Source organism: Pimephales promelas, chromosome 3 (assembly GCF_988280905.1).
Source record: "Pimephales promelas chromosome 3, fPimPro1.hap1.1, whole genome shotgun sequence".
Classification (NCBI taxonomy): domain Eukaryota; kingdom Metazoa; phylum Chordata; class Actinopteri; order Cypriniformes; family Leuciscidae; genus Pimephales; species Pimephales promelas.
In genome coordinates, this window is record NC_142771.1 from 26221459 (window position 1) to 26293547 (window position 72089).

At 39.6% G+C, this 72089-nt stretch overlaps 1 protein-coding gene across 6 annotated transcripts; it reads right to left on the reverse strand.

Moving 5' to 3' along the window:
- Positions 1 to 3073: 3073 nt before the first annotated feature.
- Positions 3074 to 59508, reverse strand: tnrc6c1 (trinucleotide repeat containing adaptor 6C1). 6 transcript variants are annotated; one of them, XM_089128616.1, is made up of 22 exons: positions 58895 to 59508; positions 50043 to 50145; positions 49500 to 49521; positions 30318 to 30626; positions 19403 to 21793; positions 18473 to 18658; positions 18016 to 18179; positions 17856 to 17933; positions 17588 to 17645; positions 17363 to 17511; positions 17127 to 17258; positions 16318 to 16461; positions 15633 to 15752; positions 15429 to 15512; positions 15056 to 15302; positions 14432 to 14596; positions 14145 to 14330; positions 13416 to 13565; positions 12316 to 12531; positions 10140 to 10210; positions 9903 to 10042; positions 3074 to 9795 (listed from the first exon to the last, which is right to left on the reverse strand). In XM_089128616.1, exons 2-22 carry the CDS (start codon positions 50103 to 50105, stop codon positions 9420 to 9422), a joined length of 5451 nt encoding a protein of 1816 aa, XP_088984742.1. In that variant the 5' UTR covers positions 50106 to 50145; positions 58895 to 59508; the 3' UTR covers positions 3074 to 9419. The 6 variants fall into 6 exon arrangements, with proteins under 6 accessions (XP_088984742.1, XP_088984741.1, XP_088984743.1 ...); XM_089128615.1 differs by having other exon boundaries at positions 10140 to 10213; XM_089128617.1 differs by lacking the exon at positions 30318 to 30626 and having other exon boundaries at positions 10140 to 10213.
- Positions 59509 to 72089: the final 12581 nt, after the last annotated feature.

Below are 72089 nucleotides of genomic sequence, written 5' to 3' on the forward strand. Positions count from 1 at the left end.
AAATGGATGCTCTGATAGCTACAGTATGACCATAACCATATGCAAAAGTTTAGGAGAAATAGAATTAATAACCCCGTTATAAACGGCAGGTGAGGGATTCACTCCAAAAAGATTGATAAATTCATTGTAGGAATAAAAGCTGTCATCCTTCTTAAACAAATCCAAAACAAAAATAACACCTTTGTCAACCCAATCCTTTATAAAGATAGATTTTTTTCCCACGCAGCACATACTGATTATTCAATACTCCTATGAGGGGAAAAATTGTGGCAAAAGGCAAGCTTACAGGCCTCCAAGGCTACCATCCGGGGATATGACACACACTCCTTCCCCAGCATGGCGGCTGCAGGTGAGGATTTTTTAGACTTGCCTGGGCCGGTTGGAAATTTTTGGGTGCGACGTGTCATTTGTGTCGGGGAGATTTCCTTGAGTGTCAGATAAAGTGTGTCCGAGATGGTCGCAACCGTAGCGGCGAGAGCTGATTGCAGAAGCTTGCTCTTGAGTTATGAAGGGACGCTGCGTCGAAACTGCACCAACAGCTGTACGTGCAAATGCGAAAACATATTGATCAGCTTATTTACTTTCTGTTCAGACAACACACGAGCGCTGTTTCAACGCACACATGAACTCAGACAGAAAATGAAGGACATGCAGCCAAGCCCGTGTCTGCTTTGTGTTGTTTTTGTTGCATTGCAACTATTTTGTTTTTCCTTGTGTGAATGCAATATATATTTGGAACAGAGTAAAATGTGTCCATAGAGTGGGAGCAAAACTGAAGAGTAACTGTGACTCCATTTTTACACAAGTAAAAATGTATATATTTCACTGTCCTGTGATATGACAAATAAATAAAAAAATTAAAAAAAAAATAAAATAAAAATTACACATATTCTGTCATCTCAATTAACGTAATGCATTATTAACTGGCATAGCACATAATTGCAAATGACAATATACAGACAAAAAAATATTCAATTACAATTATTAAAATAATGTTATATAGTAATAATAATATAACTAATTTACTGTGGTAAAATGATCATATTGGGTTAAAAATGCTCCAATAAAATGAGGTGCCGTCTAGGGCTTAAAGTCCCCTTGAACTGGAAGTTGTAAAACGAATTCTCCAGTGTTGTGACGTATTTCCGATCTGTTTGGGTATTTATGCAAATTAACACATAAGTAATTAGATTATGCACTTTTTGTTTGTCTTGATGTAAGTAATCAACTGAGTGATTTTCATGATATTATCAAAAGGTTAAATTTTTTACCCTTTTCATGTGAGAAAAAGAATGAATATGCGTATTAATGGAATATATTTAGGTCTTTTTTCTAAAACTTTCCCCTAATGGGATTCTTTAGGGCTTTTTTTTCCTTAGGACATATTGAGGATACAAAATCAGTTCAGTTTGCTTCTGTTGCAATTTGTTCAAGGTTGACCCCCATTTTGGCTTAAAATGACTGGACTAATTAGAGGCATCCTGTCTACTCTACTGTCAGTTATAGGGGCGTGGTTCCGGGTGTTAAGCAGACACCCAAACCGTCAAACCTACGTCAGGGAAGGTCCTCCAATGCAGAGGGGAGGGGGATTTTCAGAATTTGATTAAAGATTACGAAGCCAACATTTTTTTGTGTGTGTGGATTGACTTGCATGGATGAATTGTTCACCACAAAGCGATCAATTTTGGCAAACAAAATAAGTAATCAAGGTATGGTCAAATTTTGAATTCATGGGGACTTTAAAGGGTAATGAAACCCCCATCTTTCCGCTCAAGTCTAGCAATCTTTTTGAAAAATGCAACTTAAATGGGCGTGGATGGCTGTGAGTAGAAGGGAGGAGAGTGGTGTGGCACGGCAGGGAAAGGGGGAGGGCGGGATAACTGTCATTGGCCAGTGACTAAAAATCAGTGGTAAAACGCGAGGAAATGCAAGAATGCAAGCTTTTTATAGCTGGCAAAGTTGAAGTCTAATGAAATACACTGACATCTTATTTTTGTCCTTTCTGATTTACTATCTGAATGTCTCAACAGAAATCAAGACTCTTCAGACCAGGCAACATTTTTACAGTCTTCAACTGTCCAATTTTGGTGAGCTCTTGCAAATTGTCGCCTCTTTTTCCTATTTGTAGTGGTGATGAGTGTTACCCGGTGGGTTTTTTTGCTGTTGTAGCCCATCTGCCTCAAGATTATGCGTGTTGTGGCTTCACAAATCCTTTGCTGCATACCTCGGCTGTAACGAGTGTTTATATCCGTCAAAGTTGCTCTTCTATCAGCCTGAATCAGTTGGCCAATTCTCCTCTGACCTCTAGCATCAACAATGCCGCATACTGGAAGTTTTTCCCTTTTCATACCGTTCTTTGTAAACCCTTGGTTGTGCATGAAAATCCCAGTAACTGAGCAGATTGTGAAATACTAAGACCGGCACGTCTGGCACCAACAACCATGCCATGCTCAAAATTGCTTAAATCACCTTTCTTTCCCATTCTGACATTCAGTTTGGAGTTTATTTAGGGGTGTGGACCAGGACCACACCCCTAAATGCATAGAAGCAACTGCCATGTGATTGGTTGAATAGATAATTGCCTTAATGAGAAATTGAACAGGTGTTCATAATCCTTTAGGCGAGTGTATATCGTACATACATTTTCAATGGAGGAACAGAAAACTCTATGACTAAATCTAAAATTTCTTAAACAGTGTTCCGAGGATGAACAGAGGTCTTAGGGGCTTGGAACAACATGAAGGTGAGTCATTAATGACAATTTTCATTTTTGGGTGAATTAACCCTTTAAGCCCTAGACAGTGCCTCATACATTACACTGGTTGTTTTAAATGACTAAATTAGAAATATTAAAAATTCTGATTTTAAGGGTGAATGCAGGTTGGATACTTTCTGATAACTTGTCATGGGTATCTTTATTTTTATTCAATCCAAATTACCAAATAAATGTCAATCCACACTACTTAAGCATTTTTCAACCTATTGTTTTCAAGCTTAAGCATCCCACTTTACCTCCTCACAACACTGCAGGACACGCGATGTCCACTAATACGCAATGACAAAACCAAATTCATTACAGCCAAGAACAAAAATGCAATTTATTAATTGTTTGAAAGAAGCTCCATAGTTGAAAACATTTTTTTTTCGGTGCATGTCAACAATCACATTCTATGAGGAGAGAGAAAAAGAGGAAAAGAGAGGGGAAAAAACCCATCAAAAGCCATTGACTTAGTTTAAAATCTCAGTACAGACATATTCCTTAACGAAAGGCTAAAGCAACCCAGTATCTCCACCTACACTCATCCCAGTAACACACTCACTCGCTCAGTCACACAAAGAACACAGACAACCTTGAAAGTCATGGGCTACAAAAAAACCCCACAGTGCTTCAGAATGAGACGTTCATTGGTTTAGAAATACACAGCATGGCGATGTACTGCATGTAAGAAACATAAAAAATGGGAAGTAAGATGGGGTTGGTGGGGGAGGGAGACAAATGAGCACAAAAAGGACACAAAAACAGATTCCCTCTAATCCCAGTGAGAGATGGGTCACAGAGGCTTTAAGAACCCCACCCCCCTTGTGCATAGATCATGATCCGTATAAACCAGCTTTTTTTCCTCTTTAAATTGATCAATAGATACAGAAACCCCCAACCCCTCGTTTTTAGTTCTCATCATGTAATACCCGCCACAGGAGACAGTATGACAAAGAGGAAAGAAATAGTAATGCACAATGGTCCTGATTTCAACAGGAAGGGACCTCATGTTAAGAAAATACAATAAAGAATCACACATACAGCATTTGTATGTTCTTTCACCGTCTTTTGAACAATCAAAATCATTGATCATTTTGTTTAAAATGTAAAGCAATTTCAATATAGAGATTTATATATAAAGCACTCCATTTTTTAAAGTTCATTAAGAGTTCATTATTTGGTAAATATGTAACTGCTACGGATTTAGAAACAAAGGTATTTTCTTCTTCTGAAATCCATAACCTTCAGTGCTTATGTTTTTTTTTTTTTTTTCCGTTATCCTCTTTCTCTAAAAACAAACATTAAATGGCGTGGAGTTGTTACTCTGGAACCCTTGCCTTCCTGAGACATGATCCACTTTTTTTGTGTGTGCAAGATAGTGAACAACTATGTCTTCTTTTCTCTTAAAAAAAAATGATTTTTTTTTTTTTTGCTTTCCAAAAAAAAAAAAAAAAAAAAATACAGGCTTTGATAATCTATGAAAGTTACATTGACAACATAAATAAAAACAAAAACATGACAACACTGATCAATCCCAGAGTTCTGCAAGTAGCACAATAATCTTCATTCTGTAAAGTGTTTTTTGTTATTCATTTGATGGAAGTATATATCCTTTAGGATTTTCTTTCTTTTCTCTTCTCATGACAATCCCATTTTAACATTCCTTTTCCTTGAACTTCAGAAAAACATGAAATGCTTGTAAACTGTTGGTGGCCTTGCACAAAGAAAACTAGAACAGAAATGAACATTGACAATAAAAAAAGCAAACCAGAAAGGTAGGCACCTCTGAAATGAGTCTTGTAAGAAACTCTTCTCCAGATGTCTATCCAGCTCATCATGGTGTAACATGGGGAGTTACAAGTCCCTCTACATCGATCTATGGCCACAGTTCTTCAAAAAATCCCCCCCCCCACCCCCACATTTCATTTTCATATAATTTTTTTTTTTTGTATTTTGCATTTTTTTTTTCTGTTTATAATCTGAAAACAAAAATGGTGCAATACTCAAAATAATCCATTTCTGTATCATGGATTATTCCACAATAAAAGCCACTATAAGGTAGATAATCGTATTACAGATAAAAAACACACTTGTTATTTTTCTCAATAAGTCCTTGAGTAAACATTAACACATGAATTGTCACCTTGTCCCCTTAGTACTTTAATATCATGTTGTACGATTAGCTGAATGAGGGGAAGCGGACACTCAGTGCAACTCTAATAACAAAGCTAATAACAAATACAATAACAATACACATCCGAATATATTTTTGACTAGCCAACAAAATAAAGACAAAACAAAAAAAACCTCTAAGATGAAACAAAGGCGCAAACAAATCCACTGTAATCGCTAGCATCCATCGGTTTGAACTCACTCACACAGGCAAACGAACGCATTCATCCGTCATACAGTACACGCAATCTTGTGCAAACACTCACATACAAACGATGTCATTTTGCATTTTTTTTCTTTCTTTTTTTCTTTTTTTTTAACTACATTTTTTTTTCGTTCAGTTTGAACTGATGTTATCAAAAAGCTTGGAAGTGTATGAATGACAAAATTATTACAAAAAATTTCACATTACATTATTGGCGCTTCTTTTGATTCAAGTATTTGTGTTTTTGTCATTTGTATAATTTTGATATGTTTATGCCTTTATCATCTAGTTAAATTCATGGAGAGAAGGAAACAGGCGGTTACTGAGGTCTGAGGACAAAAAAAAAGTAAAAGTAAATGAAAAAAAAAATATATATATATATAGAACCAGTTCTATACATATCACAGGATTTCAGATGTACATGTATATCAACCAGCATGTGCATATTCTAGCCAAAGGATTTGATTTTCTTAGAGGTCATCTCCACCCAGGCGATGCCCGTTATTTTGTACGATCGAAGCGGACTTCTTACCTACACAAAGTTGCATCTGAGCATTCTCGTGGAGCTGGGGTAGATCAGTCCTATAGATAAGACCCAGTATGCCCAATTTTTAGCTAGCTAGTCTGCCAGGCAATCCTCTTGATTTTAAGTTTTGGATTTTTTTTTTTTTTCAATCTGTGGTCTCGAGTACAGCTTAGAGAAAGGCAGTTAAAAATATATATACATATATCTTCAAAAACAGGCAATAGTGATTGTTGCTAGTGTCACTCGAGTGTGAAGTAAAAAAAAAAAAGAAGAAGAAATAAAGAATTCTTCCAGAAAGGGATTTCCCCCTTTTAAGACTTGGTATTAACTGGCATGTGCCCCAGGCCTCCTGATACAATAGGTCCATGTGGACCTGGACCTGTTTAAAAACAAATTTAAAAACAAATTAGAAAATAATCTGTACCGTTCCCCTAGTATTGGGTCGGGACAGAGTATAATACCATCAATACAGCAAACCCCAGAGTCATCTGTCCGCCACATCAGGGCGTCAAAGGCTTGCAGAGAGAAGCACTTCAGTCAAAGAGAGTACTACAGATTTAAAGTTTCCTTTTTCAACAGTAACATTAATAATAATAATAATGAGACAAAAACCTTTTTTTGGTTTAAAAATAAAGATGTACCCAAATGTGAACCATCTACAGTGCACCTAAACATTCTGGATTCCCTGTTTAATTATTCTCAGCAGTCCTCCCAGGCGTAATTTGATACCCGGGACAAGGTGCTACCCGTCTGTCTTGGTGCCAACCTGCATTCTACCTCTCCACCTCCGTGTGCTCTTTACAAAACCAAACATCAAAACACATTTCAAGAAGTATCGAGTCCCACTCTGATAGATTCATGTCTAGGTTAAATCTACGATCGCGAATAGGTACATTAGGATCTAAAATTCAGAGGAACTTTCAGCATCTTTAAAGCCACATCGGATAATGCAAGAACGCACGACGACTGCACCCCCCTCGGAACGATAAAACAGTTTGGGGTTCTCTGAGGTTGCCCTGAGACTGCATGTACATAGTGTAAGAGATCATTCAGAGAGTAAACAGTGAGGGCCTGGACATTAATTCAAATGAAGCGGGCCGCTTTCTTTCTTTAGGCTACACCATAAGGAAGCTGCCTTCTCACAATGAACTGGTAAGCTGAAGAGTGGGCTTGGAGAGAACTACAGATTGAAGCTGAAGGCCGTGAACTGCACCTCACGGCCGGTCTTTGCATAGAAGTGGAGAGCCGAGTCTCCGTTATCATTTGCTTTTATTACTGTGAGATGAGGCGACCAGGTAAAGTAGCGTACTCTGTCTGCCCTTTGTCGTAAGCACCAGTGTGTGGCCTGGCAGGGCTCTGACGCCGAAGCGGAGGAAAGTGCAGAGGAGAGGCAGAAGACAAACTGAGCACCATCAACCTACACTTCGTTACGCCGACTACGTGCGCGACTCAATCCATATTCCGCATTTCAAAAGCCATGGCGACGTTAGCGGCCGCCGTTTACGCTGAGGTGTGCCTCTTAATCAGAGTGTTTTTCTGCATATGCGCAGCAAGAGGGGCTGGTGAGAGCAGCTACCATAGAGACCACTGCATTGACACACACATACACACACACACACACAGAGAGAGAGAGAGACCAAAAAACAAAAAAGCGCAAAATAGCGATATAACATCAACAACAGCAATGACGATAACAACAGCAATGTTGACAAAAAAAAAACAACACTGGCAATTCCAGAAGGGAAATACCCAATTGATCATAAAAAGTACATGAAACGAACCTGTCCACTTCCAGCTAAAGTGATCTTTGCATGAGAGGGAGAAAGAGAGTCTACGAGAGTGAAGTTGAGACGAGGTCGAGTGCTGGCGCAGTAGTAGTACGTACTGATTGGCCAGGTCTGAAGGAGCCACTGCTCCGGCCCAGGCAGGTCTGTTCTGGCATCTGGTGCGGGGCGAAAGTCAGAGCGTGGGCACCTGAGGCGCCACAGCAGATAGGCACTCAACGGCCACACTTATCATACAGGTAGGCAGGGCCACCAGGCCAGGGGGCCCCACAGAATCCATTAGAAACATTACAACACGTCTAGCATCTCCAGACAAAAAGGCTAATGATTTTGGAGTACTTTAACAGTGATATTTACTTTGATATATATCATCTGAAAAAACAAAACAAAACAACACGAGAACACTTCAGTCTTGTTGTGGTGTTTTTCCCCCTCATCGGACATCCCTTCGTTTTGCTACCATTTTCGAAATGTCTGATTTCAAAGTCGAAAGGCTGTGGAAAGACGAAGACGAAGAAGAAATGAAACGGCAAAATCCGTTCAGAGTTCAAAAAGGAGCATGGAGGAGAAGTTCGTAGATTGCTTTTCATCGTTGCTTTTTGTCAGTTTCACACGTACACGTGTAATTTGTTGGCATTAAAGTCGGAGCTTGATGCTCTTGCTAAGTGCTATGAAGAAACCACGCCGCCTTTGTTCCATACTTCTGTACCAAATACAACAACAATGAAAAAAAAAAATGCACTTTGTCTACTGGGTTACAAGAAACACCTCTTATTTGGTTTGAAGCCCCTGTTGCCCCTGTAGTCACACTTGTCCTTGAGTGTGTAGAGGAAGTGCTAGTGAATGTTTCATCACCATGGGCTTACACACCGACAGAGTCCTCTTCTGTCCAGTCCCATGCTTGGTGGTGGAGCTGGAGACGAGTCTTTGATCCCTCCCGTCTCCAGATGAGCTCCGACCGTTTCACGGCAAAAAAGCACTGCGTAAAGGACGGAAGAGTCTGTGGCATATATTGCACGTCAGGCGAACGACAATGAGGACTAGTGTTTTTCGAGAGGCCGAGGTCATTTAGGAAAATTAAAGACGAAAAAAAAGCAAGTAGTCCATCTGAAAAAGTGTTTCCTGTACAGTTTTTTTTTTTTTTTTTTTGTAGATAAGTGGTTAATATATTCCTCAGCTGTCCACATGTCCTCTCAGTTTAAGAATAAATGCCTCAAATGTGCAGAGGGGTCATATACATGTCCGTCCTTTTGAGAGTAATGAGGACTGGATGGCAACCGAGGGAAACGAGGAGGACGAATGCGCGTATGCTGCGGCTGACATACAACCCATGACAGTCCTGGCTCAGAAATGAGAAAATGTGCAATTCTCAAGATGTTTCTTCAGAGTACAAGTGGAGTGGGACTGATCAGCAGTTAAGGCTAAAGTTTAGTGCTGTTAATTAATCCGAACAATCCAAAAGGACAACTGAAAAAAACAAACACACACACACACACACACACACACACACACAAAAAAGCCAGTCCAAAACACAGGGATTGGGGAGAGTGGGATTGGAATGATGCATATTTCTTCGGGGAGGGCAATATGCTGTGTTTGAGCTGACAGGATGTGCTCGAGCCAGAGGAATTTTAAACAATCGGCAGCTTGTCTCATCGGTTTGTAGTAAAATACACTTTCACACTGGTATCAGTTAATAGAGAAACGTTTCTGTGAAGGTTCGCTTCTCTTTTAGTCACGGTTCTTCGTAAGAAGTCTATAGAATACTGTAACCCAAGCCTAATGATCAAAATAACACAGGTGAAAAGACGCAAACCAAACCAAAAAAGTAGATGAAGGGTCAGCAGCCTCTATGCAAGTGTGGCCTCAGCCTCCTGTCTCTTGGTTTTTCACAGTTCCACTGACGCTGATTATCGCCAAATAATTTGCTTGGTTTTTGCTCTTGAAGTTTCATATTTCGAGCGCTTGGCGCTCTCACATGGACTCTCCGCTCAGCAGGTCTCCAGGAAGCAGCGTATTGATTGGGGTGGGGCTCCCTACCACTCGACCGTCCTCGCCGCTGGGCGGCCCCCACAGGCTGGAGTACTGCGGTACACCCCCCCACAGCAGCTCGTTGCTTGCCTTACCGCCGGACCCTGTCCCGCCTGCTCCTCCTCCCAGACTGCTGCTGTTCCAGTGGCCGATGGGGTGTGTGGCCGCCGTCCCTCCGCCTCCCAGCCGAGTTTGATTGGTGCCGGGGTTGGCCTGCCAGCTGGTGGTGTGCGTGAGGGACTGACCCTGTGCAAAGAAGCGGTTCACCTCCTCTTCTCCGGCAAACTCTGCCAGTATAGTGGTGTTTCCCAGAACACACCTGAAACGCAAAGTATTTAGAGAAAGAGAACAGATGAACGTGATCATTTAGTTGAGGTTGATTTCTCAAAAAAAAAAAAGAGAAAGAAAGGTGAAAGATTTATGTACATGTGTAGGGACTTCTGGGCCTTGGCAGCCTCCTCTTTAGAACTGTAGCGCACCACGGCATTGCCCTGCGTCAGGTTGAGATGGAATGTGATAAGCGGGCCGTGCTGCATGCACAGTGTCCGCAGTGTTGAGCCATCAATCTACATATCACATAACAGAAAGAGCAGATTTATAACACTGCGGAAAATTCAGCAGGAAATTATAAGTCAATGAACATAACAGTAGCCACAAGAATACCTGTGGTGTGAGGTTTCTCAAAACCAACCAGCTAGTGCTCCTGCTGGAGCTGTCTGTACTCCATGTGGTACCTACTAAGAGAGAAATGAATACCTTCAATCCTGAATATTTAACAATAGTCCATTAATATAACCATTGCAACATATTCTAAGAATTAAAGTAACAATTTAAAGTTTGGGGCAAGCAAGATAAAAAAAAAAGAAAGAAACAAATATTTAGCAAGGATGCATTAAATTGATGAAAAAGTGACAGTAAAGCCATTTATAATGCTACAAAATATTTCTTTCAAATAAATCCATTTAAACTTTATACTTTTTAAATAAAATGGTCACCTCAGTAAATATTTGCATTTATTCAAAATTTATTCTGATCAAATATTATTTAAAAATTATTAAAGCGGTTGGTTCCAATCCTTGATTTTGATTGGTCAATAGCTGCGCTTTATTCATGATAAAACAGCTATGACCGATTCACCCAACGGTTCTATTTATCACTGCGCAACACCCTTAGCAACCACACGTATCTAAGGAAACACTGCTGAGCTCCAACTAAAGTCAAGCGGAACGAGTGCCAGCACAGTGGAGCCGACTGAAATGAGACTATATTTAATGCATGCACAATAAACGGAGATGTTCCAATAAATTTAAATAAACAACAATGAAAAAAAATCTCTTGGTAGACAGCATTCTAGCAACTAAATTAATAACATTAATAAAATAGATCAAATAGGCTACCTATCAAAATATGTGCCCTTGTGTTTTTATTTATGTAAATTAAATGCAGAAAATGCAGAATAAACTAAAAATGAACGTTAATTGTCTCATGCTGAGAGATCAGCTATATTTGTGTGAGGAAAAAAAAAGAAAAAGTTTGAAAACAGTTCCTATATTGTTTTTATTTGAGCTTTTATGCTTATTACACATTGGAACGATGTTGTTGCTGTTCACGGTCAGGGACTAATTTTTTTCTAGTGGAAGGAAGGCTTTTAGTGATTTTACTTCATGAAAGTTGCTCTAATACATTTTTTTTTGCCTTTAATATTTTATTGTGTGGTAAACGTTTTAAAAGCAATAAGGTACTCGAGGCAAGTGCTGTATGTGTCGTGCCTAACAAAGCCCTTCAGCCATGACGATACCTCTTTTTTTCTTTCTTTCTTTCGAACATGTATAGGAATTTTTTTTTTTTAACTTAATGACAAACAAAAACCTAATAACAACAAATACTCATCAATACAGAAAGCAAAAAACAATGTTAAATAGGAAATCAATAAGAGAAAACAAAACAATAAAAACAATATTTACTTATAATATTAACTTGGCCGATCACCTCCATATACACCGAGAACACATAACTTCTCGAACCTTATTGCTTAAATATAATAGACATATTATTTCTATTTTATTAATCAATTTTATTGTCATCATCTATTGTACACTAATTTTTAATAACATTGTTAGATGTAATCCTAAGCAAATCTCAAAATTAATATACATTGTTAATGTAGTATATTAATGTAATGCCTTAATCCACTTATAAAATTTAAACTGGTTTTATGGTTTTAAGACAAAAAATAGTATTGAGTTTATCATTGGCCATAACCTGAAAACAATGTTTATCGGTATTAACCAAAACATTAATATCAGTTCATCCGTATGTCATGAAGCACAACCCCTGGTCAACCCTTAACTTTCATTGTATGAAAAGAGAGTGTGAACATTATGCTGAACATCATAATATGAAAGCCATATGGTTTTAGAATGACATGAGAATGAGTAATTGATAAATATTTTATTATATTGCCCCTTTTTAATGCTTCGACATCACATTTTTCTACAGCATAAAACGTATTGTAAACAACTGCTTCAGTTATAAGTCAAGGAAGTGTGATCAAGCAACAGCGTGTGAATGTTGACTAACACACAACATATGCGAGACCACAAAAAAAAAAAGTTTGCTCTGCTCACCAGAGCCTGTGCTTGCAAACGCTCCAACCGTTCCAAACCTCATCTCATTCAACCCTCAATGTTTTGACTAGCGTTCACAACCACATAAAACAGTTTACTGACAAAATTCAACTGCTGTTTCAATATGCCCACACCTACGCCTACGAATAGCTGTGCAAACACATATCTGCCTGGGATTAAACTGCACCTTTTACACACACACACACACACACCTGAGGAGTAGGAGCCGCTCCAGCCAGCCACGAGGCCCAGGGTGTTTCCGCCCCACATGGACGAGGACTTGGCGTTGGTCAGACCCGGAGGTGGCCGTGTGGGAGCCGTTGTGTTCCGGGGTCCTTGTGGGACTTTCCAAAGCTCATGAGAAAGAGAAGGCTGGGTGTGTGAGATGGGCCCTGGGGACCAAGTGGACTTCATGTCAGACAGCTTGCCTGTAGATCAGAGTTGTGAATGTGTGAAAAGGTCAGAAGAAATAGAGACAGAAACAGAGAGTATGTTGACAGATATCTTTTTTACTGTTTCTAATTCTGTGCACCCCTGAAGTAGACGCACTGTGGTGAAATGTGTTCTCACAACAGTCATAGTTATTGAGGCACCGCCGCAAACAGGAAAGAGAGGGTCCACGCCCATATGTGACATCATAAGTGTAGATGCCTTACTCAAAAAAAAAAAAAAGGAAAAAAAAAAAGTGCCCTCTCACCACTTCCACCTCACAAAAATCACAGACAGCAAGTGACCATGCTGCACAAAGACTAACACCACTGAGGGGATATACGGATGAATGTAGGTGGGACAGAGCTCTCTAAGGGGTAAAGGGCCCTTTTTGAGTCGGATGCACTAGATACAGGAATGCGGCCACTGTTTTGAGGCCCCATGCTAGGTTGAAAGGTAAGAAAAGACTGTGATGGGGAGTATTGAGGGCAGGAAGGGGATTCTGGGAGTTGTACCTGTGCTGTCTGCCTCGGGGGAGGACAAACTGAAAGAGCTAGTGACTGGCCAATCGCTGGAGGGAGGCAGAGCCTCACCCTGTGAGGAAGTTGGGGTGGAACCTACAATGTGTCCCGAACAAAGCAGGCAAGAATTCAAAGTGGAAATCAGAAAAAAAAACTGAGTGGTTGCTTTATGTGAATAAAGTAATTTGAAACAAACCAATACTGAAACACACTATACCTTTTATTCAATATATAAATTTGATTTTTTACTAGAAATGGTAAGATAATGGGATTTGTTCAGGCTTTGTAGCTCCAGTGTCATCTGAAAGTAAGTTCACTGAAAGATCATTTCTTTGAAGAGAAAAGGTGATTGGTCCTCTTACCTCCACTCCTGTCTCTCAGCAGGTAGCGGTTAACATCCTGAATGTTGGTGTTGATGGTGGGTCCACTGGGAACACTCCCTGGGGTCATATTGGGGTCATTCTCAGGGTCAATATTCTGCAGTCCTTTCCAGGGCACTCCTGGACAAAACTCTGAGGGAATTCATACAAATCAGATCATGACAGATATGACACATTGTCTGATACATATCGTATTTGAAAACACTTAAAAATGTGGGATTATCTTTGCATTATATAAGCTCATCAGCTGAATCAACCTTTATGATTTAATCAATTTTTAGCTCAATATTAACTCACAAACCCCTTACAGTTCCCTCACAAACCCCCGGGGTTTTCAAATCAATAGCATTTATTAAAATAAATATAGCACAAACACAAAAACAAAGTAAAGTTTGTTCATCTTTAAATGATAAAATAATAGATATTAATAGATGTATTGTCAAACGTTAGTGGATTATGTTAATGTGTTGGACACCCAGGCAAAAGTCAGTTGAAAAAATGGCTAATTATTCATGTATTTATTTCATTTCGCAGATGCTACATGATTTGAAATTTGATATTAAGGTTTGATATTTTTTCATCCAGTGTAATGACATTCAGTTATTTTAAGTGTGACCTAAATGTCCAAAAGCATTCAAATATTTTTGAGTCCTTTCAGTGCTTTCATAATACTACATCTAGTCCCAAAGAGATTTTAGAGATGCCAGTCACCTGGAGGCCAGTTGATATTGGTCCCATTGGAGATCTTGTCATTGGTGTTTTTTCCCTGGCCCCAGCTATCATGAGGTGCCAGAGGGCTGGCAGGAGACTCGGAGCTAGGAATCAGATTGTAGGGGCTGTAGGAGTCATCCAGCTGGGGCTTACTAGGGTGACCCAGACTGGGTCCAGCAGAGTGCCCTGCATAAAATAAGTGGTACGGAATATCATCAGTATCATGCCTGAAATTAACCACCATGCCACATATTTACAATATTGATAACTGTAACAGAAATGCATACCATGCTTGCTGTAGTTGGGCTCCATTGGAGAGGAGTTCCCAGATAGGTTCTCCATGGAGTTAGGGTGTGTCCACTGTGACAGGCGTGACTGAGGCTGAGGAGAGTCCTTAATGGACAGGCCACCCACCTCCATGCAGTTTACATTCATGTTGGGATTTAATCCAGCTATAGAGAAGCATATATGCAAGGATCAGAGGGGGTGAATTTAAAGAGAAAATAAGTTCCCAAAAATTCCTACGATTTTTTTTATATAATTTCCAGTAATTTGTAAATCATTGTGATTTGGACCTATTCAGGTCAATCATTGTGAACCGGTGTGACTGACTCATTGAAAAGAATGGATAATAAAAAAAGATGATTTGCTCACAGGTTGAACATCAATATGGCTTGCAAACAAATTGATCTGTACGAAATAGCACTATCTAGCTAATGAACCCTTTTAAAGCAGAGAAAAACTTGAAATATATATTCTCTACAGAAATTCCCATGACGTTTCCAGGACTTTAAAAATCCCATGGCAAATCCAGGTTTTCTAAGACTTTGGGAACCTTGTATAGAAGAACATTTGGATCTCTACTTGCCTAAACACAAAGAATACAATAGCAAACAGTGTTGGCAACTCACAAATAGGGTAGGGTGAGAAGGAATTTGGAGAAGACTGCGGCTCTTTGGTCTGAAGGTCGGAAACAGAGAGGCTGGAGATCTGGGGATGGGATGGAAATGTGTCCAGAGCTGATTTGCCTGCGCTGGGATGCAGTCCAGGGTGTGAGGGGGGTGGCTGCTGCTGCTGTTGTTTCATCAGCAGAGCCTGAGCCAGCTGCCGCTGGTGCTGCTGGATCTGTTGCTGCATGTTATTGATTGTACGTGCAACCTGAAAGACGACATTGTGAACACAGAACAGGCTGAACTTTAAAGGCGGCTGAGATTTAAAACAGAAACAAACAAACAAATCATTATTGAGAATCATGATGGCACTAGTTGGAAGAGAACTGCTCACTTGCTGCTCTTGCTGTCGGATGGGGCCAGAAACACTGCGCTGTGCCTGCAACATCTGCTGCTGAATTTGTAAACGCTGGTACGCCTGCAAAAGACATTAGAGTGAAATTTAAGATTATATGCTGACAAATAAAAATACATTCTTTAAATTAGATGAAAGTATCAACAAGATATAGGTAGGAAAAAAAATAAAAATGTCACTTACCAGTTGCAGCTGATAAAGTTGGTTCAACAGGGTCATATGCTGAGGGTTTATTGGTGAGGTTAAAAGTGCAGGGTTGAGACCAATGTTTTTTGCTGCAAACTGTAAAAGCTGTGCTTGAACCTTTCAGAGAAATAACAATCAGAGTTCAGCATGATTTCATCACTCCGAGTCCTACACAATACTCAAGCGGTGAAAAACTGTGTGTCACCAAATTAAGTCAGTGTAAAGTGCTAAATAGGTGTGGGACAACATATTGATAAGATTGTTGTCCTTCTCAATGTGACACGAGAACCAATACACTGGCACCAAATATTTATATTTTAATTAATAAAATAAGGTGCTCTAAATAGATTTCCCTGCTCCCAGCGTCGCTACTTCATGACTCCTCAAGGTGGCGCTCAACACATGAATGAAGAAAACGTGATGATAGGTGTCCATGAGCAAGACACTGCTCCCGACGAGCTGGATGGCGCCTTGTGTATTAATGAATGTATGAATGGGTGAATGTGAGCCAAAATGTAAAGCGCTTTGGTGGCCATTGGGTCTGTGAAAGCGCTACATAAATACAGTCCATTTACCACTTACCATATCGGTATAGTGAGCCATGTATTGTGTATCGTATCGCGAGGTACCCTTTGATTCCCACCCCTAGTGTGAAACCAATTGTGTCCATGTCTGTGCACACCTGAGGGCTGAGAAACTGAGGCACTTGAGCGCGAAGACTAGGCTGGGACGAGTTGAGAGGTGGCACTGACGGCTGGGGAGGAGGCTGCTGCTGCAGGGCCCGGGCTTGTGCTGCTCCGCTACTACCAAACACTCCACTCTGCATCTACAAAAACGCGCACAAAACTACTCATTCAGAATCTGACTTCATGAGGATATGCTCATAGCTGTTACGCTGCAGGTTTAATGTGGGCATTATACCAATATCTACACAGAAATGTGGACGATGACTAATGCCCTGTTTACACGAAGGGAAGGCGCAGATATTTCCCTCCGGCTTGGCCTCTCAACTACACAAAAACCCTGTTTTAGCACAGAAAACGATTATTTCTAAGAAATTTCTGATAACGCCGGTTATGTCAACTGCGAGGTTTTTAAAACGTCACATTATGTGCCAGAAAATGCTTAATGTCATGTGAGCGCCCGGGTTTGGCATAGTTTTGATGACGCTCAAAGGTGTATTTATGCAAGTCGATGTTGTGTGCACGATGTTATTATTGAAAACAGAGGGGGTTACACATACCCACATTTACACAAACCCGGCTATGTGTAAATGTGGCCTAATATAATGCTGAAAAACAGTGACCCCAAAATGTACTTAAGCCACACTTACGAAATTAATATTTGTTTGTAAGAATGTCACTGTAATATACAAAACTAATCCAGACATAAAACATAAGACAGACAGACTTAGTCTAAAGTAAGTTAAATAGATATAGAAAAACTATAGATATGGTTCAATATCAAAGACAGATATACATATAGACCCACCTGTCTGTTGTTCAAGTTTTGCATTGCAACTCCAAGGCTCTGGCCAGGGAGTGAAGCACTACCCAATGGGAGCTTCAGGCTCGGAGAAGGCATAAACGGTGAGGTTTGGGCATCATCTGCTAGCCCAGCATCCTAAGGAAGAAAAAAACAGAAGTCAAACAATATCCACAACAATGTAAAGTCTTCTAGATGGAATAACCAGAATGTGCTGGTTTTGAATAGTGAGAAGCACAAACCTTGTCCAAGAAGGGGGGACGATCTGAAGAGGATTCTTTGGAGATGACTGAAGGCCTGCAGCCCATTGGTTTATTGACTAGGCCGTTGTTATAGTCAGAGATTGCGATCCCCCGTTTATCTAGTTCAGTCTTCTTCTCCAAAAGGGCGCCTACAACACAACTAATATTTAAATACAATATTCTAGCAAAGAAACTCAGAAGGAACTATATAGGTATAACACCTACTCATGGCCTGATCCAAGTTCATGTTGTTGCTCTTGAGAGCCTCTTCTGCAGGGTCTCTCTGCAAAGGCAAATACAGTAAAAACCCATGTATTATCCATTTGCATTAATAAATATTCATTATTAAAAGGCAATACGATTGTAACTAGACATTTATCATAGCAATATGTAAGGGATAACGTTCAACTAGCCAAGTCAGTATCACAAAATAAACCCCAGGCACAACAGTCAAATATACAGAGGGATATTTACAGAGATAAGCAGCACTTACAGGGAAGCCCATGTCAGTCAGCTGCTTAATGAGACGACTCATTATCCAGGTATCATCCTGTTTGTTTGGGACTTTTCCCTTTAAACAAAACCAGAGATCAATGAGCTCAATCTGCAGCATGTAATGTGACTAATACTTTTTTCATTTATTTTTGTTTTACCTTTGGTAGACTCTTTTTGGGTGGGTTGCCCCAGGAGTTGCAGGAGGAGTTGCTCTCCTGAGATGCAGTGCTGTTCCACATGTCACCTTCATCCTGTTCCCATTGCCCTGCAGACATGCCCATGTCCTCACCACCTCCCCAGCCATCTTGCATAGATTTGGAGGCTGGAGGATGAAAAGACAGACTTTTGGGAGTGTCCATAGTACAGATCAACATTTGCAAATGGTTATGTTTACAATTAAAAGAAACAAACAAATTTGTCCTTGCTGAAATAGCAAAACAATTACAATCCTGCAATGCATTATTTACACCAAAAGGGGGCCCCATTGTTGCACATTTCAAAGCTCTGATAACTAGCATCTGAACAACATCGATTTCCAACACTGTTAATTTGCAACTGGATAACAGCATTTGATATATATATATATTGAAATAAATGTAAATGAATAAAACTAACCAGGTTTGCAGGGGGCAGATCCAGGGGGTCCGTTGCCTCGACCATAGACCTCAGGGCCATTATCACCCCACCCACCTTGGGGTTTGCCCCATGCAGAAGTGCCATTGTCCACACTTGCTGCAGGGGCGGCTGGCTCGCCCCATGAGGGCTCAGGTTTTGAATGGACATTTGACATCTCACCCCATCCTGCAGAGAAATATTGTAAACTTCAGAACAAGTGCACCCTAAGTTAAGTTTTCACTGCATATTAAGTAATGTACTAAATGTACTTTAAAGGTTGGTACCATGTAGTACATACAGTGGGGTCCAAAAGATAAATATCTTCTATTTTGCCTTTTTTTCCCTCTAAAAATGATATTACCAGCATAACAATTATATTTAGCATTTTCCCCCTCTACAAAATACATTACCAGCATAACAGGGAGTGCGAAGTTGAATTTAAAAAAAAAATAACACATACATTTAAGAATTTAAAACATATACTGTAATTAAAGCTTTGCTTTATTTAAAAACAAATGGAACTTTGTTAGCTCCACTGTCTTAAAATTGAATAATAAGGTACAATATTAAATGTCTGTTTAGTTCTTGGCACATGAGAGAACTGAGGCTGCCATGTTAAATACAACTTTGGCACAGGGAGTGTAAATCTACACACAAACAGCAGAGGGCGTCGGGTCTGTTCCAAGTATCCTGCTGAGGAATAATGATACTCCCCACAGATGGAGACTCCAACTCTAATTACACACTTCCTCCTGGCTCAAACAATATATTGAACTGCACTCATAGACTGAATGTAAACACTATTCTGTTAACATGAACTTTTTTGTTTCTTGATTTGTATGGCATTATATTCAAAAGTATAGTGATACATTTTAACTAAATTAAAGGTCATTGACAATAAAGGCCAAAGTAAAGAGTCTTGTTTCTTACCTGGATTCATGTGGGTTGTTCTGCTGTGAGGCGGTCCAGTTTGATGTGGGCCAGCATTATCAGGGGAAATGTTATTATTGTTTGAGTTTGGCCCTCCATGGCTGTGAGCCTGCATGGGAGGTTGGTTATGGTGGGGATGATGATGATTATGATGGTTGTTGGGTACATTGTTGGCATTGCCAGGTCCTGGTTTGCCTTGGATACCAGGATTATTCCTGTCCCAAAGATTGACTGTCTTGTTGTAAGTGCTTGGGTCCCCCCAAGCTGAGGTACCGTCATCGATCTCCATCTTACGGCGAATGGAGGGTGGAGAGGGCTCTTCCCATCCAGTGGGGTCTCCAGTATGGTCAGGTTTAGAACCTCCACCATTTCCTCCACTCCATCCAGAGCCGCTCTGCTTTACAGAGCTAGGACCTCCCCAAGAACCCATGCTTCCACTGCCACTATTGCCATTGGTGCCCTCTTGAGGCTTGTTATTCCATCCTTGTGGTGGCACACTGGAGCGTTGTGCATCTCCCCAGTTTCCCCCTACTCCAGGGGCAGGCTTTCCCCATCCTCTGGAGCTCTCGTTCCAGCTGGTAGCCTCTCCCTCCCAGGTAGAGCTGGAGGGACCATTTTTCTTTCCATCTCCAGGTTCACCCCATTCTCCTCCAGACCCACTTTCTCCACCAGGTCCATTGCCCCATCCGTGAGATTGTTTGTGCCCCTCAGCCCAGCCCTGTGGTTTGGCTTTAGAGTGACTGTCTTCCCAGGTAGGAGACTTATCCCCTGAACCCCAAGTCTGACCACTTTTTTGCAGGTTGCCACCTGGGCCTCCGGCTGGGTTACTGCTCCAACTTCCAGGAGCACTGGAAGGTTTCTTGTTGCTGGTTGGATCAGCCCAACCAGAGCTAGCCTGGGGGGATGGCATGGCTGTGGCCCATCCAGATGCAGCTCCAGTACTAGGACAGAGGCCCTCATTCTTGCCTCCAGAGTCAGGTCTGGATGTAGTGCCAGAGTTTGGATTGGCACTGCCAGAAATTGGTGTTGGTCCTCCTTTGACTGCATTTGATGATGAGCACCAGGCTTCAGTCCCAATGTCATTCTTGCGGTTGGAGCGTGCAGCTTCTTCAATCTCCCAAGCTGTGTGCTGTCGCACGGGTGTTTGTCCCCAGCCTGTGTTACACAGAACCCGAGGGTCCATATCTTGGGCTGGCAGAATAGGGGGAGCCTCATCTCTTGATGAGTGGTCCCTCATGCGAGGATGACATTCCATGCTGTCACTGCTTCCTTCACTAGCTGTAGCATTGGCCCCACGGACCCAAGAATTGAGCTGCTGCTCTTGGGTGGGAGAGCATGAAGAATCCCATCCTTTGGCCTCACTGTTGGAATGCTTACCCCAGTCCCCAGTTGAGGGAGCTTGTCCCCAGCCAGAAGTGCCTGAGACCCCTCCTTGTCCCCAGCTGCTCCCTGAGTCCCAACCAGAGTCTTTTGAGCCACCACCAGATTTGGCATCTCCATTACCCCAAACAGATTCTCCGTCTCCATTGACTTGCGAGGCACCTCCTGGAGTTTGAATAAACGAGCCCATGCCTGCAGGGCCAACGCCCCAGTTAGACAGGCTGTGGCCTGGGCTTCTGGGCTCCTGCTTAGTGTGATTTGGTCCATCAGTGTTAAGGTTCTGAGGTTCAGAGATGAAAGACACATTCGTGGATGGGGTGGAGTGTGGCTCTGAGGAGTCACTGGGCACAATGCTACCCCATGTGGTGCTGCCATTGCCACTGCCACCATTACCTGCAGAATTTCCATTGGCACCACCCATACTGCCACTGCTGCTAGAGCCCTGACTGGGCAAAGTGCCCGGCGGGCTACAGAGATTAGGAGGAGGAGGGTTGCTTCCTCCTGAGCTGCCGCCACCCATGCCGGTCCCTTCATGTCCCAGAACTGGCCAGGCAGAGGGGTTGGCGTTGGGGTTTAAGTTCAAGTTAAAGTTGGAGGAGCCCCAACCCCTGGCTCCTACTGATGTGCTGGAAACTTCATTCTTCCCTTCTCCTCCACTGGCAGGAGAAGGGCCAGAGCCCCAGCCTCTGCTGGCCCCACCCTGACTAGAGAGTAGACCTCCTGAGTGGCTGGCATTGGCTTTGCTGGGGTGATTGGTGGAGAAATGGCCTTGTTGGCCAGCTCCTGTGGCCATGCTCATGCTGCTAATGTCACTGATACTTTCAGTATCCAAGGGGCATCCTGCAGGTGCGTGGCTTTCTTTGCATGAAATGGAAGGCCACGCCTCCGTATCGCGCTCGTCAATAATCAGTGGATCCCAGCCGCTGCAGCTGTTGGTAGAGGCTGTAGTGGCACTGCGACTGAGGGATATATTCTCATACTGGGCTGCCAGGCCACTCTGTGGGGGCAGCTCTACAAAAAGAATTGGAGAGAAAGAAACAAACTATTAAGATACTGTGACTGTAATATATATTCATTTAATTAATTCATGACATTATCACAACAAGGCATTATTTTCTTTATAGACTACATGTTATTACAAAATACATTATATATCTAAAAGTAGTTATCAATACTGCAATTAGATTTTGGGAAAAAAAAAAATATATATATATATATATATATATATATATATATACATATATTTCAAAAAATATATGAAAACACCTTTTCTAGACAAATACAAAGTTCTCATATGATGCATTTTTAAAGTATTTGCATAACAAAAAAAAAAATCAAAATTACCATTTACCGCGAGATCTGCTTAGACTGATCAAGACATTTTTTTTCTTCCTTTAAGACAAATTGGGTTTTACTTTTATATCAGCATGGTAGCCTTGGTCATAACCTATTAAAAAATATAACAAAAATGCACCTTCAAAAATGCAGGTTCACATGTATGTGCTAGCCTGAAGTCATTATGTGTCACCAAAAAACCTACCAACCACAACCATCTCCCTCTGCTGGACTGACAGGTTACAACCAAAGACTATGGTTTCAAAGATATTCATTCTAAATCTGATCTGACACATTGAGCTCAACATTGAAACCGTGCAAATGCCCACATATGGATAATAAGATCCGGTTCTATTCATTTGTTGGCAAATTCTGCCCAGCCTCCTGGCACTCACTCAACTTTGTTGTTGTTTTTGTGTGGCTTTGCATGAGCAGACAGCTCAGTCTGTGTCAGATCTGAGTGAAGCAGCAGCAGCGTTCGTGCACACAAAGCTTTGTGACGCCAATCACGCAAAAAACCCTTTCAACTAAAGATAAAGAAGAGGGAGTGTATAAAAGAGAGGATAGTGCATTTCCAACACAAACGCTGTCCTTCTAAAGAGTCACTGCGTAGTAAAGGACGCCATTTTATCAAATCTGAACTGAAGCCAAAAAAGCTTAGAGCTGCCGTCAACGTCTCGCTACAGAAAGCTTATCAGATGAGCACAGCAAACCTCTGCCCTGCATTAATCTCTAACAAGCAATGCAATAGCTTTAAGGATTTGTGTTTTATTTGCAGTTATTTGAATGATACGCTTCCAAATCAAACAGCAGCAGTACAGCAGCGAGCAAAGGAAATGCCTCTTATCAGCGCGTGGAGGATCGTACTATGAGGTTTGGAGGGGGTGGGGTCAAGAGAAGTGGAAAAGTACCTGAAGAGAGATGTCGCCCAACCATCCTGAGAGAAGCGCTAGGCTGCGTGCAGAGCACTGGCCATCCCTGTTACAATATGTCTGCTGCTCGAGAGGCTTCCGAGGCTCATATTTGAAATGCTGCCAAGGAGCTGCAGCTCAGTACACGAGCGACCGCCCCGTTCGTCCCTCACAGCTTCGGCAGGATCCGATCTCTGTTCCCTCACCCAGGCTTTATTTATAACTACCTCTAGTCCTGATTCGGAGAGGAGACTCTCTCGTGAGGGAGGGGAAAGGGGCTGCATGGGAGTTGAAGGTTAAAGCCAAAAGCATTCCGTTGTGCCATTAGGAGGGCGAAAAAAAAAGAGAGATTCCTTTTCTTGTGCAACTTTCTCTTCTTTCATGCTTTCAAAGTGTCACAAAACATTTAGCCGAGGCCATTCAGACAGCAATTAGCACCGCTGCTCACAATAGAGCGAGCTGAATAGATGCACAAATGCAAGCCAGCCTCAGAGCATAGGCTGCACTGCAAAAACTGCAAACACACACTGCTCCCTGTCATAATGGCTAATTTTTAGTATAATATTAAATCATCTTGTAATATTAAAAGTACAGTGGGTGTGCGAAGTTGTAGCTCTGCATACTAGAGGTGCAGTCCAAAGTTTAGAGGAAAACAACACTTCAGTGACTGAATGGGAAACAGGATAAACACACCAAATGAGGCTCACATGTAGGTGGGCAGGTGGCCAAGGGCTAAATGTCTGTGCAGAGTGTGCCCGTGCTTTAATGATGCAAAGGAGATAAAAAGACATCCGGAAAGCATGCTTGCTGGAAGAAAAGAAGGGATGGCTCCAGTACAGGAGAGATAGAAACACAGAAAATGAGACGAACACTTACAAAAGCACACTAGCTCTTGGCATCAAGGAGGGCATTGTTTACAAATGATCCCAGCGCCTCCTATACACAAAACACCAAAGTCTGAAGAGAACAGACTCGTATTATACTCCAACTCAGAGCCAGCTTTTTCTAGCCAAATATGCAATGATGTAATCAAAGCCTCATTATTGATTATTCCCTTTTCTCCAAATGACCCTTTTATGAAAACCCTCCAACAAGTAGATCTAAATGCTAGATTTGATTTAGGTTTTACTACCTAAATAGTTATTGGTTGGTTTTGTTTGTCTTTCTGTAGTAACTAATACACTAAGTACTATCCAGGCAGCACGATGCAGCCGAGGAAGGGGAAAGGAGCGAGTTTACCATCCTCTGTTAGAGACAAACTAATCCACTCAAACACTAGACAAACAGCGGCACATGTGCACACTTTCTGAACTCTAAATTTTAGGATGTAATTTGTTACAATTAGAGGTCAGCCATTGTTGTTTTTACATTTTGTGAATAATATACAACAAAGAAAAGTCTAACCTTTGCCATTTTTTTTCAAAATTGGAAGGAAGATTCAAGTGTATTAGCAATGTTAATTTTAAATTAAAGGGTTAGTTCACCCAAAAATGAAAATTAAGTCATTAATTACTCACCCCCATGCTGTTCCAACCCCGTAAGACCTTCGTTCATCTTCGGAACACAAATGAAGATATTTTTGATTGAATCTGAGAGCTAGATCAGTCCTACATAGGATGCCTAAGGGACTGGCTCTTGACGGCCCATAAAGTCATTAAAGAAAAGGTTTAAATATTCCATGTGCCTACAGCGGCTCAATTATAAGTTTATCAAGCGACGAGACTACTTTTTGTGCGAAAAAAACATAAATAACGACTTTATTCCACTATTCCATTACTTCCTTATGGGTGCATGCGCGAGAACTGAGACGAGGACGTTCTCATTCGTCTACTTCTTGTTACGGGCTGCTCACCGCTTAGGAGTTTTACCGCCCCCTACCGTATAAGATGATGTGCTGATATAGCTGGAAGCGCAAAACTTTCTGTTTACAAGCAGAGGAAGATGCACGCGGTACATACGCTTTTCAATTAGCGTATTTTCCGTACTATAAGGTGCACTTAAAAGCCTTTAATCTTCTCAAAAAACGACAGTGTTCCTTATAATCCGGAGCGCCTTATATATGGATCATCATTTTATACGGTACGTGGCGGTAAAACTCCTAAGCGGTGAGCAGCCGGTAACAAGAAGTAGACGAATGAGAACGTCCTCGTCTCAGTTCTCGCGCATGCGCCCATAAGGAAGTAATAGAATAGTGGAATAAAGTCGTTATTTATGTTTTTTTCGCACAAAAAGTAGTCTCGTCGCTTGATAAACTTATAATTGAGCCGCTGTAGGCACATGGAATATTTAAACCTTTTCTTTAATGACTTTATGGGCCGTCAAGAGCCAGTCCCTCTAGGACTGATCCAGCTCTCAGATTCAATCAAAAATATCTTTATTTGTGTTCCGAAGATGAACGAAGGTCTTACGGGGTTGGAACAGCATGGGGGTGAGTAATTAATGACTTAATTTTCATTTTTGGGTGAACTAACCCTTTAAACTGAACGCATCAGGAATGTAAATGTGTAATTTACCTAAATATAAATTACCCATTACTATATTCATACCATACTAAAAATGGCATCTTGACTAAAATTAAATGGTCTAGCCATTTTCATTTACTTTTTAAAATATTTCTAAATGGTTTACATTTTTTATTTTAGTTTTAGTTAAGAATTAATACATCAACTTATTTCAGCAAGTTGCCAAAGCATCAATTCTAATTAGTTTTTTGTTTTTCAATTTATTTGTTTGTTAGTTACAATAAATGCTCTGGTTTGTAATAACTACACACGTTGAAACACATCTCTCTAGTCTTGAGACCTCTGCATTCGATTCCTTTCCAATGCAATCCATCTCGTTGTTTTAACTAAAAGCAGAACAGCACCAAATGCATCCTTAACATTTTTTGCCCTGTGTTTATATATGCATTCATGTACAAATCAATAGTAGCGGTATATGGGACGAAGAACACAGGGCTTTATTGATATTGCCATTGTCAGCTGTTGCAAAGATGCATAGTGGGAGAGAGAAGGGCAGGGCCAGCAATGCATATGCAACAACCATTCGTCTAGTTCTACTATACCACACTCCCGCTCATCCACAGCAGGATGTGACATCAGTAATAGGCAGAGACTAGGCGACCACCACCATTGGGCAGCAGGGGGCGACTAAAACAGATGTTAGCAGAATAACACAGGCATGACAATAACAACTCAACCAACTAATCAAGACCAGGCAATAAAATAGTACAGAGCCGAGTGTTGGTATAGATTGCTGACAAATCATTTTTTCTGGATCTCAATGTCTGTGTATGTGCATGTGTTCTCTGTAAACCAAAGAAATGGAAAGCTAGCTGTACTTGCTTGAAGCAAACTACTCAACCAGAATATTACTTTTGGGAAGAAGAGAGGCTTCACTCCATTTTACATGGGGAAGCTCTATTTATCATTTCCTAAGCTGGGCCTTCTCATCCCGGTCAACTTCCAGGTCACAACAGTGTTAGTAGGATGCATGCAAGTTGTATGGGTGTGACAGGAAAAAAAGAGAAAGAGAGAAAGTTTGTATGGCCGGGAGCAGTGCCAGTGCTCAGGTCTGTTTGGTGGTTGGGGGAAGACAACACAGGACTCACTGAGGCAAAAAGGCCCATAATGAGGCTGATAATTCCTCTGCAACAGCAGGCCTGTAAGTTGTAATTCACTCCACAGTGCAGCCGGCCACACTGTGCAACATAAACCTCAAATCTACATCCAGAAACAAATACACTAGGCCTTAAAGGTGAAGAGTGTAATTTATGTTCCTCTAACAACAACAAACCCTACTGCTAAATAATGACCCTTGACCCTGGGATCCGGTTTCATTCACACCATTACAAGCTGTATACCGAATCACACTATTACATGCGTGATTGTGTAAATACTCACAGACACATGAAAATGTGCATGAGGACCCACAAAAGTAAAAATGCAGCGACTTGTACAATTTCTGAGGATAGAAGGCAAAGCATTTCTGACCCTTGGGCTGTTTTACATTAGATATCCATGTGACGACTGTAGGAAAGCAAAAGAGACAAGCTAAATGAATACAGCCTCTGTGCTGCTGCTGCTTCTGGCTTAAAGCAGAGCTGTGGGCCATTCGGCTGCATTCCAGCGGCTTCCTGTAAAAACACACACACAGAGAGAAAGCTGGGAGCTCTTATTACTTGCTAGGCTCCCAATGACCGTTAAGTAACATTCAGCGGAACCACAGCTCAGTGCACGTGTCGACTCAAAACATACCCAAAAGCAAACTCAACAAATAGAGACAGAAGAAAGCAAGGCAAGGAAAGAAATGCAAAATGTAGGTAGGTTTTTAAAAACCATCACAATGCATTCTGGGACTGCCATCCAGGCAATGCACATGATCTCTTGAACACAATGGCCAATCAGAGTTGTTTAATTTAGTCCGAATCCACATAAATGCCAGAGCTCTGCATGCTTACGAATTAATTATGCAGTGTAGATATCTATTGATTTTAATGGAACTTTGTAACATCGCCAACAGAGATGAATGACAGCTTTTTAGTGGTTGTAAATGGAGTGGTCTTTATGTGCTTTCGAGGCTATATATAATTAATTGAATAAAAAGTTTTGTTTTTCATGCTGCTAAGAGGACTGATGGCTAAGTACATGCTGCTAAATCTCAGATGTGACATCTATATACAAATGCGGGATTCACTCTCGAAAATGCAATTGACATTGATAACTAGCACAGGAATAAAAAAACATACCATGTCAAAATAGATAAATGCAGGCTAATAGAAAATTATTCATATCAATATATTTTTAATATTCCATTTCAATTAGTTGTGAAAAAAAATAATGAATAATGTAAATAATCTTGAACGTCTCACTGCACATTGTTGTTCTTGTATGGTGGAGCCGTTGCTTACAAATTACATCTGCACTTTACTGGAGAACCCTTACTAATTTCAGATGCATAGTGATTTGAATCTTAATTGTCCATCACACAGCATAATTACAATTTGAAGTTTTAGTGAACTTGAATCGTTTAATTGTCCATTGGACTAGTAAGATTAAAATGCTCTGCAAATCCATTAAAATAATTTACAATAATTGTGACCAAATAATGCTTTTTTTTAATTGCAACATGTACAGGTATGCTTGTTATGATGCAAAAATCTCAATTTGAACATAAAAAGTGATAAGACAAAGATGCATGTGCAACAACAATAACACACACAGTTTTAATCTACTGTCTTAGCATAATACAACTTGTATATCAGAATATGGTTGGTCTATTAATATCGAAGTCTAAATGCTATATATGTAGGCCTAACTCTGTTTGACATTTTGTATCAGAGTCCCTGCTCCATATCTCTAACTATCGCCAAAGGGGTCCATGCCCTGAAAAGCATTGACGACCCCTGCTTCAGAGCAGAGCCAATCAATACTCTGGCATGAGACATGTATTGGTCGGCACATGGACAGTTCTTCTCTCCTCCCAATCAGAGGAGACTCCCTTAAAATCACGCACATTTACTGTAAGCTGTGAATCACCCCTGCCCACAGAGCTGATCGTCTGCCATTTCTCCTTTCTCCTCTCAAACTCATTCTTTCACTCCGCCACAGCAATCGAGAAGCCACAGAAACAGCTGAAGACTGCCAAGTCCACGTACAAACTACAACACTCTTGGCACACCCACACGCCTCCAAACACAGGAAGTAGCAAAGAACAGCTCAGCATGACTGTTTCTCTCCACCTAACTTTCTTTGCCTGCAAAACAGAGATGGCGAAAAAAACAGCATCCACTACTGCCTACTGCACATGCACACATGAATGAGTTCAAACAACACTATAACAAAAAGACCATGATTAAATGTCAACAGGAGATTTTAACAAGACCCTGTCTGTGTGATGAATAAATTAGTCCATTTTATTGCCCATTGAACCACATCTTTTGTGCCTCATTAGGGGCTGCTCACACATAATGTACTTTTTCATTGCACAGTGCTACTTTAACATTGTTTGTTTACGTAAACATGCGCTACCAAAGCATTTCTGACAGTCATGCTCCACATCTCGCTTCTCTTGCAGTGTCTTGCACAACACGCCATTGTAAAAATGCTGCACTCAAAATAAGTTACACTTAAAAAAAACTAATCTCTTTTCTACTGCACGTGCCTTACATTCATTATGAATGTGAATGGCACCTTAGATTAAAAAATAGCTTGACACAACACGGTGGAATGGAAAAAGAGGCATTTTTTTTTTTATTATTAAAATCTAATATTATGCCTGAATATAGTTTCAGATTTCCCAATTTGTCTCAGTTCAAAATCACAATTTCAATTCAATTCCCATTTAATTCTTGGGTATATTGTTGGGTCCATTCATCAATCAATCATTAAAGAAGTAGTTCACTTTTAAAAAAAACTTTTGCTGATAATTTACTCACCCCATGTCATCCAAGATATCCATGTGATTCTTTCTTCAGTCGAAAAGAAATTAAAATGACAAATAAAATTAACAAATCTTTTTTCGTGTCATTTGGTTCATTAAACGAAAGAAATTCGTAAAATGATTCGTTCATTCTGATGAACAAGTTCGAACAGGAGAGTCACGAACGTATATCACAGAACAGAGCAAGGCGACCATTTGAACTTATAAAATGTTTTTTTTTTTTTTAAATGAGCGATCGTTTCGCTTGATAAGACCCTTATTCATCGTCTGGAATCGTTTAAAGTCCTTAAACTGAACTTGCATAGAAACTGTCTTTTGGACCTTGAACCATTTGGTTCCCACTGAAGTGCATTATATGGAGAAAATCCTGGAATGTTTTCATCAAAAACCTTAATTTCTTTTTGACTGAAGAAAGAAAGACATGGACATCTTGGATGGCATGGGGGCGAGTAAATTATCAGCAAAAGTTTTTTTTTTATAAGTGAACTACTCCTTTAAATCCTGTTTTACCCAGCCCTATTCATTATACCATAAAATTCCCCAAAAAAATTCTCTGCCTATTTGTAATTTGTTTTGTCGTCAAGTCTCCATTTATCACCTCGAAGATAGATCATTTATTAAGAACACAGTTTTATATTATAGTTTGTGCTATACTGTATGACCAAGGGTTACCCACAGCCTGTACAAACCAAGGTTCCAAATGACCTCCGCCACAAACATTTTATAAAACGGCAAAAAAAAAAAGACACCAACTTTGACCGACACAAAGGCCATGAGATTTTTCTGGGCTGCACCCTGGTCCCTGACTCAGCATGCTGTCTCGTGTGCATCATGAAGGAGAGGCTGACCTGGGTGGGTCTGGCAGGAGAAGGGTTGAGGTGTAAGGCTGGCGGACACTGGCTGCGCAAGAGCCGTGCTCCCGGCGGGCAGAGGTTGGCCCCGCTTCAGTAGCTGCTTGTGTTCGTGTTGACGGAAACGAGGGGGCACCTCTCTGGGCGGGTAGCGAGGGGCTGCCGGCTGCTGCTGTTGGTTGCTGGAGGGTGCGCGCTTGCCATTGCCACCAATGCTGCTGCTGGCTGAGGGCACAGACGGGTTGATGGCGGTGCTGGGGTTGGTGGGGGGAGGAGGGGTGGGGCTGGGCTTGGCAGAGTCTGGCACTGTGGACACAGAGATGAAAGAGCGAGAGAAAGACAGACAGAGAGAGAGAGAGAGAGAGAGAGAGAGAGAGAGAGAGAGAGAGAGAGAGAGAGAGAGAGAGAGAGAGAGAGAGAGAGAGAGAGGGAGAGGGAAAGCATAAAGTTAATTTTAGCACATGCCATAACGAAAGCAAACAGGAAGTGTCTTTAGAGGGATGACTACGAGAGGATTCGGGAGGGATGAGCGGGTGCGAGACCATTGAGGATGTCGGTTTGCCTGTCTCTACCGATCACAGACGCAGAAGAGCGCTTGGGGAGGGAGACGAAAAGAAACGAAAGTGCCGTTTATCTTAATACCTCAGTGTTGTGGAGGAGGTAGAAACAGTTACACAATTAGCCATCAGAGAGAATGATCCAGGCAGATCTCCGCCTGAGGCAGAGGCAAAGATGAAGCAGTGGGAGCACAAACATTTGTGTGAATGAGTGCTGGACTTACGTAACGCACTCCTCTCACACATACGGGGGAGATGCATAAACTGTTGGGGGATAAACCACTGTCTGGAGGAGGAGAAGCTTGGAGGGGAAAAAAAAAAAACCAAAAACTATTTGATAACTCTATTTCGTGGGTTTTAGGGCTTTTATTGATTTTAGGAGCTTCTGAATTTTTAGAGTGACAGAAATATCAAAAATCATTAAAAGATAGGTCTAGAACTCATCTCTCCCTCACAACCTCTGTATAAATACGGTGTTTTCTGTCACTCATTAAAGAAGGTTTGTGGCAATCAGGTGAACTACACTCTCCAGCATCCACTGCTTCTTTCCAATAGGCTGAAAAGAGGCTCACATACACTATAGATTATGCAATGGAGGGGCCCAGTGTGACAGCCTGAATGCTAACATGAAAACATGAATCCTGAGCTAGTGTGAACATGTCCTTTCAATTTCTCCCTTTCTCTCTCCCTCACATGCAAGTCCCTCCCCCAGTCGTGGCCCCTTGCTCTCTTTCATGGCATGTTAGCAGCACAGACACTCTCCAGTGGCGCAGTCGCAGTGCTAAGCTGGAATCGGTGACGCCAATCCCCGATTAAGTCCAGCTCAGCCTGCCTGCCAAGAGCTGGCCGACCAATCGCGACAGATTCCTCCACTCCTCTCACATACATGTCTGAGTTGGAACACCGTTACAGCCGATTATGAACGCGTTACAGGAAGCATGCGGACTGCCAAACGCATGGCTAATTTCTCCTGATTATTCTGGGAGTACCTGCACATTCACATTTTTACCCCAGGGCACTGAAACGTCGCTGCAGTCAGGGCCCTTTGATGAAGGGTATTCTAGAAGCTTCTGTGGAAACTGTCAGCACTAGTCCAATCACAACGCAGCACTGGCGAGGGGCGGTTTGAGAGTGGAAGGGGGAGGGAGATGGAATGAGTCCTCGAATGGGAGACAACGGGGGAAAATAAGAGTCTCTGTATGTATGCATCTAAATCCAGCTCTCTGAACACTGGACACACAACAAAAATCCAGACCGTTGGGAAATTCATGTGAACTGAAATGCTTTAACTGCTAACCAGTTTACTGAGACTTATTTTAAAGCTTTGTTGCTCTGATACACAAACGTACAAAAGCCTTAAGGCAACTCACAAGACAAGACCATTGACACAGGTTATATTATGGGTTAATAATAAACTAATAAAATGAATAACAATATAATAATAATGACAATAATAATTAAATAATAAAATATACTAATATAACATTTACTTTGCTAAAACTATTATTCATGTTTTTTTTGTTGTTTTGAAGCAAGCATGTACATAAACAAACAACAACAAAAAAAACTCACATGATATGACAGTGGATACAAGGCAACATATTATATGCATTATTACAGTGATGAATAACTAGTTCATCTGCCCTGAATAGAATATCCATTACAAGAATGACGATTTAGACAACTTTTTAACTATAAACAAAGTATTTAATGATTGATTGTGCTTTAACAAATATGAGCTTCACATTTCTGCTTTGGAACCCACGTTTTGCAAGTGCACAACCCAGTGTGTCTTTCCATTATAAGTGTCTTACTGTTACTAGAAATAGAAAGGTTAAAAGAAATAAAGAAATGATTGTCTATGGAAATGGATATTATGCCATTAATGCTGTTGAAGAAAATTATTTTAATTCCCATTGTGTATGAAACAGAAACACTGAACAAACACTGCTTGTGTAGAAATGCAAAAGCTTTTTCATATATTATTTTTCTCAAATAAACAAATCGAACAAACAAAAAAAAGCGCTCCAACAAATCATAAAAGAAAATTGCTCTATAGGGAAAAGAAAAGACTGACAGAGGAAAAGCAGACATAAGCTATTGGCGAGGCCGCATTAGATATTAAAGATGTCTGTTTGCAAAACAGCTCAAATGCATTCAGCATTTCATATCAAAGAGGGGGAAAAAAAAGCATATTAATAGTGGCCCAAGGGGGTATTTTCCATCGCACGGCATGCTACAGATCTCTCTCGCTTTCACGTAGACGGCTTTATTTACTGTCTTATGAGAAATTAAATCCTGCATTAAACGTTCAATTCTTCGACTTCATAGGACAGATGAAAGCACTAAAGGTATGAGAATGGTGTAACATGTCTTGGTATGATGAAATTACAGGACCTGAGCCCAGTCTAAATACAGAGGAGACATCTTAAATGTAAATACAGCACAATGACTATGCCTCCTACAACAGACACACACTCCGCACATGCTGCTAAAGCGTAATGACAGGCTTTTCAATATGAGCAGTCACTTCAAACAGAGGCCAAAAAGTGCTGAGTGGGTTTATTTTGATCAAAAGCGCTTTCCAGCACCGATTTCAGACTGTAATTGAGTTATGAAACAAGACAAAGGCTTTGGGATGTGGAAATGTGAATCAGACCTCACAGAGTGAACAGGTTTTTGAGGTCAATATAATTGAATGTCACTCTCTCTCAATGGCAAGTTAGTGGCCGTCTGTGGAGGAGAGAACAGGCAGATATTGAGATACCAAATCATTATCTGTCACTTTGACAGACTCTTGTAAATGTTTTGCCATGCTCTATTTTAAACCGTTGTTTTCCCAAACATGAAAACATAGGCTACAATGATAGTTAAGGAACTAACATCATGTACAACTGACAAGAAAGTTTGGAGAAAACAATAATGATATATATATATATATATATATATATAATATATATTTTAGTTTTTGGAAAAATTTGAATGATTTGCATCTATACAAAAACTCAAGTTTCCGTGAAATTGTTGGAGAAAATGCTTGGTATTGTTAATGTAATGTAATCACGAATGTAATATCACAAGCCTATCATAGCGCTCCCACACTTTCTGACCAGGGAATTTCCATGTTCTTTTCGTGATGTTTAATCCTGCTCAATTGTGCTACAAAAACATTGTAGCACTTGACGAATAGACATTTCTTCACAAACATTTAGCCTCAACGGACCCACATTGCAATAAGGATTAGGAACTTTAAGAAGTGTTATAACTCAATTTCTACCTGATACAATACTTTAGAGCTTAGCATAACAAGAAAAATGTATATTCATAAAATGTTTGACTCATTTACATGATTTTTTTTTCATGTTTACAGTTAAGCTCCCTTATACATAGAGGTTTTCCTGTTCTTAAAAACAACAAAAACAAATGCTGAGAGGGTGAAGTAAAAAAAAGAAACACCATGATCTTTTAATAGCTTTTTAAGCTAATTTTAAAGCTCATTTTGCCTTATTTTTAATCATTTTAAGTACTGAGGCCCTATAGGAGTTTGCTGAGGCCCCTTGGTTGAGAACCACTAATTTCTAACACATATAGAAATGTATATTTTCCAGGCCCGAAAAAAAAAAAAACACTTGTAAAATCGCCTGATAGCTCTAGGTTTTGCAGGACTGTGGAAACCCTATTCTGTGGCAAGAGATCTAACTTTTTTTTTTTACTTGCTCTCAAAATGTAAAAGAAAACAGAAAATTGTCTGCACAAATAAATACTACGCACAAATTCTCACCAAATTCAAAGCCAAAACTTTCATTAGAGTATTTTTTTCATAATTTCGAACCCCTATTCACATTCCATACTGAGAGAATATTTCTGAAGCAGTGAAACATCTGATATCTTATTTTATCTGTAAAAAAGACATTTTTTAATTCAGTAAATGAGAGCTCATTTTTAGCCTCAGAGTGCAGAGGGTATCCTCTGTTTGTGCAACGTCCTCACGAGCCAGACACATGGAGCATTTCTCCTTAGGGTGGCACTTCCACAGACACCTTGAGATGCCTTGTGCATCCCCAGGTCCCAGACTAAGCTTGTTGCTATGGAGATACACACCTTGCAGTTGTTTTTTTCTCTCCGCCTCTCCCAGATCTCATCACAGCAGAGCATCTGTCACTTCCTCACAACACAAACAAACCTCACACAGGATGCACAAAATGTAATAAACTGACAGTTCAAAATGAGTGAGCAGATGTTAACATATAATACTGTTTTAGGCGAGGCAGTTTTATGTGCAGTTAAGCAAGCAGCTGACTCAGGAAATGATGGGTAATACTTTTCATTATAACTGCTATGTAAGGAACCATGCTATTTGAATGGCTAAGGGGAGGACACTGCATTTTTGTGCTTTGTCAGCAAGAGCAGATGCAATAAAATAAATTAAAAAAAATGTATTAACAAAAAAAAACTTCTTTTAAACTAATAATATTTTCCTATGTCTTTTTGATCAAATAAATGCAGCATTGTGAATAGTACTTGATCTCTGTTGCATATTTTCCTTTTTTTTAAGTTGGAAATTGACTGGCATGGTGGCTCGGTGGGTAGCACTATTGCTTCACATGGAAGAACGTTTGCATGTTTTCCCCTTGATACAGTCCAAAGACATGCAGGTTAGGTGGATTGGACAAGCCAAATTGGCCATTGATGTGAATGAGTGTGTGTGTCTGAGAACTAATTGGGAGGGTTGGGAAAAGACCTGGCAACCTATCCTGGAAAACACATTGCCATGAAAATTCATGGATGTTCTCTCAATAGTCAGGAATACGACTGAATACGATATGACGGAAATGGTAATATACATAGATAGTAGTTAAAATATAGTTAAAATCAAAAGACTCAAAACGATAATAAACTAGAAGTATGACTAGCCATCGTAAAATAGCCTATAAGAGCAAAACTATTTTTCTGTGTTGGTGTCAGATATACCAGAATAAATGAACAGAATCTCAGCATTAAGCATCATAAAAAAACATTACCTCAAGCAAATAATCTTTTGTTTTTACAGTATCAAACTCTAGATGTCAAACAAAAAAGCCAGCTCTTGGTCAGAGTTCATTACCCTGCAGGAGAGAGATTAGCTCTAATACGATCTACACAGTCGAGAGTGACGTGTGACTCGACCCTGCCAATGGACACGTTTCAAAAGCTTCAAACATAAGATCATTAATCAGTGGAAGACATTGCAGGGAAATAATCACAAGGCTCGCCTATCATGCTAATCTCATCGCTTTCCATATTTAACCTTGCACGAATGAGTCCGGAGATCTTAATTAGCAGCGTTTAAATATGTAGCTGTATTTAAGGCCTGCGGTTTCTCGCAGAGAGATGAAAAGATCCACACGAGGAGGAGACTGGGAGCTGCTCTACATGAAAACTGGAGCGACTGGGGAAGTGTCTCATGGGACGAGCACAGAGCAGAGAGAGATCCTTATCATACTCACCCTCAATTAACCGCACTTCAACTGAACACCCTCTCCTTCTCTCTGGCACATGCGCTAACAAAGAGTAATAAAATGATCGGATCGTCATAACACTGACACTGTATTGTAAATGAACAATTCAACTATTCACTTCATAAATTATTCGTTTAAATAACAATAAGGTTCAATTCCTTACGTTGTGCAACTTTATTTTACTAGCGTGACAGCAGATCAGCCGATTTCAAAATGTTGTAGTTCCAGTAAAAAGTAGCAGACTAGTGTAACAATGCCAAATATCACTTTGTATTACACACAAGCAAACTGAATCAATACTCAAAGGGACTTTCTACAGTGGCCTTCATCATCTCTCAAAAGAAATAAATAATTAATGTAGATGGTTATTTTTTTATATAAAAAGATTGACTCATTTAAATCATCACACTGGACAGGAACTTCTAAAAGGAGAATATTAATATTTAGTTCAATACTATTGTTTATCAATATACAATACCGCTTAAAGGTTTGGGAAATAACTTTTGACGAAAGTTAAGAAATACATATTTTTATTCAGCAAGCAAGCATGCATTAAACTGATCAAAATTGACCATTCATTTGAAATTTCTATTTATCAAAATTTTAAATTATTATATTGTTGTCTGAGGTCAACTTATGACGTTAGCTTAGTTTTTGCATTGAAAAACATCAAAATGAATAAGTAATAGGCTATTTTCTACCCTAGTTTTGAGCCTAGCTCAAAAACGCTCGGCTTTTATGGGTGTCTCGCACTGAAGACTTGGAAGTAAACGCCCACTGCTGTGAGTGGATAACAGTTTTGCATATTAAAATGAGTTTCAACTCACTCGTCAGTGCACGTGGGGGAAATTGTTTTGAAAACGTCTAATGTTGTAAAATGAATGATTCGCCCACATGTTCGCCCAGAGTCCGTGTGTTGCACCATTCCTGTCAGATCTAATATAGATGGCACAGGACAGTTCTTTAATCTTAATCAGTCTGCAAATCCAGTCTTGTTGACAAAACAATCCTCAGTGAAATGAAGCGAACAGACGGACAATGTTTTACCCTCATCAGCTGGAACGTCATTAAAAATAAAGTTTATCCATGCAGTCCTATTGGAATCCAGAGGAAGCTTATTCAGCGACTGTCTTCTTCCACAACCAGGCTCTGCAAAATATTCTGTATTGCTCGGTAGCTCGATCCGGTTTGTCATCACGAGTTAGGCCTATGTTATTTAGCTATGTGTGTAATGCGCGAATCAGTGGGCGGGGCTAAACCGGCTGTGTTAAAGTAGGTTTATCTAGGGTTGTCACTTTTCACGTTCTCTGGGTTGGTACCAGGTAGATGCACCAGGGAACCGATAAAGGCACTTAAACATGCAAAAAGTCGCTTTCGTACCAGATAAATTGATTTAAATAGCTTAAATGTGGTTAGCAAAAAGCAGTTGGAAGATTGAAGTGTAGCTAGCTCCTACATAAAAAGGTAGACTAGTTTAAATACTTTAAATTATGATTGCTTAGCCGCAAAGTAACTATGCCAACATTGTGTCATAACAATGAAGCCACAAATTTCACTGGGGAATCTGCTATCTTTGGACTCAGGCCACTTCTTAAGCCAAAGCAATTTGCACAAGCCTCTAATCTGGGATGAAGCACCGCTAACTGCTAAACACTGAGGAACCGCACAGAAACCTGCCGTGTCTGACACCCTCGGCTGGAATTAGTCCAGGCCGGGTCTTATGAGCGAGAGCTTTATGATCAAAGGAACGTGCGTGAAGACGAGCAGATTCCAGAGCTTGGCTCACCTGACCTGTGCTACCGGTACGCATCTGCCTACATTCTTTCGCTCCACATTCTTCCGAATTGTATGACATACATTCAGACAAAAATGTTATGAAGACCGAAAGCTCTATTATAAGCCAATCCGTGCATCTCCCACTATCACTTTATTTATACTATGGTGGGCCTTTTACACAGAACGTGATGTACCACAAATCAAAACACACAGCACTCGTATAAAACAAAGTCATTTTTAAAGGGAGATGGAGCTAGTGTGAATACACACACACGGCTGGCAAAAAAAACAAGATGGCGGTAGGCTGCACTGGATAAGGGAGGCTATAAATACTGACCCAGTCAGAGAATGTTTCTGTCTCCCCACAAACGCACACACCACCATCTTCAACGGTTCAATCACACACTCGCTCCAAATCAGCAAAACCACCAAAGCCTTTTTCGACCTTTTGAGAATTCAACAGCAGCAGCATGTCTCACACAGTGTCCTCAACAGGCACAACACAATAAAACAACGGAAACATGCGATAAATTATTTCACTTTCCATCACGGTGTTGTTGCAAAGAAAGCAGGCCGGCATCAGCAGCATATCGACGTGCATTTGCATCACCATTTGTGGGATGTTGTAAAAATAGTTACCCATGTAAAAGTGCACCAATTGAACCGCAGTGTGTGTTTGGTTCCCAATGCAAATCAACAGGGATTCTTTTGAGAGCCCGCTGCTCCTCAGAGAAATATTGACAGCTGACTAACATGCACGTGGATGTGGAGAGTTGGCAGAGTTTCTTTATGAAATTCAAACTGTGCCTGCCATTACAAAGAAGAGACTTTGACGGTGAAGTTGGCACAGCACATATTTTACAGGACTTCATCATTTTTCATGATCTGAATTCACAAGAAAGCAAACATCTTCACAATCTCTCAATACGAAGCCAAACGTGAAGGAGTCAAAACAAACCACATGTCATGAAGGTGAAGTTCAAATATACACTCAAATTTGACAGAATTTAAAGGAGAATATTAGATTTATATACAGGATTCCCACACACATCAAAATTCCATACTTTTCAAGTGTGGTGTCTGTGTTACTGCCAAGAGATGTTTTAGTAACAACAAAAGTGAGTTTCTAAAAAGCAAGTTCAGAGCTTAAAACAATAAAACATCCAAAAAAGCATGCACCACTAAGCCATGAGTCATCCTTCTGCTCGCTGCCCTGCATGCTCACAGTGGGTAGCGGCTGCCCTCTCAGATAGGCTGTCTGGGTAAGGACTCGTGGAGCAGCAGCATGTACTCTGCTCATACAGCGAATGTCAAGGTCTCAGGGGATCAAACTCCGAACTGAGGAACTCAAGGACGAACAGACAGACTGAGTCATTACCAGTAATTAACAATGCCCTAACTCTGCAAATATGGCATAGGAAGACGCTGTAATGAGCAGGATCTTAAAAGTAGAGCAGGTGTTAACCGACAAACAACCTGAGTGAGCTATTCAGCCTGACATAGACCCCTCTACAACTGCCCCTGACCACCATTTCAAACAGGCTTAAGGACTGTTTACACCAAGAATGATAACAATAACAATACATATCTTGGCATCCACACCAACAGACGATAACGTTCTGTTCATTACAAGTGTGTGCTGCGACTTTAAATGCCCTCGCTCTTTAAAGTCAGGTGGATTCTGATTGACTGTTAATGTTCTTATCGTTCATAAGCTGGAAAATAAATCATTCTGACAGCAATTATAACAATACTGTTCCTCTGTGTCATTATCAATATTTAAAACTTAATAGTTACCGACCGTAATCGTAACAGACATCCTTGGTACGAAATGGCCTTAAGATAAGCAGGGCTGTCAATAACACTACAATAAAATACAGCAGCAGTCTCAGTGAAATATACTAAAGAAAATTTGACAAAACGATATTTATCATTTATCACTCAACTACAGGACATATTTTAGACCTATTTTTTAGACCCATGATCTATGCGTTTCTCTACTAGATGAGGTACAATTTGAAGAAAATATGCTTATAATGGTTCAACCAATATATATATATACACTTGTTGTGACTGAGATTGTTGTTTAGTATATTTTAAGATTTCATGACCTGAACCGTGCAAACCTTTGCAAAATACAGCATCTAGTTCTTAAATACTTGCTAACATAAAACTTTATTTCCCAAATAACTGATCGAAACTCATTGAAATTGAACATGACCAACTCAATCACCTTGGTGTGCCACACAGTTACTGAAAAAGGAAGCCAAAGAATTTCGATCCCCCCTGGTGGCTGGCAGCAGGATAAGTCATAAACCCCACCCTCTCCATGCCATTGAATGGGACAAATTAAAAAAAAAAAAATCCAATTACACGTTAAATAATTCCCCTCCCAAAGATTGTAGGTAGGTAGGTTTATTAGGCTGCCGTCACTTTCAGACCAAACACACGGAACCATTATACTGATACACATCCAGTTTACACCCAACTGTTTACTTTACTTGAGACATAACCCTGTGCTTACATAAATACTCCACTGTCTCCACACAATGAGTATTTTGACATAGTTGTGTGTATTCAACCATTTAACTGTAATAAGATGTGAAAGAGAACTGAATTTGCGATCACACGCTGAGAGAAGCGGCTTTCTGTGCACACACTTTGACAATGTGCCAGTCAGCAGGACCACCGCGACGAGATCCTTTTCTGGATATATTGTACTTATAACTAGGGATGCACCGAAATATTGGGCGAAAGACAAAAAGGCCAAAAATATGCTGCCCTGCCCCCTCAGTGTTCACTTTCCAGGTTTCACTCTCTCACGCAGCATGTTTTGTAACTTTGCACTTGGCCTTGCTTCCGAAGATACACAACTTTGAAGCGACTGCTCAGTGTTCCACTCCATGTGTGCGCTGCGCAAGAGTGAAAAGCAAAGTATGCTCAAATAACATGCTGCCATCAAATTTCTCAGTAGCAGACTTGTTTCTGTTTGCTGAGCAACGATAGTAAAATTATAAACTTTATTAAAAAGTCTACAATTATACAAAACATTTTAAATAAGTCAAAAAATAAAAGTCATTTTCGATTTTCGGCCAAGCGCATCCAGAATTTTCAGTTTCGGACCAGAATATTCGGTTTCGGTACATCCCTACTTATAACTCTTTTTAACATCAAGCATTTATATTCTCGGTCATGTATTTCATCACTCTGAAGTGTCAATAGTGCTATTTATTTACATACCACAATGTACACAATATAGCAAAATCTCTTACGAGAGACATTTTATACCATAGTAATGATATATCATCATACCGCCCAACCTTAATCTCAAGATTAATTTTGAATTTAAACTGAAACTGACCTATGAAGTGGGCCAGACCACATTCAAAATGGAAATCTCAGAGTTTATGCACAGATAAATAAACAAAAATATTGACACCAGGATCAAAATAATCCATGCAATTGCAATAAAATGGGGAAAAGTATATGATCGTTTTTGGCAGAATTTGGCACAGTTTTAACTGGAACGATTGATTACAATTACTGGTTATTATTTTTACATGCAATATGCAATACAAAGTTAACTGGGTCAAAGGGGTTTAAACTATCTTAAGGGCAACTGGACCAAAAGTATATGATAGGTGAGCAAAACAGAAAGTTGCTGTGGCTGAAGGGGTAAAAGGTGCCTGAAGTGAAACAAAAGCAGAAACAACAGGAATTAACAATCAACAGCAAATCTGAGTCATCCTTGAGGTATGTGTCTATGTGTGCGCGTATGGAAATTAAGTTTAAGAGAATGAGTTAGAAAGTGAAAGAAGGAGATTTTGAGGGAGAAAAGGGGGATGGTTGTTTTTTCAGTTGTCTAAAAATCTTCAGAGGCCTTTGAGCTTCTCTGCGGCCAAAACCAAAGACTTGAGCTGACAGGAAACTTAAGCAGGTTCTCACACTTTCTTTCACACAGTTCCACTGCTCCCTTCCTCCACTAACACAGACACCTACAGCGTTTTCCAACTTATTTCCTGTACTTCTTTTTCCCCCTCTTTCCTCATTCCACAAAAAAATCCACTCTGTCGGTTTGGCAAAAGTACTTCCCTGTGAATCTCTCCAGGTTGTGTGCATGCGTGTATAGGCCCCTCCTGGGCCTCTCTTGAAAAGAGAAATATGGTCTTGAAGTCATCACTGCTCACTCAGTAGCAGAGCACAGCGCTGCTTCCTCCAAGAAGCACTTTAAAGATTCATGTCTCAGAGATCACCTTCACCTTTCTCTAATGATGCAAATAATCTTTAGGTGGCATTATGCTGAATTTAATTAGCCTGGTTCTACCAGACTCTCGTACATACATTTCATTTGTACAGAGAGTCTGGCCTCCCTCAATTGAGAAACGTTTCCTTCCTTGTAGGCGGGTTCACTATTAAAGTTCAAATCTATTGGATCTGCCCAGAGTCACTCACGATCTGCCATAGCCAATCGCTAATGTGTGGTCGTGAGTGACGTATGTCATGCGCCGAAACAACCATAGACAGTAAAAGAAACAACAAGTCCGAACTCCGAATGATCAGAGGATTAAATTTACAATAGGATTTCAGTCAACGAGAGCTGCAGGTTTTGTTAATCTAGGAACAATTATTAATTCGAAATGTATATTTGACATGAAGGACAGTGATTATTCAGTCAATGGTCGAAGCTGTGTCTAATCATTACAAATACGCCGCTGTGGTCGTTTCTGATCTGCCTCAAATGCTGTAGCAGCTACAGTGAATGATCAGTCTGTCTCTATCTGCAGATGTGTAATAAACAACAATTTTTCATATTACGTATTTTTGTTTCTTAATTACCTTAATTATGGTCTTCAAAGTATGTGTTTGTACATTTTTATATGGCATTTAGTTGTTTTTTTTTATTCAAACAAATTAACCATTGACATCTAAAACTGAAAATCAAATATAGTCTCCAAAGTATGGGTTTTCAAATTTTTATTTATGACAATTATTATTATTTTTTTTAATCACAACCAATTTGTATGATTTACAACATGTAAAACTGACACACCAACCTCCTGCACGAGTACACAAAGGGGCTCAAATGTTCATCACAAGAATCAGTAAATTTACTGTTGGGAATCTGAGCGACTGACATGACTCCTGAGCGGATCTTCAACAATAGTTTAGCAGCCAGGACTCGGGGCTTCCGAACACCGCGAACACCAGGCTAAAGTCCAAAATGTCACGGTCATTGTGCACGAGCTGCCCAGCACAAACTTCCAACCTTTCTGCCTCCTTCACTTGGTCCTCCGTTGTGCAACAAGAGGTGAGACGACAACAATCCGGCTTTAAATTCTGTATATTCGGCAGTTTCTTTTCCAACAACGGACCGAATAGCTTTTCTCACGTCTTTCTCCGCTGCCATTACTGCACTCAAACTGACGCACTACATCAACGTCATCGTTCTCAGCCACTCCCTCTATTCGCTGATTGGTCCTACAAAAAATTGATTTCTGGAAACCTAAGGATATGGAGCGGTCCCAGACGCAGTACTGAAGGAAAATGAAATTGAGCGGAAGTGCGTAGGCGGGCGCAGCCAGGCTAGAATTTAATATGCCCTTTCAGAATTCCCAGAACATATTGTTGGCATAGGAACATATTCAAAATACTTGTTACTAGGGCAAGGTACAGCAAGCTCAATTCATTTTAAGTGAATTTTTGTGGTCAGAGTGATCAAATAATAGGCGATAAGTGGGGTCAACTCTTTTTTTCTTTTTATTTAGCTTTAATATTTATAGTGACATGGCTTTAAAGGGGACACAGAGATCACTTCTCAGAGAGCATTTTAGCATGCTGAAAGAATAACAGAAGTTATGTCGAGCCATCAAACTTCAAAACTCAAGACAATAATTGTCAGTCTTCAAATCGCTTGCTGTTATTTATGCGTAGGTCTCTGTTTTTATAATGACACACAATGTTGTGCACTAAAGGTTACATAATTTAGTCATTTTGTTGGATGAATACCTGTCAGTTACCACACTGAACAACTGCGATTAGCATCTAGACATTGCTAAAAACACATCTGGCATTTGATGGACATACCATTAAACAGCCTAGTTTTAAATGGCTTCCTTAAAGTGACAGTACACTCCCCAAAAAATAAAATTCTGTCATCATTCACTCACTCTCATGTCGTTACAAACCTGTATAACGTACTTTCTTTTGTGAAACATAAGTGAAAATATTGTTGAAGAATGTTGACCACTGACTTCCATTGTATGGAAAGAAAAAACACCAAGACATTTTAAATAAAAAACTTCTTTTAAAGCTGCAGTCTGACGTTTTTTCCCCTTTGTTGCCATCTCTGTTCAAAATCTGCAATTGCAGTCATTCGCCGAATTATCGACTTTATGTGAGTTGTACTTCATCACCCTCGACACAACACAGCAGGGATGAACACAATGTTTGAGGAGACTGTGAGGCTGTCAGTCACCACGCCAGTGTGGATACTACTTTTGTTCTGGTGCTGACATTGCAGTAAATCGCGCTAATTAAATCTAAAAATTACTTATCATATAACATAAAACCATGCACATTATACTTACTATCAAATTGTTTAATTAAAAAGTTTAATTAAATCAAGTGCTGTGAGAAAAGACTATAAATCTCCTAAACCAACATCCTCACTCGCAATACAGCTTTTACTAGCCGAGACTCCTTCTTTATGTGTACAGATGTGACGTAATGACACAAAGACATGCTCGAATCTCCCGCGGAAATCCACCAGTAACACTGGAATTAAAAACAGTATGACAAGCTTATCGCTTTGAATCGAGCTACGGCAAGCAGATAGAGTTGAACACTGGCTGGTTATGTATTTTCTCAAATATGTATTTTGAATAATTTTTAACCCCAAAAAAGCTACAGACTGCAGCTTTAAGTTCCACAGATAAATATTTGTCATACAGTATTTAGAACAACATAAGTGGCTAAATGATGACAAACTTCATTTCTGGGTGAAAAATCCCTTTAAGACCAACTAGTTGTTGGACAACTCACTAAATTGTGCAGATCCTTACCATAAAAATAACTTAATCAACAAATCCCAAATTACAGGGCAAATATGTTGGGTTGGTCTAAAAACATCCCTTGATCTACTTTGTTTGTATCACTTTTGTCAGACTATAAAACATCAGTCACACAGACAGTATCTTGGGTAAAGCATTTAGAAGGCTTAGGCAAGAAAATGTCAAAATATTTCAAGAGGGTTAAAATAAACTATCACCTTCGACAACCTTTTTTCCACAAACAAGCACTTTGGTCCATCTTACTTTAGTTTACACAGAAGAAATCTAACACACACGTCAAGCCACCCAGAAACAGGTCAGCCAAATTCAAGAATATCTAACAGGCGGAAGGAACAGACATTATCAGCTGCAGATAATGCGTGTCCTTAGGTACCATGGCCCAAGAGGGGATAAAGAAAGATGTGAAACAAAGCAAAATCAGATTAGATCTAATTAGTAAAGCTCCATGAATGCCCCTAGTGTACTCCGATTAAAGAAACAAGAGATTCTAAACACTGACTCATGCAGTGATACAGAAATTCAGGGGATGAAAGTGGAGAACAAATAGCGTTGCAACTCAAATCTCCAGAATATATATATTTTTAACAGAAGTTTCTTGTGTGCACTAAACCAGCATTCCCTCCTGCTTTAAGTCTGATGTTTGAGAGTTCCAGCATTAGCAGATGCTCTAATGAGATTTATGACCGTCTATCCCTTACATGACATTAGCCCCTCTCCCATCTGCCCCGTGACAACCCTGAAAAAGCCCTTTCTGCGGTCTAAAATTTACCTCACCCCTCTCAATGAAGGCAGCGTGACCTGGCCTAGGGTGAGGAGACCAGAACCAAACATGTCAGCACATATCCTCCTCTCCTGCTCCCACTGTCTCTCTTCTCCTGTCAATCTAAGATCTGCTGCTTAACACGGATTTAACCGGGACCTACTAACAACCAGAATAACATAGAAACAGATTCCTTTAAATGAATGGGTGTTTCTTCAACTAAAAGTACTTTTTGTAGAATTGTTAGGCTTTTCTCCATATCTCCATTTATTTGGCTACTTTGCGACCATCATTTATGCACATTTTCTATTGCTTTATACTGGTCCCAGACACAGATTTAAAACAAGATTTGATCTAAAAATATGAAAATTCATGATTTGATAATCTACAATGCTACGCCACAAAATGAACAAAATAAACAGTAAAGACTTTAATATTTTCTATGTAAAAACTATTTAATTATTATCTTTACACAAACTACAACAGTCAGTGTTGTCATGTACATAAATATTAAAATTAATAATATAAAGTTTTAAAAGGTAAAACAGTATAAAAATTGTGTATTTAGAACTAATGTTAACTATGAAATTAGTCTAAGCAAGATAAAGTCAGCCATTTTAAATTGTGATTTTCACATGATTTAAAAAAACTTTAAATGGCATTTCCATCATAGAATTCAATCAAACAACTTGCACGGAACTTGCATGCTGTTTTCTGTCAGCCTTACTAAGGGGCATTTTTGACCCGCCAAAGCCGTATTTGACCGGTGAGTGATGTAGATCAGTGTTTCCCAAACTTTTTTTCTGGCGACCCACATTTTAAAGTCGATAAATCCTTGTGACCCAAAAAACATTAGGCCCATATAGTTCATATATCACGAAGAGAATTTATGCATTAACAAAATATGTATGACCATTTTTTAAGGTCATTTTTTAAGCTTCCAGTTAACTATTTAAAAGAGATACAGATATTTGACAAAGCATTTTTTTTGTTTAACCTGTTGTTGACAATATGCAGAGGTGAAATGAGAAAGGAAAAGTTGACAGGGCATCTCATTGTTTTCATATTCTCATAGTTACAGTGTACATAATTTACTATAATAATTATTATAGGCTTAAATTAAAATATTCTGACACTGAGACTTTGTAACCATGCATGGCTCACTACCACTGCATAAAAATGCCTAAACAGGCACAAAAAAAAAAAAAAACTACACACACGATTAAATACATATTCCTCTACCCCCCTAATAAATCTAAGGCAATATAAATGACTATAACATAGCATTCAATATAAATATTCCACATTTATGCCCAAACCATGGTAAATTATTACATTCAGGCTGGTAAACATGGTAAATGTTTGTAAGGGGGGTGATTAGGGCATTTAGTCTTCTAACTTTATTCATGTTTCTTCTATTTTTCTCATCAGTAGTGTTGGGAATGTTAAGACTGTTTCATCCGATTTAAAACTAGTTAAAATCATTGAGTGATTTGTAGTTTGTAAGAGAGAGGAGTACGTGTCCGACGCTTCTTAAAGGATGTCGCGCAACGTTGTTTAATAATAGTGTCCGGGACCGGGAGTAAACGCAACTCCTTTAAGCTTTGCGTTCCGTTATCCACTGGGCCGTGCTGCCTAGTTCAAAGTAAACTAGTGAAACGACTGAAACCAGCGCTATTTTGTTCTCTATTTGTTGTTACTTACCGAGAAACCGCTTCAGGTGAAAAAAATCCGAATCGTTTCAGACCGTTATGCACGCGCGTTTGGCCAATGGCCAATTCATGGAAAGGAAATAATCAAACCAACGAATGATTATTATCGCTGGTTCAGTCGACAGAAATACGGGACACACATAAAAACTGCTGAAATATTCGGACTGTAAACTTTTCTCTCAGGTCAGTCGGAGTGCTCATGGTACACACACAGTGCGTGCGTATAGTCATCCAGCTGCATGCGCCACTGCGTCCACGCGCATATCTAACCAAATTTAGCCGCGCGGCACCACCAGAAAATAGGAGGAGAGGGAGGTTGGGGTGCCCTCGGCCGTATGGAGATGATTGGCGGGCCGCACTTGGCCCGCGGGCCGCCAATTGAATAGCCCATATCTAGAGAGTAGCCTACAACACACTGAAAAATAGTGCTCGACTTGGCGACCCAGACAAAATCTCCCGCGACCCACGTGTGGGTCGGGACCCCGACTTTGGGAATGACTGATGTAGATGACTGACTGCTGCGCTTGTTTAACTGAGAGAAGGAGCAGAGAGAGTTAAAGCCCCGGTCGCGCACGCGCACTCTCACCGTTTTGCTTACTCTCCCTCGCTCGCACATATTAATGAATTGAGTTGACTGAATATCTTTGAGAATACACAATGGTAAAAGGTTTTTGTTTTTTTTGTTTTTTTCTGAACTACCACTGGTTGTGAATTGTGCTAAATTAACACAGCCTTAAAAAGCTTTCCACACATTCAGATGACATTAACCACAGTTTCAATAAACAAGTTAGTTAAACAATCTAGTGATGAAATGTTTTCTGTTTTGAGACAAATCTTGTGCGATGTCCAAAACTGCCTGGATAAATCGCACAACGTGTGCCGTTGTCCGTTAATGACAAGTCCGATTCGCAAACTTATGACTCATTTGAACCGATTCACTTTAATAAACGGTTAAAACAACTGATCTGTCCAACACTGAACTCAAGAGACATAAATTGGAAAACACTTCACAATAAGGTAACGGTTCCATTTATTAAAGTCTAGTTAATGAAATTAGTTGACATTCTATTAATATAAGTTTCTATGCGATTTACTTCATGACAAAACCACCCCATTCATTCTACAATGATGCATTCTTTCCAAATAGAGCTATTCGAGTCATCGGGTGGAATTTTATTTATATCGCAATATATATATATATATTGCAGAAAAATAAAATATAAACATAAAATGTCATTTTTACCAATATTGTGCGGCCTGGCAGAGATATCGACATCGGTAAATATCGGTATCGGCCATAACAGCAATATTAATATCGGTTATCGGTATCGGCCACAATTTTCACATCGGTGCATCACTATGTAAAATATTTTATGCTCAGCCTATGTGTTAGTGAATAATTCATTAGATATTACAATAAGGAAAACAATCCTGATTTACTAACATTCAAATTTGAAATGTTTAAAGTGCAAACGTCTGAATCTCTCAGCAGTCACCAGTCGTGGTTGATTTGTCTCTACCAACTGCTGTGCTGTCTTGTGCCAGTCATTCAGTTCACCCACATAAATAACTGTGCAGATTCTGATCAAATGGACTGCAGTCTCACACGAAACTACCCTTATAGCGAATGATATTATGTTTGTGTTAATTCTGACAATAGCACAAAAAATATCTGCAGCACATGCAACGTAGGTTTTCAACAAGATGCATGTGGTATGAACATATCTGAATGAAGAAGATCCTTAAAAAGGAAACACTTTTAACTTAATGCTTTAGTGCAGCACTGCAAAGAGAATCATAACTGACCTTTGGTTTTCTGTTCAGCAGCCTGTGAAGAAAGAACAAAGGTAGATGAGAGATGGACACTTTCACAGGTCTAATGCACAAAAGCTTTATAACAAAAAACATGTTACTCCTGGAACAAAAAACACTAATAGTACAAATGAATAGTGGACCATAAATCTTGGAACATGTCAGATGGATTATAATGGATATCTGCTTCAGTATTATGCTAAATAGAGATCAAGCTGGATGTGCTAAATCAATCCAAAGAGCAGCAGGATGTGAATGACACATTGGTAAATGTACACATACTTTGTAACTGCATGATGTCTAAGAAGTGAGCACCATAATATCTATCTGTGTTTGAATAGAGTTTCACAGGCAGACATTAAACAGGTTGTTGTGAGCTCTAGGTCTTCAGTTTGGTACCTGTGCTTTACGTTGGTAAAGATGTCTCAGAAGCTTATGACAGACCCATTAAGGTGTCCGCTAAGCAGCTTTCATAAAGAGGACGCAAGCAAAAGATTCTAGGTGAAAGCTTGTAGGTCATACGAAAGAAGCCCTCACCTTTTTCTGAGCAGCTTCCTTCTTTTTCTTTTCCTCTTGCTTTTTCTTTTTCTTTTCTTCCATCAAATGGTTCTCCTTTTGTGTGACGTGTTTTGTCCCAAGGCTGTGAAAAGGATCAGTTGTGAGTTATTTTGGTCCTAATCTTTAAAACAAATGGAGACAATTGACGAGTAACTCCAAAACATATTAAATTAGTTTCTAATAGATAATTTTAAGATAACATTTATAGCAAATATGATATTTTTCTAATTTATTGCTATAATATCACTACCCACAAAACCAAGGGCTGTAGTAATTGGAATATGATGTAAAAAAAAATCTAAGTATGCATTATTTTTTTTCTTTTTTACTTCATACAGTAGTTGATTTAAAAAAGAAAAAGAAAGAACAAACAAAATATTCCATGTCTATTAATGAAGAAAGTGAATCTACAAATGTAATAAACTTAGTGTGGCTTTTTAGATTACAACAAAGTCTGGTTTACAACCAATAATTAGTCTGAGACTCCAAAGATAAAACACTTAAACAAAAGACATGATCAGTACAACGCCAAACAGTACATTCATTAGATACAGAACAACCTGCCTGAAGACAAAATAAAGCAGAAAGAAATCACTGATTTAAATTAGATTTCCAAAAATAAATGAAAGCTCAAAGGAATTAGAGCTGGTCTGAACGTTTGCGCTTATGTTAACAATAGAAGAAGAATGTTCACAAGAAAAACGAAGTGCTTCGGATTTGGAGGAACATTTCTTTTAGGAATAAAACCATTGACTTCGAACTTTCTGTGTTATACCACCTGTTTTCAGTAAAATCTGCCTGAGTGGATGAATCAGAGATAAACAAATGTGACATGAACCAGATGCACCAAAACAAGAATGAAGCCTTTGAATGGCTCTCCTTCTCTAATAATTACTAAATAAATATTTGAAACGAGAGATGCAGGGTATGTTTTGCTCCATACCGGTGGTGGTCATATATCAACTCATCCACTATTGTTCAAAAAACATCACAATATTCTAAGATGGAAGTCTCTTATGTTTAACTAGGCAGCCTTTATTTGACCAAAATACAGTAAAAGAGTGACATATTAGAATTTAATATAGGTAACAGGATTGTATTTGAATATATTTTAAAACGCCGTTTATTCCTGTGACGGCAGAGGTGAATTATCAGCATCATTACTCCAGTCTTCAGTGTCACATGATCAGAGTCATGTTGCTGTGGGACTTAGTGTTAGGGGTGTTAAACCGTGTTTGGCCGTACATGAATACCATTTTGCTTTTTTAATGGAAATAAAAATCATTTAGATTGGTTGGACAATGGACACTACAGTTAAACTGAAAGTGTCTTCCATCTGAGTCAGCTTTCACTTGTGATGAGAGTAGGGAAAGATGACTGACTAGACAATTGCGGAGGATTCAAGCATTCGTTTTGTATAAATAAAGGGAAAGTTGTAAAGATCTAACGTTAAAGATTAAAATAAGTGCAACAGATCCTGAGCGTCACTGACGAATATCTTATCTTGTCACCGTGCAAATAGCCTAACAAAAATTTATAAATAAATTATTTAATTGCTTTATAAAAAGACTAATTGTTTAATAACACATATTTTTAAAATTGGAAAACTACATTTTTCATACTGCACATTATATCTGTGTGATGCATAAATTCACTTGTAGTAGCATTTAAAAACATCAGTTTTTGAGATTTATTTTTTTTAATGTAATTGAATTTGATACCATTTAGTTATTGGTTGGTCTATAGCGATTGGTCTATATATATATATATCAGTTTAAATGTCTTAGTCCATAATGACCTTATAGCTTTACCTGTGTGTGAGATCATGAGGAGAATGAATGAGATAAATACACATCCCACTACATAACTGCCTATACATTGCTGGTCCCCTCTGTATTTATGATACAGTCCAAGTCAAAGTCAGTATGAAGTACTGTAGGAAAAAGCGGTAGGTGGAGGAAGGAGGGGAAATGAGCATGTTGAAGAGACGGTGGAGATGAGGTGGTGGGGGCGGGGGGAGGAATAGCTAGACGCTCTCTGGGCAGAGAGCCAAAAAATGTCAGCGCTGCAAGACAAACAAGAGAGCTGAGAGCCCTCGGGAACCTGCTGGCTAGCAACAGCAGCCTACAGAAGAGGAGATCTGCAGCCTTTCCATCAGACACAATCACGCATTAGAAACCCATAACTTTCGAGCCATTTGAGAAGACCAGACCTGACATGCCAGTAAACCCCTGGATAACACGAAAAAACTCCTTTAGTCACCCAGACGCACTCAACAAATAACAGACAAAAGACAGGGTGAAAGAACCTTTAGAGTCTGATTTTATTTCCACAGGCAAGTATACAGACAGTGGTGAAAGTGTGGAGTGAAATCCCGTTTTATGAATTCCAGACCATAGGCACCTTTTTAATTCAGCAGAAGAAAACTTCCCACCAGCCTGAATGCCAATAAAGAACAGCGAAAGGTGATTTTTCATAGGTTCAGTTCCTGGCGGGCAAACAGATGCTAAAAATATCTTTTTGGTGGATTGACTCACAGTCATAGCAGTCTGACGACTTTCATCTTCCTCCAAAGTCACTAATGAAAGTACTTTCACAAGCTCTGCTGACAATTTATTGCCCTAATAGATCACACAAATGCCTTCCATAAAGACCCCTGTCATTATACTCAAATCACGTAGGTCTTTCAGCAACTGCACATTTGTCTCAATAAAATGCAAAACATCCACCAGTTCGGCACACTAATGGACTTAACATAAGAGGAAACTCATGTAACGGGGACTAAATTGAGAGTGATCAGATCTGAGGTTATTAGTGATGCATCAAGGGGGGAAAAAAAGTTGTCAAACTAATTTTAGTGAGATTAGTAGTACAAACCCTGTACACAGCTATTGCTTTTCATTCTTCATTATTTCAGTTTTCCGGGAGCTTCAGGGTATGTTTACATGACAACAATGCTAAAAATGAAAACGTTTTTCCTTTGCAATTTTCGCATAGATACAGCCGACACCATTGTCAAAACAATCTGCGTTCACATGGATCTGTGAAAACTATTAAAAACGCTGAATTTTGCTGCCAGGCCAGTAGTTGACAACATCACTTAGTAAAGAAACACTACGCGTCTATCTGAAAACATACTACGTAGCACATAACATCACCGTTTTCAAAAATGTGTGTTTTTGTAGTTTACTAGAACATAATTATGTTACAGTTTTCAAAAGGTTGTACCATGAAACCCATTTTCAAAAGTTTGCGTTTTTAGTCCCCCAAAACGCATTGATCGTGTAAATGAATGGCCAAAACGCAGTTTTAGTTGACAGCTAATTACACTGGACCTATGAAACCTTGAAGGGATAGTTCCCTCAAAAATTGTAATTGTCATTATTTACTCACCCTCATGTCTGTGTGAGTGTGTGTGTGTTTTTTTTTCTTGTCTATTCAATGAAAGTCAATGGGGTCAAATGTTTGAACTTTCTTCAAAATATCTCAAAAAGCGAACTATAGCCCCAACATATTCATGGCGTATAGTTCTTTTTCATTCTTCGTTTAGGGGTAAAACAAAGTTCAAAATACATATCCAGCGATATACTATCGTATACTGTTATCTGACGCCACCCACACTACTGAGAGCGACGGTTAGATGAATATGTAAATATGTGCTGTGCGCACAATGCACTTCAGCCGTTACCGTATCGCTCAACGATACAGCACAACCTCTTGTACCTTATTGCATGCTTACATGTGCTGTGCGCATTCCTCTCGGTTACAAAATAAACACTAACAAAACAGCAAGCATTGTTTTTAATAAAGCATAAGAAAAGCATCTGATAAAGCAATGTAAATTTTTCTGACTTTACTAGAGTGCAGAATTGCAGAGCTTGTGCAAATATATCCACATTGATATATCAAAGATGCTTTTCTTATACTTTATTAAAAAAATGCTTGCTGTTTTGTTATGCGTTTATTTTGTAACCTAGAGGAATGCGCACAGCACATGTAAGCAATAAGGTACGAGAGGCTGTGCTGTATCGTGAATAAGTAAAGGCTGAAGGGCGTTGTTAGGCACGACGCGAAGTGCCTGCAACCCCTTCAGCCATTTAGGTTTCTTATTCACGATACAGCACAGCCTCTCGTACCTTATTGTTTTTTTAAAACGGTTACAACACAATACAAATATTAAAGTAAAAAAAAAATGTATTAGTGCAACTTTCATGAAGTAAAATCACTAAAAGCCTTCCTTCCGCTAGAAAAAAAAATAGTCCCTGACCATGAACAGCAAACAACCTTCCAATGTGTAATATGCATGAAAGTTCAAATAAAAACAACATAGGAACTGCAGTGTTGCGCAGAGATAAATAGAACCGTTGGGTAAAGCGGTCGTAGCTATGTTTTATCATGAATAAAGCACAGCTATTGACCAATCAGAATCAAGGATTGGAACTAACCGTTTTATAAATTTACATATTAATCCAACCGTCGCTCTCAGCAGTGTGGTCAGAAGTTTGCCAGCAACATATCGCTGGTCATGTAATTTTTTTTAAAGATATTAATATTCATCAAGAATGCATTATTGTTGATCAAAGGGTGAACAGTAAAGATTTGTACATTATTACAAAAACAATTATATCATTTCAAATAAATGCTGTTCTTTTGAGTTTCATTGAAGAAATCCTGAAAAAATGTATCATGGTTTAAATAAAACTAATCAAGCAGTTTTTTTAACATTAATAAATAATAATAATAATAAATATTTCTTGACCACCAAATCAGCTACATTTAATTTTGGCAATTAATGATTTCTGGATGATCATTTGACTGAAAACTGGAGTAATAAAGCTGAAAATTTAGCTTTGACTTCACAGGAATGAATTACATTTTTAAATATATCAACATATTACTTTTTGATTATAAATCCAGCCTTGGTGAGCATAATATACTTCTTTCAAAAACAAATATAAAAAACTATATAGCTTTGTTTTCTGCCTGTGAAATATTCAATATTAATTACTATTGGGGAAAAAAAAACACTGATCGTGAAGTCAAAACACATTTCAACAGTTCACGGAGACTGTCATCACGGCTTATTCTAGATACGATTTATCTAAGCAAGTCTATTATTGTGGTATCTATCCATTTCAGATTTACTCAACCCTAAAGACCACAAACTGTGGCTCGCTTTTATGTCGGTCAGAGAGTCTCTTCCTGTCTAAGTGGGCGGCTCTTGGCCAGAAAAAGGCACAAATATTCGGAATACCATGAAACATGAATTTCAGATCAACTTTCAAATAACTGTTACTTTCAGCACCTCACAAATGGTCTAGAGCAGTGTACAGAGTTATAGACTACATTTCTCAGCCCTATGTGTTAAAATGTACGATATTATTAAGACATCCTAATAGGCTAGATGAACAGGAAGGACTAAACACCTTTACTGTAACTGAAGGCTGCACATTTTGCAGTCAACCAAGCAGGCGAAATGTGGCATTCTACAAATAAAAAATGCCTTTCAAAAGGTTAATGAATTCAGATAACTCATTCAGTGTCTCAGAGTGGCAAATTTGCCCTTGAAAGACTCATCTGAGCTGCCCTTTGGCCTGCGGTTTTCAACCAATCAACAAAAGAATATAAAGCTCATGACACACCAAAAACACATCCTGAAGATTAAAAAAACTCATCCTCCTCACATCAGACCCGTGTGAATGGAGAAAACACAACGCATACAAAACAAATTATGTCAGCCATTCATAACATAGATAAAGTCTCAAGAGACTTTATAGGAGAACTCCGGCGCAAAATGAACCTTTGGTCTAATTACACATTGGTTCCTAGTCGATAGTTCTGAGATTTGTTTTCATGATAATCATCGAATGTAAAGAGTTTTATCTCTAAAAACTGTTTAGCTTGTACGCTAGTTTATGGGGGCATATAATAAGTAAAGAGAAATCGCTAGTTGATACCACCTACAAGGCTTAAAATAGCCCCACACTAACACAGTAACATAACGAGGGTCTCTGCATGCAAAATGAAGCATTGAGAACTTTGTAAGTGTACAGATCGTTTAATAAGAAGATATTTTATAAAGACAGTGCACTTCGTGTATACAGGGAGCAGCCATTTTGGAAAATAGCCTTGACAAATCGAACCACGAACGCCGTTCAATACAGTTCAGAAGTTCGCTGAACTTCATACAGTTCAGCTCACTTGGCACGTCGTTCGTGGTTCGACTTATCGAGACTGTTTTCCAAAGATGGCTGCTGCCTGCATAAACGAAGTGCACTGTCTTTATTAAGTATCTTCTTATTTAACGGTCTGTACTCTTACAAAGTTCTCAATGCTTCGTTTTGCATGTAGGGACCCTAATTATGTTACTGTGTTAGTGTGGGGCTATTTTGAACCTTGTTAGTGGTATTAACTAGTGATTTCTCTTTACTTATTATATGCCCCCATATATTAGCGTATACGCTAAACAGTTTTTAGAGATAAAACTCTTTACATTCGATTATCATGAAAACAAATCTCAGAGAACGGTCGACTAGGTACCAACGTTTTATTAGACCAAAGGTCCATTTTGCGCCGGAGTTCTCCTTTAATTTCAATTCTAGAGGCTTGCATAATTAAGATATTATGAAAGAAATATATCTACATCAAAATCATTATGATGAACAAGTACTATGAGGGTCAGTGGGACACAGATCCGATCACAATCTTCAGAGCTCAGCATAAATCTAACTTTAGGAATGACAGCTGTTGGTTAGTCTTCTGACCAAAAAAATAAAATAAAAAAAAGATGACCCACAGGTTAATACAAGGCATTTAAGTCATAACCAATCAAGACACCAAGATCTGCACAGCAGCACATAGCAAAATACTAAAAAATATGTTTCAAAGTGAAAGGACTGTAGACAATAATGGGACATAGGCTAATAATAACTCCGCTCTGAAACCTTACCTAGCATTACTAGTCTGATACCAGTCCTGTGAGGAGGAGCTCAGATGAGAGCGTCTATTTTAGATTAGAATACAGATGATAAACAGAAACGTGCCAAATCACCAAGTGTAGAAGAAAATAGAAACATTTGAATACAGATGTTAAATGTGTATACCAGAAAATAAAACACACGTACACACAAAACAGAAAATAACAGTTGTTAGCAGGATATAGGCTAAGCAAAGAGATAAACATCACAGTAATTTGTTTGGAGGGATAAAAATACCCATGATTTTACTTCAACAAAAGTTAGACAAAGAAGTTGTTGAATCAAACATTTTATTTTAATCATTTACAATTAATATTAGTTATAAATTCATTCTATTTTTATTGTAACAATTCGTGATTTGGTGTTTTTACACAAAAAACAGTTAACTCCAACATTGACCTTATTATAGAAATATTAAGCAATCAATGTATCTGTGGTTACTATGTCCTTGATCAAAATGCCACAGAAGAGGAGTTAAGTTTCATAGGGGAATCATGCACCAGACTCAGCAACAATGATTCCACTTAAATAACCAACAGCGACAAATGACCAAACATGAAGCCACATGGTGCAAATCCCAAGCCACAGTAATGCTGGTAAGGCTTTATAAGAACAAGCTGAGAGGGGCAATGTGACCCAAGCTTTATGGTAATCTGAGCATTAAGTGGCCTCTTTTTGTCTCCTAGAGAACACACAGCCCTTTTCAAAGGTCTGGCTCTGACAGGGGGACCCTGACCCTGTGAGGGGAGCTGAAACTTCCCTGCCAAATTAGCAACTGCACCACCACAGGAACAGTCATGTATATGCACAGCCAAAAACAGTATTCATTGCGCTTGCGAATTTTTACCATGGTAACCAGTCTAATCAGTCTAAATAGTCGCTACCAAAACAAAACAAAGGTAATTTGGTAGTAATCTTGTTTTAAAAAAAAGTACAATAAATAATGAATGAATACAATCTGGCAGCTTACGATATTTCTTGTGAATTTATTTACTTATTTCAAAGTAACGCAATAACTGACATTTTGACGGAAACTAGCCTATCACCAATTTTTGTAATTTACACAAGTTTACTCTCAATTGGAAAACATGATTTCGAGAATAAAACCTCTTGGGAAAAACAAAGAAACCCCAAACACTTTAGCTTCAATGAACTTCGGGAATCCGAATAACGTTACATCTAACGTTACAGATAATAGTAGCGTTAGCCTCTTCGTGATATTTCTAATCCAAACCCCATGAAAATATAAACACCACAGCTGTTCTTTCTCTATCGTACATCGTCTAGGGTTAACGTCACTGAAGAAAGTAACGTTAACTGTACCAGTAACTGTATGTTTCTCCATAACAATATAATGTAAAAAATAAATAGATAAAAACTAGTGAGTTGCCTTAGCTAGTTTTATCATCAAAAATGACGTGACAGACCCGCAAATCCTGGACACATAACGGGCAAATCACAAAATTGATCACATTAAGGCATTACGCGCGCGTATGTTTCTAAAAACGACTGGAATCTGATGAGAAATGAGGCTTATCCCGCATTTGTTTAGAGAATGGGCCAATGTTGATGTTCGGAGGAGTAAACATTTGCACACGAAATCTATTTATAACCATCAAAACAGAAAAGAGAGTGCATGGTGTTAAATACTCTTATCTGCGAGCGTTTGAACACAGTATGCCTGGTTTTAGTGATTTCGCTAATTCTGCGTCCATCTCAATGTCACTGTCTGTCTGTCAGAAACAAAACAGCGCAAAAGAAATTCCTCAAATGACGCAATATCACTGTATACCAAAAAATATCACACCCCGCCCACCTAAATATTATAGCCGTTTTAAAAATGTCTCGTCTTACCTTTATTTTGCAGACGGAGCAACTGCGGTCTGCTGTTCAGATGTGATGCATGAGCCGCATGGCGAAGGAGGCTGTTGTCGATACCCGTACTGACACAGATCAGATATTATTCAGTCGCAGTCAGGACAGTCGCTCCTGCAGTGATCTGCAATGGCGAGCCTGGCTTTCCAGTTGAGGAATTCACCTCTCAAAAATGCAGGGGAAATTATCCAGATGCGGAAAAAAATGCCAGTGCAAACAGTGAAAAGACCATTTTGCACGTCAGCAAAGACAGCTTAAGGTTGATCAGCTTTAACATTACGACGATTTTAGGAGCAGCTACACACACGCGCGCACCCACACAGACGCGCGCACACTGGCAGTTTGAGCTTTTGTATTTTGGGGGGTGTGTATAAAGTGCGTAAAGGGAAATATTTTAGCATGCCTTCAGTTCGTTAATGCGTATGTAAACGAGTCCACACGAGTAAATGTCCCGATGCTCAGAAGGTAGGGAAATTCCAATGCATCCATTTAAAATGATACTGCACTGACGTGAAGCGTTCACTGGATTTTCGTTTGTGGCGCTCCAGCAGCCATTTTGTTGAAACTGACAACAGCGGCTCAAGTGAGTCTCAGTAGAGTAAAACAGGAAGTGCCCCCAATTCCTCAGCGGCACGTCACGTGACTTCGACTAACAAACAATCCAACCCCTATGTTAAAATATCGCTCCGCCTTTATTGTTACTATGACAACGAGGGTAGAGAAACTGCCTCCTCCCTCCCCCAACAACACGTTAACCCAGCCATCCCTTATGTTTCTCTCATTTGATAAATCATTAATCGGGATTTTTTACAGCATACCTCATATAAAACCATAGTTGTTCTAGAGAGCTCTTGCATCCATTTTAGTTACAAGGTTTAACGTAGCCTACCACAGATTAAATATGTTTTTTTTTTAAAAAAACATCGTTCCACCGGCAGGGGGCGCAATTTCAACAAACCACTAGCAGCTAGACATCACTTGGCAATCATCTCATCCTGAAGGGAATACTTCAGGATTTAGCATTAAGATTTGTATTAGTAGAAAACCTGTAGTATTTTTGAATTAGCATGCTTTCCAACCTCATATCCCCTAAGACGAGAGATTTATGTATATTTTGTCTGGAAAAAATCCTCTGATGACGCACGCAAAAATCGTAATTATGCGTCATCGGAGGATTTTTTGGCCAGAGGCTACAGTCAGTAGTAGGGGCTGTTCCACATGTTTTCAACCCACCCATAGAGGGTGGGATCTCACTCATAGAATATACACATAGTGTCAGCCATCTTTTTTTGGGAGCTAAGCTAGGAGGCTCTTGTTCTGTGGAAAAAGCTGAGTAATAGGGGTTAGAGATACGAGACCTGTGCGTCTCACAGGTGTCGCTCATCGGTAATCACGCCACCGGCCTCGCACCATGCTCCCGCGGCCCTTGGCCTCATCCTTCTCGCCACAGCAAACATAATGAATGCCGACTACAGAATGCAAAAATCGAATCCCGGACTTGTTGTTTAACTACTGCGCTCTGTTACCGGTGGGTGTGGCCTCCTAGCAAGTGCATTCTGGGAGTTGTTGTCTTTCAATTTCTTTGAGCCAAAAATAAATTTTCTGGCTTTTCTCAGTCTAGAAAGCTCCAAATTCAAAAATAATTTCACATTTTTGTAATTAAATAATTTCACATAATTTCAAATTTGGCTTTCCGATATTCCTGTTTTGGGGGGCTGCTATACCCTCTGGATCGACACATCTTGACTGGCTCGCCAGCTTTTTTTTTTTTTCTAACAAACATCAAAATCAAAACAATTGCCGTTTTAAAATGAGGTGTGCTGTTTTATTTGTAACAATTTGATCTTTGTTACAAATAAAATATGGAATGTGTATTGTATGCCTTTATGTAATTTAGGATGAGATTTTCTGTATTTCTTTACACCACTTTAGTAATTACATTTAAATAGAGAACATGGACTGTTTCAACACATTTTATCTGCAACAGTTGTTTTTACATCTCTGAAATGTTATTTTTCTGCTGAACTTATTTTAATCTTATTGAGATTATCCTCACAGAAGCTGGTGTTATCAAGTATATGGCTTTCATAAGGCAATACTCAACCTTCATACTGAAATATAGGTTTAAAAGTGTAGGCATGTATATGGTCTCCACCCAGGGGGACATTTTCACATTGCAACACTGATCCACCTCTGTCCCTTTCCAGCTTAGCTTTATTGCATAGACTGGGAAAGACAAATATGATCAGAGAGCTAGCCAAACATTTCGCTGAGCAATGAGCCAAAACCTGATCTCACTAAGGACTCATCTTTCTCGCACTCATTAGTATTCATCCACCCAATGACAGCCAGAGCACTTCTGTTGGCCAGATGAATCCAAGAGGATGGCTGGGTCGCTTGTGGTATAGTTAAGAGACAAGGGCTCCCCGATAAAGTCGTGCTGACAGACCTTCAAGGGGCCAATTAAATAACAATCCGCCCTAATGTCATCTGCATATGGATTACGGCTGAGAAATGTAATGCGGTGGCAGAGGAGAAACATGATTACTGAGTGTGTTTAATTATGAAGTATGTATAGAGGCATAAAAGATCAGCTTGGCAGGGAGGGCTAATCACAGTTTATGGCAATTAATCTTGGTTGTCGTGATAATTCAGATTTATTATTCACCGCGTCACCTCTTCAGCACAGGAACAACGTCAGAGCTGCAAAGGAGGCAACCCAGACTTCACACAGGCACTGAAAAGTCATGTCTTGTGGGAGCAACTTAAGACAATAAAATAATTACTTGTGAATGTGTGTTGATTTACAGACCAATGTTCAGGTTGCCACAGTTATGGGCAGGGCAGATTTCTGAGTTTTATTAATTTCCCTTGAGATCATTAAATAGATAATGGAAGGAGATGGAGCAGGATCAGGCTTCACATGCTGCATCACATATTACAATGTCCAAGTAAAATGTTGAAATTAGAGCATTCTAGCTGTCACATGCAAAGAGGAATATTGTTAAATTGTGTTCAAAGAAGCCAGATAAATGATACAAAACAGTGGTAACCAGCCCTTTATTAAGTTATTAACCATAATCAGGTTAATATGGAATAACTGGGTTAGTATTATTTATATTATAGTATTTATTAATATTTTGAATTACACTTTAATGTTTTCAGTTTTCATTTTAGTAATTTTGTTGTGCTTTTGTTGTGCTAGTTTTTCTTGTAATTTTTTAGTAATTTTAGCACTTTTGAAATTTGACTAAATAAGTTTAAGTTTTCCATCTGAAATTTATATTTCATTTTATTTCAGCTTTGTTAAGGTTTTCGTTTTATTTAAAAAATGACAACACTAATTTGTATTGCAATTTGAATGTCCATATTTCGAAAAGTTCACATCTTTTGCACCAGTTCTTCTCATTTCTTCATTTTCATTCTTAATTTAAATGTCCAATAAAAGTTCAGAGTTTGCAGCTCTGTTTAGCATTTACCCTGTTACCATTTACATCTATTATGAATAATTACGTATAAAATACATATTATATACATAAATAATAATATAATATATAGTTATCCTACTGACCTTGGCCTTTATCAATTCCTCCTATCTTCCTTCTCTACCAATGCCTCTACTGCTAAAATAACTTATCACAACAAAATGAACACCACGTCTGACTCTTGCATGCTTTTCAAAACCTTCTCAAGAATTCTCAACCCTAACAGCTGACGATTTTGCCACATTCTTCATAAATAAAACCACCACCATCAGCGGCCAATTTGCTACACCACAAACTGGCACACACATCTTAACAGCTAACACACACACATTTTCCCCTCCTTCTCTTCGCTCTTAGAGACAGGAGTATCTAAACTCATCCTTTCCAATCTCCCTGCCCTCTTGATCCTATTCCCATCTACTTCAAGCTATTTCTTCTTCAGTTGTACCCGCACTCACTCACATCATCAACACCTCTCTTCACACTGGTACTTTTCCCACAGCATTTAAACAGGCTCAGGTAACCCCACTCTTATGAAACCCACTAAATCCAGCACATCTGGAAAGTTACAGACCGGTATACCTTCTTGCAGTCGTTGCAAAAACACTTGAACGAGTGGTTTTAACCAGATCTCTACCTTTCTTACACAGACCAACCTACTGGACAACAACCACTCAACTGAGACTGTCCTGCTCTCGATTATTGAAGCTCTTAGACTGGCAAGAGCAGCTTCCAAATCCTCAGTTCTCATCCTGTTGAATCTGTCTGCTGCCTTTAACCAACCACCAGATCTTCCTGTCAATCCTGAAAACGAAGGGCAACTTGGGAACCGCACTCCAATGGTTCAAGTCATACCTCTCTCAGGTAGGTCCTTTAGTCTCGTGCAATGGTGAGGTGTCTACGTCGCAACACCTAGCTTCTGGGGTGCCTCAGGGCTCAGTGCTTGGACCACTTCTCTTCTCCATCTACATGACATAGGATCTGCCATTCAGAAACATGGTTTTTCATGTCACTGGTATGCTGATGACACACAACTCTGACTGACATTTCTGGCAGGATGAAGAATCACTACCTTCGACTAAACCTTGCGAAGACAGAGCTGCCTGTGGTCCCCGCCAACCCAACACTACACCTCAACTTCTCCATTCAGCTAAGTTCCTCAACCATATCTCCATCAAGGTCAGTCGGGAACTTTGGAGTTGTGATTGGGAGTTGAGAGTTGGTGCCCTCTCGCCTATTGATCGTCTCATTTTACACCCGTTTCACTGAATCCTGGTTATTTCCGACATTTCAATCCTAAATTAGTAGTGATAGTTGTAGTATCACTACTAATTTACTGATCATCCGTTATAATGGCGAACATATCAGATGCGTGTCTAACATTACCTTTGAGTGCAGATGAAGACACATTCGAGCTCTTCACGGTGAAGCAGGAGCTGGAATACGTCGAGAAACAGATCCGCGGTCTGCTGGTGAAGCAAGCCGAGCTGCTGGATCGGCGCTCAACGCTTGAAGCATCACGCGCCGACGCTAACAAATCAAATCACTCTTTGACTCCGAGTTCATCTACGCCGTACGTTACTCTGCCGAGGAAGATGCGATCATCTAAGGCTTCATTCACTCCGGCACCGAAACAACATGGACCATGGATCACACAGCGGAAGACTCGAGCCAGAGCTGCCTCTCCGCCCCTCCCGGTCTTCGAGATCTCCACCCGGAACCGCTTCTCCCCTCTTCGCGAGCCGGAACGCGACGACGCCGTGATCATCGGCACATCCATAGTCCGCCATGTCCGCGCTAATTCGGATAAAGGTAAAGTGCGCACTCACTGCTTTCCTGGTGCTCGTGTTCTTGATGTTGCTGCACAGGTTCCCGAGATCCTGAACGGGGACGAGCGCGTCGGAGCTGTTGTGCTGCACGCGGGAGCGAACGACATTAGGCTGCGGCAGACGGAGGTTCTGAAGAAGGACTACAGGAGCCTGATCGAGACGGTACGCAGCACAGCGCCTAAAGCAGCGATCATCGTGTCTGGACCGCTTCCCACGTACAGACAAGGACAGGAAAGGTTCAGTAGACTTTTTGCATTAAATGAATGGTTAATGTCATTGTGTAATGAACAGGGGCTGCACTTTGTAAATAACTGGCATCTGTTTTGGGAAAGACCGAGGCTGTACAGCACAGATGGTCTCCATCCCAGCCGAATCGGAGCGGCTGTGCTGTCGGACAACATTTCCAAGACATTACGCACCAGATGACTAATGAGTCAAAGTCCAAATTACAGCCTTTGCGGTCCAAACTTAACTAATAAGCACAGTGTGGAACATTATATAGAAACTGTGTCTATTCCTCGTTTAGTGAAGCCAAACAATAAATCTAGTGTAGGATCTAGCAAAAATCTTATTGTAATTAAACCAGAAAATCTAAATAACAGTCAACAAAAACAATTTCTAAAGCTAGGTCTCCTAAACATTAGATCGCTCACACCTAAGGCGGTTATCGTAAATGAAATGGTCACAGACAATAACTTCGATGTTCTGTGCCTTACTGAAACCTGGCTTAAACCAAATGAGTATTTCGGTCTAAACGAATCTACTCCGCCAGGATACTGTTATAAACATGAGCCTCGTCTGATCGGTCGTGGCGGCGGTGTTGCAACAATCTATAAAGATATTTTTAATATTACTCAGAAAACAGGTCACAGGTTTAATTCATTTGAAGTACTTGTGCTAAATGTTACGCTCTTAGATATAAGAAGGAAATCTATATTATCTCTAGCCCTGGCTACTGTATATAGACCTCCAGGGCCATATGCTGAATTCCTAAAAGAGTTCGCAGACTTTCTCTCGGATCTATTGGTAAATGTCGATAAAGCAATAATTGCTGGAGATTTTAACATACACGTAGATAATACAAATGATGCTTTAGGGGCTGCGTTTACAGATTTATTAAACTCCTTTGGGGTCAAACAAAACGTCAGTAGTCCCACTCATCGTCTAAATCATACACTAGATTTAATTATATCATATGGAACCGATCCAACTGATATAGATATTATACCGCAAAGCGATGATGTCACTGATCATTACATGGTGACTTGCATAATACGTACTGCTGAAATATGTCATGTTGCGCCACGTTATAGACCAGGCAGAACAATCCTCCCAACCACTATAGATGGATTTTCAAATAGCTTACCTGATCTATCTAAGCTGCTAAGTGAACCCAAACAAACAGATGAATTAGAGGAAATGACTAGCAGTTTAAGCACCATTCTTACTAGTACATTAGATATTGTTGCGCCAATTAGATTAAAAAAGGTTCGAGAGAAAATTAAAGCACCGTGGTACAACAGTGCTACACATGCTATCAAGAGAGAAACTCGCAACTTAGAGCGTAAATGGAAACAAACTAATTTAGAGGTCTTTAGAATCGCGTGGAAAGACCGTATGTCACGTTATAAAAAGACACTAAAAACAGCCAGGGCTGAGCATCTCCGCAAACTAATCGAAAATAACCAAAATAATCCAAGGTTTTTATTTAACACCGTGGCTAGACTAACAAATAAACAGACATCACCAGAGCAAAATATACCTTTACAGTTTAGTAGTAATGATTTTATGAATTACTTCAATGCGAAAATAGAAAGCATCCGAAACAAAATTATAAATGTACAATCCGCTATGGTGTCTTATGATTCAGCTTCAATTATGGACCCTCTAGAACAACTAAACCGCTTTACAACGATAGGACAGGAGGAGCTAAATAAACTTATCATTGCATCTAAACCAACAACTTGTTTATTAGATCCAATACCCACTAAACTACTGAAAGAACTATTACCTGTAGTGGAAGAGCCTCTCCTCAATATTATTAACTCGTCTTTATCTTTAGGTCATGTCCCAAAAATATACAAGCTGGCTGTAATAAAACCGCTCATTAAGAAACCGCAATTAGATCCAAATAACTTGGCAAATTACAGACCCATTTCAAATCTTCCATTTATGTCCAAAATACTTGAAAAAGTAGTGTCCGCTCAATTGTGCTCTTTTTTGCAAGAAAATGATATCTATGAAAAATTCCAGTCAGGATTCAGACCGCATCATAGTACAGAAACTGCGCTAGTTAAAATTACAAATGATTTACTTTTAGCTTCTGACCAAGGCTGTATCTCAATACTAGTCCTACTTGATCTTAGCGCTGCGTTCGACACTATAGATCATATAATACTCTTGGATCGACTACAAAACTTCACCGGTGTCCAGGGACAGGCATTAAGCTGGTTTAGATCGTACTTATCGGACCGTTCTCATTTTGTCTGTTTAAATGGGAAAAAATCAAAGATAACGTCAGTAGACTATGGAGTACCGCAAGGATCAGTTTTAGGCCCTCTGCTATTCTCAATATATATGCTGCCACTTGGTAATATTATAAGAAAACATGGAATTAATTTCCACTGTTACGCTGACGACACTCAATTATATATTTCATCACGACCAGATGAAAACACTAACTCATCTAAAATGACAGAGTGTCTCAAAGATATAAAATGCTGGATGACGCGTAATTTCCTGCTATTAAATTCAGATAAAACGGAGGTATTACTTATTGGTCCAAAAAACTACTCACAAAACCTCTCACAATACAACTTTAATATAGACGGATGTCCTGTTACTTTATCCACAAAAGTAAAAGACCTGGGTGTTATACTAGACCGCAACTTGTCGTTCGAAAATCATATTTCATATGTTACAAGAACAGCCTTTTTCCACCTTAGAAACATTGCTAAGCTACGTAACATGCTATCTATTTCTGATGCAGAAAAATTAGTTCACGCATTCATGACCTCGAGACTAGATTACTGTAATGCTTTATTAGCCGGTTGTCCTGCATCCTCAATAAACAAGCTACAGTTAGTACAAAATGCAGCTGCTAGAGTTCTTACTAGGTCAAGAAAATATGATCATATAACACCGATTTTATCATCTCTACACTGGTTACCTATTAAGTTCCGCATCAACTACAAAATACTACTACTGACCTATAAAGCCCTAAATGGTTTAGCACCTATGTACTTAACGGACCTTCTTTCGCCCTACAATCCACCGCGTTCCTTAAGATCACTAAATTCAAGGCTTCTGGTCATTCCTAGGATATCGAAGTCCAGTAAAGGAGGGAGGGCGTTCTCGCATTTAGCTCCAAAACTCTGGAATGGCCTTCCCGATACGGTCCGAGCCTCTGACTCGCTGACACAGTTTAAAACTAGATTAAAGACGCATCTCTTTAGTCAAGCATTCACATAATGCTTACCTTCTAGTCCTCTGTTATGCCATACGGAACCGTTTGCCACTGAAACTGCTTAACGCACCAGTGGGGCTCGACAGCCTTTTAGACAAACGGGTCGGCGCGTATGGTTGGGTTGCGGAGAGTTCGGGTTACGGAGAGTTTGTGAGTTATAACGGAAATTATTATGAACATCAGCTATGCTAATTATTTCCCATCTGCCTTTCTGCTGTTATCTCGGGACGCTTGTCCCGAGAAAAATGGCGTTCGTCAGGTCCAGTTTTGTGTCCAGCCTCTCACGGGGATTTCGGATGCCCCAACGCCTGTGATGAGACGACTCAACGCCTGTGATGAGACGACTCAACGCCTGCGATATGTTATGGCGCCGTTTGATTCATAAACAATATTTATATTTAATATTTATATTTAAACAATATGAATGTAAGCCAGAGGAGAACTGGCCCCCGACTGAGCCTGGGTTCTCCCAAGGTTTTTTCTCCATCCAATCTGATGGAGTTTTGGTTCCTTGCCACTGTCGCCTTGCTTTTGGCTTGCTTTGAGCTTGCTCAGTTGGGGTTATTTATTTAGTGTTTAGCAATGTTGTTGATCTGTGTTGTGCTACTTACATGTTATCACTGTGAAGCTGCTTTGATACAATCTGTATTGTGAAAAGCGCTATATAAATAAATGTGACTTGACTTGACTTGACTTGATTGATGATCTATTGAACTTCACAGACCACACTGCTGGACCTGGCCGGTCCTGCAGATTAGCCTTGCTCAACATCAGGAGGATCAGGCCCTTCCTATCAGAGCATGCTACACAACTTCTTTCCCAAGCTCTGTTTAGCATTTACCCTATTAACATTTATTATGTTTAAGTACATAGATAAAATACATAAATAATAATACAATATATAGTTATAAAGTGATAATATAATTATTAAAGTATAATTATATTACAAAAGGTTTTAAAGATTTAAGTCAATTTAGACCTGTCCATAACCGTCCAGCCACCAAAAAATCCATCTCAGTTCTTCAGCTCATATGCGGATGTTTATTTTAGATACATCAGCACTGGTTCGCTTTACTTGTGTTATAATCACGCACGCTTGTTGAACAAGCATTAGACCTTTGTGGTCTCCATGGCATTAGGGGAGCAGTGTAGAAAGGTTAATCAGATTTACAACACACATAACCATAATTGGCTTCTTTTATAGATTCAAATGAGCAATTAACTACAAGCCGCATGCGTTGCACTTTCATTGGAAACCTGAGAATGTGCTGCCATAATAGTTTTGTGAAGAAGCCCACAGAGGTAATCAGAGCTTCCTCTTAAGCCTGCAAGGACTTACCTATGGCTATTTGGAATACTTCATTCTGATTGCTCCATGGCATTCAGCATTTTCATATATGGCAGTGGTATTTATCAGACACGTCATTGTACTTGTGCTACTTTCAAGTATAAAACCACAATGTCATGCTCTGTAGATCAATACATGTTCAAAAGTTTAATTCTAAGCTGCATTAAGTTTCCCTAAAAGAAAAACAATGCATCAGTACTCAAAACAAATCTGTTTATCTTAACTAAAATTTGGTCCTAGACCATAAATGACAGAAACAAACCCTGTGGTCACATTCGTCAATAAAACGATGAAGAGCCCTGGCCAATAGCACATGGTAGGGAAAAGACCTCAGCCGTGCACTGACATGAGCTGTAGTGACAGCTGTCATAGTTTGTTTATGATACATACGTGTTTTAAGGAAAACTTAATTCAGATACATGTAGCTCAATTGGATACTGTGTTTCCATGGGACTGGAGTCTGCAATAAGAGCACGTTGACTGAAATCAGCACAAGCTTTCAGGAAGGAAACAGCAAAGAGAGCAAAGATTAACCACAATAGCACTTCAAACATGAAGTGAACGACAGTGAAAAGAAATCTTTGAATGAATTTTGTTGATGGAGCATTTGCTCAGCAATGGGGAACAATTGGTTCTTTTGATTTTATAATTCCTCATCCTATCTTCACCATTATCTCTTATTTAGTTGTTTTTATGTACAACAGAGTATGAGCTATCTTTGAGCTCAAAAAGCAGATTATAAACAGAGAAAGAGCATGACCTTAGCTCTTCCTGATCAATACTGTCTGATATAGTAAAAGGGGAGGGGGCATCCTCTTTGGTATTTCTTATTCATTACACTGTATTGATGGAGATGGATGGGGGATAGTGAGTGTATGTGTAATGTGATGCAGAGCGGGGTATGCTGATGGGATAAACAGTGGGATCCAAAAGATTGCACTAGTTGTCTAATTCAATGCAACATATCTTAAAAAAATTATACAAAATTGGAATTATTCAATATTTAGGATAACAATGAGAGCGAAAAGTTTATTTGGTCTGTTCCTCAATTGCTTTCCTAGTTAAATTCCAAGTTAAAAATGTCAGATGTTCCGGATCAAGATTTGAAAATTGTTTTAAAAAGCATCTTAACCTTCACTGGAAGCAAAAACATCCGATCATCCCTACAAAGAGTCACATAAACAATGTCACAAATTTTGATTTGTGACCTAGTAATATTGGAGTAACTTAAAATAGCGAGGCATGTCCAGCTGTATTCAATAATGACCTTTTTCGAGTTCATTGACCGAATGGTTTTGTGGATCCTCCCTCACTGTGGGACACGTCGAGAGCCCCGAGTCTCATCCTTCCCGAGCTTTCACCGCTGGTCCTCGTCCAAAATCCGGACGAGAAGGACTTAATTGACTTTTTTTACACAGCCCTCACCGCTGGTCCCGTCCAGCGCAGAGCCTGCCCTCAACGCTGGTCCCGTATTATGCTTATCATACATTTTCATAACAAGTTTCTAGTGACTTAGAAGTAGAATTTTCTTAATTTTACATAATTCATTTGTTTACAGTTTTAAAAACGTATTCATTTCCAGACTTTGAATCCCATGTGGAATTTTGAGCCCCACTTTATCTGATCTAAAGAGATATTTAAAGTGATATCTATAAATATTTAAATGGATTTTTAGTGGTTGTGGGCCATAGGAAGCTTGTGTAATTATTGTGGTAAAATAATTAATTAATCAATAAAGACACTAAACCAGTAAAAAAGGCTAATATAAAACAACTTGCCGATATATAAACACACTACATACGTAGATATTCACAGAGAGAAGCAGAGCACTAGATGTAGGTTAGTAATGAGCATGCCACAGTTGAATGCTTACAGCTCCCCTTTCCCCTTCCCCCATCCCACAGCATCACAGTGATGAATGCATCCCTCCAGTCAATGCCCCCCAAGGTCACAGTAACAGAGTAGTGGAGTAGAGCCTCTGCACCGTGCGACATTCTCCCAACCTACTCTGGTAAAAACAGCATAACTCTCTCTTACAGACAAACATCAGGCTCACACCTCCCACCTCAATATAATCTGAAATGTAAGTGGTAATGTGCTCAAACTGGAGTGGAGTAAACATATGAAGAGTTCAGATGCAAAAGCCTCTAAATGCCATTTGAAATTTTCTTTTTTAATGATGATTTTTTATCAAACTTGTATATTTAAGTTCAGTAATTTCACTTAAATAACAATTAATAGGTAATTATCATTGCCATTTAAGTGAAATTACTGAACTTAAATATACAAGCTTGATAAAAATCATCATTTTAGAAGAAAATTTCAAATGGCACTTAGAGGCTTTTGCGTCTGAACTCTTCATATACAGAAGACCCAAAAGTCTGAGATTACAGATATCTGGGATGTTTTCATATAAACCTTAAAATGAACAGAAAGTTGTAGGCAATTAGACATTTTAATGTTATAATGTAAAATGAACAAAATAACAGTCCTTTGATATTTACCCAGTGTAAATTCTTAAGTCACAAGTAGCCTATTATTTAATACTGAATCAACCCACGTATTTTACATTACTCCATTAAAAACTAAATTTAAGATGAGTTCATTAAGGTAACAACTGCATATTAACATATCACCAATGGCCATTAAAAAAACCTAAAATCAATCAGCCAGTGCTAAGTAGGCAACATGCAAGCAAAAGAACACACTCAAAGGCACATTGGTATGCAAGCGTGCAAAAAAGACTACCAATTTCCACTGCTCTCATCATTAATGAGAGCAGTGGAAACAATATCTTACTAATACAATCTGACAGCAATCTGAATGAGAACAAGCTTGTCAGCCCACGTCATTAGCAGTTTCCATATGCCATGCTGAATTGTTCTCAGACCTTCTGCAGCCTTATTACAGAGGTCTGCCATTCAAAAGCATTCCACGCGTGTCACAGACTGCAGGCCAAGCAATCTCACATCCCATACAGCAGAGTGACACTACATTTATTAAACTTCTCCACTGGGCTCACAAGAGGACACAAACACACACACAC

Coding starts and splice junctions, on each gene's coding strand:
- tnrc6c1 (XM_089128615.1), bottom strand. CDS start 50,105: ATGGAAGAAAAGAAAAAGAAAAAGCAAGAGGAAAAGAAAAAGAAGGAA. Junction 15,303..15,428: donor TCCGACAGCAAGAGCAGCAA/GTGAGCAGTTCT, acceptor GTCGTCTTTCAG/GTTGCACGTACAATCAATAA. Junction 14,331..14,431: donor GCCCAACTACAGCAAGCATG/GTATGCATTTCT, acceptor TATTTTATGCAG/GGCACTCTGCTGGACCCAGT.